The sequence below is a fragment of the Manihot esculenta genome, chromosome 5 (assembly GCF_001659605.2).
Source record: "Manihot esculenta cultivar AM560-2 chromosome 5, M.esculenta_v8, whole genome shotgun sequence".
Classification (NCBI taxonomy): Eukaryota; Viridiplantae; Streptophyta; class Magnoliopsida; order Malpighiales; family Euphorbiaceae; genus Manihot; species Manihot esculenta.
In genome coordinates, this window is record NC_035165.2 from 29649361 (window position 1) to 29715046 (window position 65686).

At 35.9% G+C, this 65686-nt stretch overlaps 5 protein-coding genes across 5 annotated transcripts; 4 read left to right on the top strand and 1 right to left on the bottom strand.

The window, feature by feature from the left end:
• Positions 1-16886: 16886 nt before the first annotated feature.
• On the top strand, positions 16887-20750 carry LOC110615640 (metal transporter Nramp2). Its single transcript, XM_021757630.2, has 4 exons — positions 16887-17680; positions 18211-18347; positions 18472-19124; positions 20078-20750. The coding sequence occupies exons 1-4, from the start codon at positions 17088-17090 to the stop codon at positions 20303-20305; spliced, it is 1611 nt and encodes a 536-aa protein (XP_021613322.1). The 5' UTR covers positions 16887-17087; the 3' UTR covers positions 20306-20750.
• A 15202-nt stretch (positions 20751-35952) lies between these two features.
• On the top strand, positions 35953-40940 carry LOC110615683 (aspartic proteinase 36). Its single transcript, XM_021757694.2, has 12 exons — positions 35953-36347; positions 36440-36560; positions 36950-37377; positions 37480-37636; positions 38152-38234; positions 38341-38437; positions 38600-38672; positions 38834-39046; positions 39576-39700; positions 39962-40063; positions 40170-40267; positions 40481-40940. Exons 1-12 carry the CDS (start codon positions 36103-36105, stop codon positions 40650-40652), a joined length of 1914 nt encoding a protein of 637 aa, XP_021613386.1. The 5' UTR covers positions 35953-36102; the 3' UTR covers positions 40653-40940.
• Positions 40941-46080: 5140 nt separating this feature from the next.
• Positions 46081-46832, bottom strand: LOC110616078 (peamaclein). The gene is made up of 2 exons (XM_021758394.2): positions 46572-46832; positions 46081-46487 (listed from the first exon to the last, which is right to left on the bottom strand). Exons 1-2 carry the CDS (start codon positions 46651-46653, stop codon positions 46303-46305), a joined length of 267 nt encoding a protein of 88 aa, XP_021614086.1. The 5' UTR covers positions 46654-46832; the 3' UTR covers positions 46081-46302.
• Positions 46833-49819: 2987 nt separating this feature from the next.
• Positions 49820-53803, top strand: LOC110619075. Its single transcript, XM_043956821.1, has 5 exons — positions 49820-50393; positions 50441-50739; positions 50985-52256; positions 52344-53089; positions 53185-53803. Exons 1-5 carry the CDS (start codon positions 49820-49822, stop codon positions 53801-53803), a joined length of 3510 nt encoding a protein of 1169 aa, XP_043812756.1.
• Positions 53804-55767: 1964 nt separating this feature from the next.
• LOC110614740 lies at positions 55768-58894 on the top strand. Its single transcript, XM_043957166.1, has 3 exons — positions 55768-56574; positions 57458-57805; positions 57887-58894. The coding sequence occupies exons 1-3, from the start codon at positions 56131-56133 to the stop codon at positions 58385-58387; spliced, it is 1293 nt and encodes a 430-aa protein (XP_043813101.1). The 5' UTR covers positions 55768-56130; the 3' UTR covers positions 58388-58894.
• The last annotated feature ends 6792 nt before the right edge of the window (positions 58895-65686 follow it).

The following is a 65686-nucleotide window of genomic DNA, read 5'->3' on the forward strand; positions in this document are numbered from 1 at the left end:
ATCAGAGTATGCACAGGTTGAGTTAGCTGATGACAGTATGTATGAGGAAAAGTTTTAATTTTTATGCATGCTGTGGATCATGTATGGGATTATACAGGCTTACAGGTTATATGACAGGCTTGCTACGGGTCCCGGCGGCCTTAAGTCGACCCGGATCCTAGCGCCGGTAGCGGTCTGGTTTTCCGGGGCGTTACAGAATGGTATCAGAGCCCTAGGTTCATATGGTCGGACCTAGAGTGTCGGGCTCATAGAGGTTATAGCAGGTCAAGCACAATAGGAAGGTCATGTCCACTAGGATAGGATGTTGAGTCCTGTCTTGCATGATGATGTGAAATGCCATGACTTTATGCATGTGCATTAATGATATGATATGCTATGTGATGAGGGTTCATGTGTGCCCACATGAACCATATGATGCTAATGTTTGCTTGTTGTGAGCTGTTTTTCAGAGAATAGGATGAGAGGAACTCGTCGATCTGCGCGATTGACTGGAGTGCCACCTGAGGATGAGGGCACGAGCGCCCGTCCTCCTACATTGCCTAGGGCAATGTCTTGTAGAGCCAACAGAGAGAGAGTGTCAAGGGACCCTAGAAGGTCTTTTGATGTTAGCAGGAGGGGAACGGATAGAGGAGGAAGTTCTTCAGATGTGAGGGAGGTTATGGAAGAGGATCAGAGGAGGGATGGGAACCTGGATGTGAGCATGCAGGAAGAAGGGACAGGGGAGTCACAGGGAGGCGTCCAGGCCTCGGGGTTTGGTTTTCCACCCCATTATCCACCCTTCCCACAGGGTTCAGGGTATCCGATGGGAGGCACATCGGATTACTCCAGCTTTCATCCCTACCCTACCTACGTGCCTTATCCACCTTTCTATCCACCCTATACACAGTACCCAGCTTATCCACCCTCACCCTTCTATCCAAACCCGGCAAACCCCACCTCGGGGAATGCTGCACCTCCACCTCCACCACCTACAGAACCAGCAGCCCCAGTTACTCAACCTCCTAGACCTAGCTCAGTCGATGGGAGCAAGGTAAAGATGACAGATTACCTCAAGCTAGATGCTCCCAAATACAAGTCAGGGGATGACCCCTTTGAGTATCTGAGAGTAGTGAAGACAATAACTGATGAGCTAGGGGCAAGTGACAGCAGGGCCATTCAGATGGCAGGGTTCACTTTAAAGTGCAAGAAGGCACGGGAATGGTTCAAGTGTTATGTGGACCCAAGACTAGAAGGGATGACATGGGAAGAATTTGCGAATGAGTTCGCTGGATGGGCTTTTCCAGACAGTTCCAGAGAACTGAAGATGATTGAGTTTGAGCAACTGAGGCAGTCAGAGCACATGAGTGTAGAGGAGTTCACGGATAAATTCTTGGAGCTATTGCCTTTTTCAGGGCAAGCTCTAGATTCAGATACGAAGAAAGCCAAGAAATATGTTATGAAGCTGCATTCCAGGTACTCCTCGTTGGTTCAGTCAGCTGAGAGAGAAAGTTTCCACACTGTGGTGGATATGGCTCGAAGGATGGAGGCAAGTGCTATAGTTGAGGGGTCAGTGAAGCAGTCAGTGACCCAGTCTTCAGGGGTTAAGACCCCAAACAGAGGAGGACCAGGTTTCTCTTCTCAGAGTTCAGGTAAGAAGAGGTGGGATAGCACCACCAAGAAGCTGAAGAAGAATAAGTTTTGGAACAAGTTGAAATCCGGTCTGGGATTTGGCGGTGGCTCGAGCTCAGGCTCAGATGGTACAGAATGCCAGAGATGTGGAAGACCGCACAGGGGAGTGTGTCGAGCTGGGACTAATGCATGTTTCAGATGTGGACAGGAGGGACACATAGCTCGGGATTGTCCTAGAGCGCCTTTTATGGGCTAGCCCCAGCAGACAGCTTCTGGTAGTGTGGCACAGCCAGCAGTTCCAGCCACAACTCAGGGCAGTGGCAGAGGTAGAGGGAGAGGGATAGCCTCTTCTTCTGGTTCCCGAGGTGAAGGTCCATCAGCTCCAGCCAGGATCTTCACCATGACACAGCAGGAGGCTAACACATCCAACACCGTGGTGTCAGGTAATCTCGTCATTGGGTGTTCTGATGTGTATGCATTAATGGACCCGGGTGCATCTCATTCATTTATTGCTCCGAGAGCCGTTGAGAGGTTAGGTCTGATAGTCTCTAGGTTAGAGTGTCCCCTATGGGTCAGTGGACCCAAGTGTGACCCATCAGTGGCAGTGTCAGTCTGCCAGTACAGTCCAGTTTTTATTGAGGGAAGATGCCTCTCCGCCGACCTTGTGGTTCTAGATTTGACAGACTTTGACGTCATTCTAGGGATGGATTGGCTATCTACCCATGGTGCTACCTTGGACTGCAGGGACAAGGTAGTCAGGTTCAGAGATCAGAACGGGTCAGAGGTCGTCTTCAGAGGAGACAAAAGGGGTACACCTAGAGGTCTGATATCAGCTCTTCAGGCTCGTAGGTTGCTTAGGAAGGGATGTCAGGGGTACTTAGCTCATGTGAGAGAGCTAGACAGTCAAGTCAGGGAGCCGGCCTCGGTGCCAGTTGTCAGAGAGTTTCAGGATGTCTTTCCTGATGAGCTTCCAGGTTTACCACCTGCTAGGGAGATAGAGTTCGAGATAGAGTTGGTGCCTGGAACTAGACCGATCTCTATCCCTCCCTACAGGATGGCTCCAGCCGAGTTAAAGGAGTTGAAAGAGCAATTGCAAGAGCTGGTAGAAAAGGGTTTCATCCGACAGAGTACCTCACCTTGGGGTGCTCCGGTCTTGTTTGTGAGGAAGAAGGATGGATCCCTTAGACTTTGTATCGACTACAGGCAGTTGAACAAAGTCACTACCAAGAATAGGTACCCATTGCCTAGGATCGATGATCTATTCGACCAGCTAGCCGGAGCGGGTTGTTTCTCCAAAATAGATCTAAGATCGGGGTACCATCAGCTAAGGATAAGGGATGAGGATGTGCCAAAGACGGCTTTCAGGACCAGATATGGGCATTTTAGTTCCTTGTGATGCCGTTCGGGTTAACTAACGCCCCTGCAGCATTCATGGATCTCATGAACAGAGTGTTTAGCCAGTACCTGGATCACTTTGTTATTGTCTTCATAGATGATATCTTAGTGTATTCCAGGAATGCAGAGGAGCATGCCCATCATCTGCGGTTGGTCTTGCAGACTTTGAGGGAACATGGCTTGTATGCCAAGTTCTCAAAATGTGAATTCTGGCTGAGGAGCATTTCGTTCTTGGGACATGTAGTGTCAGAGAATGGTATTGAGGTAGATCCCAAGAAGACAGAAACTGTGGCTAACTGGCCTAGACCCACTTCAGTGACAAAGATTAGGAGTTTCTTGGGTTTGGCAGGTTACTACAGGAGGTTCGTTCAGGACTTCTCAAAGATAGCAGCTCCTCTGACCAGACTAACCAGGAAGAATCAGAAGTTTCTGTGGACCGACCAGTGCGAGGAGAGTTTCGAAGAGCTTAAGAAGAGGTTGACTTCAGCACCAGTGTTAGCTCTGCCATCTAGTGATGAGGACTTTACAGTCTTTTGTGATGCGTCCCGTGTGGGACTGGGTTGTGTACTGATGCAGAATGAGAGGGTGATCGCTTATGCTTCTAGGCAGCTGAAGAAGCATGAGTTGAATTATCCCACACATGACCTTGAGATGGCAGCAGTAATCTTTGCACTCAAGATGTGGAGGCATTACCTCTATGGGGTGAAATGTGAGATCTTTACAGATCATAAGAGCCTGCAGTACATCTTGAGTCAGAGGGATCTGAATCTGAGGCAGAGGAGGTGGGTGGAGCTGCTGAGTGACTATGATTGCAAGATTCAGTATCATCCGGGTAAGGCGAATGTCGTGGCAGACGCCCTAAGCCGGAAGTCACTAGGCAGTCTATCCCACATATCGGCAGAGAGGAGACCAGTGGTGAAGGAGTTTTACAAGCTCATTGAGGAAGGTCTACAGTTGGAGTTGTCTGGTACAGGTGCCTTAGTGGCCCAGATGAGAGTAGCACCCGTGTTTCTGGAGCAGGTGGCTCAGAAACAGCATGAGGACCCGGAGTCAGTGAAGATTGCCAGGACTGTTCAGTCAGGCAACGATAGCGAGTTCAGATTCGACAGTAAGGGGATCCTCCGCTATGGGAGCAGACTATGTGTACCAGATGACATTGGGCTAAAAGGAGACATTATGAGGGAGGCTCATAATGCAAGATACAGCATTCACCCCGGAGCCACCAAGATGTATCAAGATTTGAAGAAGGTTTACTGGTGGCCAGCTATGAAGAAAGAAGTGGCACAGTTTGTGTCCGCCTGCGAAATATGTCAGAGGGTGAAGCTGGAACATCAGAAGCCGGCTGGAATGCTTAACCCGCTACCTATTCCAGAGTGGAAATGGGAGAATATAGCTATGGACTTCGTAGTGGGGTTACCGGCTACGTCCAACAGATTGGACTCCATATGGGTGATTGTGGACAGACTCACCAAATCTGCTCACTTCATTCCTGTCAGGAGTGGCTACTCTGTGGACAAGTTGGCGCAGGTATATGTGGAGGAGATCGTCAGGCTGCATGGGGTTCCTGTTTCGATAGTGTCAGATAGAGGGCCCCAGTTCACCTCCAGGTTTTGGCGGAGTCTGCAGAATGCCATGGGTACTAGGTTGGACTTCAGTACTGCCTTCCACCCCCAGACTGATGGACAGTCGGAAAGGACCATCCAGACTATCGAAGATATGCTCAGAATGTGTGTGCTGGACTTTGGCGGTTCTTGGAGGCAGCATCTACCTTTGGTGGAGTTTGCCTACAACAACAGCCATCATGCTAGCATCGGGATGGCTCCATATGAAGCTTTGTATGGAAGGAAGTGCAGATCACCTGTTGCTGGGAGGAAGTTGGAGAAAAGGCCTTGGCAGGGCCTGAGTTAGTAGAGATCACCAGCAGGGTGGTACCCATAATCAGAGAAAGAATCAAGACTGCTGCAAGCAGACAGAAGAGTTATGCAGACATCCGCAGAAGACAGTTAGAGTTTCAGGAGGGGGATCTGGTATTGCTCAAGGTGTCTCCAATGAAGGGAGTGGTTCGCTTCGGGAAGAAAGGTAAACTAGCCCCACGATACATCGGACCCTTTGAAATCTTGCAAAAGATTGGGAATGTGTCGTACAAGCTGGATTTACCTGCTTCGATGGAAAGAATCCATCCGGTTTTCCATGTTTCAATGTTGAGGAAATTTGTGTCAGATCCGAGCAAGGTTCTTAGTGAGCCTGATGTGGAGGTCCAAGAGGATCTCACCTATGTTGAACAGCCAGTACGGATCATAGACACCCAGATCAGAAAGTTAAGAAACAAGGAAATCCCGATGGTGAAAGTCCTGTGGAACCACCACAACTTGGAAGAATGCACTTGGGAGACACGGGAGTCTATGCTCCAGCAGTACCCTCATCTCTTTTAAGGTTAGATCCCTATGTGTTTATGTGCTTTGCTTGTATGTTATGTTCTTTGCCATGCTATGTGTGCTAGTGAGGAACATTCGGGGACGAATGTTCTTAAGGGGGGGAGAATGTAATACCCGGTTAGACTCCGGTATCGGAATTCCTACCGTCCGGTGGAATCTCGGATGTCGGAGGCCTCTAGAAGGGTAGAATCATGTTTTATAAAAATGTTTTCATGAATTTTGATGGTTTTAAGTATGAAACTAAATGAGTTTTTGCATGAAAATAGCATTGGAGGGAAACCCAGGTTCGGCCGCCGAAAGTCAAGTTCGGCCGCCGAACATGCATGCGTTTTGGAGGCACGTTAGGCCCCCGAAAGCATGAGTTAGGGAAGTTCAGGTTCGGCCGCCGAAAGTCAAGTTCGGCCGCCGAACATTTGCATGGATGCGGAGGCACATTCGGCCCCCGAACGTGGCCTGGCCAGCCACCTATAAAAGGGTCCCTTAGCCGAAAATGGGCGAGCTTTTTCTCCCCATTCCGGCCAAGGTGAGCATTCCGCCATCCTTCCCCAATCTTGAGTCTTTCCTTCCTTTTTCCATGATCTTTACAAGTTTATAACTTTGGTTTTGAAGATCTTTGAGCTTAGAACGAGTTTTGGAGCTTGGAGACCAAAAGTTGGAACTTCTCCCATCTCCAAGTTTAGATCTCCTCAACCCTCGATCTTCAAGAGGTAAGAGCCGATCTTAAGCTCAATGTATGATTTAAACAAGTTTTATGAAGTTTTAAGGGGTAGAATGCATGTTAGGGTATATGTTGAACCTATGGGTTTTTGATGACTTTTTGAACAATGTGGCATGTTTGAGTATATTTGAAGTGTTGTAGTTGGGGTATTTGATGTTTTGAGGCCCCTAGGAACTTGTATGCTTGATTTGGTTGAGTGGTATGCATGATTTGTGAGTTTGGAGGCGAAAATGCACAAAGGAGCCAAGTTTCTGCCCTTTGGCAGAAACCAGGTTCGGCAGCCGAAGGCACTTTCGGCCGCCGAACATGGCTGAGGAGGCAGGCCTTTCGGCTGCCGAAGTTGCCCCCGAAAAGAGACTTTCGTCTCTGTCTGGGACTTTCGGCCGCCGAAGGTGCCGCCGAACCTACCTGAGTTTCGTCTCTGTCCAGGACTTTCGGCCGCCGAAGGTGCCGCCGAAAGTGCCCTGTTCAGCCATTTCATGCATATTTTCATGTGATGTTTTCAGGATGTTTTAGGGGGTTTTTTGGGGAATGTAATAGAGTTATGTTTACGTATGTTTGGTCCCTCATTGGAGTCCACCTGTGTAGGTTCGGACCCGAGGAACCAAGGACCCCAGCAGTAAGCCAGCTGCTACAGAGTTTGTCAGAGTCAGCCAGAGGTGAGTGGGAACTAAACTTAACTTTTTAAATTAAGAAATGAAATGCTTTTATCATGCTTCATGCATCATGATCATATTATAGGTTGTTTGCATTAGAATTCACGACTATGCCGCATTGTATTGTTGTGATAGATGATAGTGGATGGACATTAGGATGATTCATTAGCCTTCTATATACGAAGTCCTGTGGTGCCCATAATAGGGCCGGGCAATACGAAGTCCTGTGGTGCCCATAATAGGGTCGGGCATGGAGTTGAGGGATTTTTGAATCAGTCCATCCGTGGTGTGATTTATTTGTGCAGTGACGCATCTCATGATAGCATGTTTTAAATATTTTCTTTATAGTTCTACTCACTGGGCTTTGTAGCTCACCCCTCTCCCCTAAACCCCAGGTTTGCAGGTACGGGATAGATAGAGAAGGCAAGAAGAAAAAGTCATATGTATGTAATAGTTAGTGTGTGGACATGACAACTATATTATGATGAGATGTAAAAATATTCAGAATGTTATGTAATGAGGTTATTGAGGATAGAGTTGTGCTTGACCATAATGTATTGTTAATCCCTTTTGTATATACATGATCTTATGTTATGATGTTTATGTAAACTAACTCAACACAAGTTGTTTTGCCTTTAAGGCTTGATGAGATCCCACAGAGGGACTATGTTATGTATATGATCAGAGTATGCACAGGTTGAGTTAGCTGATGACAGTATGTATGAGGAAAAGTTTTAATTTTTATGCATGCTGTGGATCATGTATGGGATTATACAGGCTTACAGGTTATATGACAGGCTTGCTACGGGTCCCGGCGGCCTTAAGTCGACCTGGATCCTAGCGCCGGTAGCGGTCCGGTTTTCCGGGGCGTTACAATTATCACGATTGATGATTCTACTCATCCAGTAGCAAATGAAGGGGCTGTGATAATTGACGTTGCTGGTACAGAAGGTGTAAAGCTGGATGATGTTTATCATATTTCAGGTTTGACCAAAAACTTGGTTTTTGTTCCTTAAATCACTGATTCTATCTTGTTTGGCCCAAAAGATGTAAAAGTTCTTGATAATGTGAAAAAAATATTAGCTGATGTTATTTTTATTAGAGAAAAGAAAGAGCGTTTCTTTGTCTTGTCAGCAGGAGAAGCTTATGTGAAGAAAACAAGCCAAACTGATAATGCTACAATTTGGCACGCTCGATTGGATCATGTAGGCTATCAATTATTATATTAAAATCTCTTCACACAGATTAGTAGATGGTTTGCCAACTCTAAAGAATGTTCATGAAGATGTAATTTGTAAAGGTTACCAATGTGGCAAATCTCATCGTCTTCCTTTTAAAAGGACAACAAATTAGAAATCCTCGTTGTTTGAGCTGGTTCATACGGATTTGATGGGACCAATAAGAACATCAAGTTATAGCAGGGCATCGTTATGTAATGGTGTTGGTGGATGACCACTCAAGATTCACTTGGGTAAAATTTTTGAAAGAGAAAAGTGAATGTAATACCTGGCTAGATTCCGGCATCGGAATCCCTACCTTCCGGCGGAATCTCCGTTGGAATATGGAATTTTGATGATGCCAGAGTCTTCTAGAGGGGTAAAATGTGATTTCTAAAATGATTTTTACTGATTTCATGGTTTTAAATGAAAAAGAAGTGAGTTTTGAAAAGAAAAGACCAAGGAGGTTTTTGCCAGGTTCGGCTGCCGAAAGTGAAGTTCGGCCGCCGAACATGGGAAGGTTTCGGGAGTGCTTTTGGCCTCCGAAAGCTATGTTTGAACAAACCAGGTTCGGCCGCCGAACCTCAAGTTTGGCCGCCGAACATGGGGGTGTTTTGCATGCACGTTAGGCCGCCGAAGGAGGTTTGGCTGGCCACCTATAAAAGCCCCTCAGACCGAAAATGGGCGAGATTTCTCCCCATTCTCGAGCTCAGGTGTGTTCATGTCCTCCTTTGGTCATTTTCATGTTTTCTCTTCATCTCCTTCATATTTTTATGAGTTCCATGGTTGTTTTGAAGAGTTTTCAAACTTAGATCAGAGTTTTGGGAGCTTGGAGACCCAAGGAGTAGTTTCCTCCCATCTCCAAGTTAGAGCTCGCACAAACCCTCGATCTTCAAGAGGTAAGTGTGGATCTATGCTTTTTTTTACGTTTCATGAAGTTTTAAGTGAGTTTTAAAATGGTTTTGATGGTTGAGTATGGGTAGATATGCATGTTAGGGTTTATGTGGGTTTTATGCCCAATGTATGATAATGTATGTTCATGTGATGTTTGTGTTGGGGTTTAGGTCAGTTTTCAAGCCCCTTGAGCTTATGGGAGAGAGTATGCATGATTGGGAAAGAGTATGTGAGGTTGGTTTGTTTTGATGGTTTTGGCCTATGTGGATCATAAACTATCTATGTATGCTTTAGATGTTGTTTTTGGGAGTTTAAGCTTGTTTGAGCTCCTTTGTGCATGGTTAAGGATGTATGCATGTGTTTGAGAAGTTGGGTGCTTGTTTTGGGGTGTATGGAAGGTTTGGAAGGCTTGAAATGCACAAAGGCTGAGTTCTGGATGAACTCAGGTTCGGCCGCCGAAGGTGGTTTCGGCCGCCGAACTTGCCTGAGGATGCAGGGATTGGCCGCCTAACCTTGCCCCCGAAAGTTGAGTTTTGGCTTGAAAGCAGACTTTCGGCCGCCGAAGGTAATGTTCGGCCGCCGAAAGTGCCTGACTTTCGTCTCTGGAGAGAGGGTTCGGCCGCCGAAGGTGCCGCCGAACCTGCCTGACTTTCGTCTCTGTCTGGGACTTTCGGCCGCCGAAGGTGCCGCCGAAAGTGCCCTGTCCAGCCTTTTCTTGAGTGTTTTCTATGCATGTTTAAGTGATGCTTTAGGGGGTTTTTGGGTAGTTGTTTATGAGTTGTTTAGAGTATGTTTGGCACCTCACTGGAGTCCACCTGTGTAGGATCGGACCCGAGGAACCGAGATGTTCAGCAGTGTTAGCTGCTTCAGAGTTAGTCCAGAACTAGCCAGAGGTGAGTGGAACTAACCCTTATGTTTTAAATCAAATGTTTTCAGCATGTTCAAGCATGTTCATGCATCATGAATACCATGTTATGCAATAGGTTGTTTGCATTAGAATTCACGAATATGATGCATTGCATAATACGATGACAATGATGTGGATGGATACTGGATGATCCTCTAGCCCTCAGTATGTTATGACATGATATGGAATGATATGATATGGCATGTACGATATGATATGAGATGAGAAGTCCAGGTGTGGCCGTATCGCCCCTGACATAGAGCATATGAAGTCCAGGCGTGGCCGTATCGCCCCTGGCATAGAGTATTGTTGACTTGTTATGGTACGAGATTGATATGTAGAGGGCTATTGGTGACAGATTCATCCTTGAAGTGATATATTTGTGATGTGACGCATTCCATAATAGCATACGTTAAAATGAACTGTTTTCTTTTATGGTTTCTGCTCACTGGGCTTTTTAGCTCACCCCTCTCCCCTAACCCCAGGTTTGCAGGGTCAGAGATAGTCAGGAGATCAGCAGGTTACGTCCATGGTCATGTTTATGTAATAGAATAGTAGTGGACATGATGTAATGTAAGGTTATGTATTGTTGTAAAAAGAGTTGTATTGCATAATGATATTATGTTATATGTTCAGAGTTATAGTATTGTGCTTGGCCCGAGTTGGATAATCCTTTTGTACATGAGTTTTATTTTATGTTGTTACATGTGATGGACCGAGTTTGACATAGGGTATGCTGACCCTAGGGGTTCTATGAGTTCAGTCATAGTGCATACACAGGTCAAACTGGTTAAAGGTAAAGTTTTAAATGTTTTATGGATATATTTGATCATGTTTGGGATTATACCAGCTGTACAGGATGCATAGTAGGCTTGCTACGGGTCCCGGCGGCCTTATGCCGATCTGGATCCTAGCGCCGGTAGCGGTCCGGATTTTCGGGTCGTTACAGTGAAGCTCTATCTAAGTTTATGGAGTTCAAAGAGGCTATTGAAAAAGAGTTTAGGAAGAAAATAAAATGTCTTCGGTATGACAATGATGGGGAGTTCATGTTCGATGATTTCTTTCAATATTGCCAGGACAACGATATTCTTCGACAAATGACTTGTTTGAAAACTCCTTAGTAGAATGGAGTTGCCCAAAGGAAGCTTGGTTATCTTACTTCAATTTATTTTTCATGGCTGCATGACAAAAACCTTCCTCGAGAGCTATGAGCAGAAGCTATTCAATGTGCATGCCATGTAGCCAATAGGCTGCCTCCTTGGCTAGGTACACAAAAATCTCACTTTGAGATTGTATATAGAGAGAAGCCGAATGTCAATTATTTTCGGGTATTTGGTTCTATTTGCTATGTTCATGTTCCTAAATCTAATAGAATCAAACTTGACCCGAAAGTAAAAAAATGTGTACTTGTTGGCTATAATCCTTGTAGGAAAGGTTGGAGGTGTATGGATTCGCAAACAAAGAAATTTACTACTTTTAGATATGTTGTGCTTGATGAATTGTCATCTCTATTTTCTACTAAAAAGATTATTGTTCTTGATGATGATCAAGTTGATTTGGAGCCTATATTTCTTGAAGCAATTGTACAATCCCCTCCTAATGAAGAAATAGAGTCTGAACTCCCGGTTCAAAATATTACCAAAAGAGATGTTAATGAGGAACAACCAATAAGAAAATCAACAAGGGAGAAAAGACAGCCAAACTACTTCAAAGATAATGAGGTTGAACTTAACAATTGTTCAGTTACTTCATGTTTCTTTGCAGGAGCATTAATTTCAAAAGAACCAACAAGTTATGAAAAAGCAAAAGGCTGTCTTAATTGACAAAAAGCAATGCAAGAAGAGATTGAGAATTTATATAAGAATGAGACATGGGAGTTGGTTCCCAAACCAGAAAAATGTGAGCCAGTTACTTGCAAATGGGTTTTTCGCTTAAAGAAAAAATTAGATGAAACTATTGGTAAGTATAAAGCTCGTTTAGTTGCTCGTGGATTTTCTCAAAATTATAGGTCAGATTATGAGGAGACTTTCAGTTCGGTAACAAAGATGGTAACAGTGAGGGTTGCTGCTTTTAAAGGTTAGAAATTGTGGCAGCTTGACGTAAAGAATGCATTTCTTTACTATGATTTGGATCGTGAAGTGTTTATGGAGCAGCCCCTTGGTTTTGCTTCTAAACAATTTTCTAATTACGTGTGTCATTTGAAGAAAGCGTTTTATAGTTTAAAGCAAGCTCCACGAGCGTGGTATGGTAAAGTTTCTCAATATTTCATCTTTTGTAGTTTTAGAGTTTCTAATTCAGATTCTAGTTTATTAATTAAATTAGAATCATATGTACATCTCCTAGTATTATTATACATTGGTGATATGATTATAAGTGGAGAAAATGTATCAGAAATCTCTAACTTTGAGGAATGACTTGTCTATTCGTTTTGAGATGAAAAATCTGGGGGAAATTGGATGCTTTCTTAGTCTGGAAGTGGAAAAATCAAATCTGAATTATTTTGTTTCTCAAAAAGAATATGCAAACAGCCTCTTGGAGCATTTCGGCATGGAGGAATCGAAAACAATGGCTGCTCCGATGGAACCCAATTTAAAGTTGCAAAAGGATAAAGGGAAGCCATTGAAAGATGCCAAGAAATTTCAGCAACTTATTGGGTGCTTAATTTATTTAACCATCATAAGGTCAGAAATCTCATATTCGGTCTCTGTTGTTTCTCAATTTATGCAGAATTCAAGAACTTCTCATTTAGATGCTGCAAAAAGGATATTGCATTATGTAAAAGGATTTCTTAATCATAAGTTTTGGTATAAGAAATGTGATAATTTTGTATTCAATGAATTTACTGATGCAGATTGGGCAGGGGATGCAAATGATCGTCATTCAACCTCTGGATATTATTTTAACACTGGATCAGCAGTAATTTCATGGAGCAGTAAGAAGCAAGTTGTTGTGGCTCTATCTAGCACAGAGACAGAATATGTGGCAGCAACTATGGCTGCACAATAATACATTTGGTTGAAAAAGTTGATTGGAGACATGTCACACCAAGTTAATTATGTTGTAAAAATAAAGTGTGACAATGAAAGTGCTATCAAACTAGCATCAAATTCAGTGTTCTATGCACTAACAAAGCATATTGAAGTTCAACATCACTTTATTCCTGAAAAAGTCTTGAGCGAAGAGATTGAGTTAACAAGTGTTCGTACTAATACTTAAATTGCTGATATATTTACTAAGACTCTGGTGAAGTTTAAGTTTCTGTTCTTTGGAGATGCTGTAGGAGTTGCTGATAATAAGCTTGCACTAAGAGGGAGTGTCAAAAATTAGTGCAACTTACTGCACGTCGTGAGAATAATAGAATTGAGTCCTTTTATTTAGTTAATTTATTTTATTTTTTACTAAGTCAATAGGCTATTTATATAAAATTTGTTCATATTAGTTTTATTAGTTTGTTTCTATTTTATTGGTGAGTGCATTAAAATAATGGAGAGATTTGTGGAGAGTTAGTTTAAATTTATTTTATAAATAATTCTTATAATCAGAAGTTCAATAAATCAAATTCTTAAAACTTTCTTAAAAGCTTCTTTCGTATCTCAAAACTTTCTTAAAAGCTTCTTTCATATCTCAGAAATTTTTATATTTTACAATTACATTAGAAATTTTTTTTTGTATTTTCACTTAAATGACAATATTTGCACTAAAATAATCATTTATGACTACTCGTGTTTTTATCACTTTTTTAATAAAATATATAGGAATTTCATTTATGAGATAAAAAAGGTCACTGATCTTAAAAGGAAATTCCATTAGAAAAAAAAAAAAAAAAAACAAGTGGATGATAAGCAAAACTCTCAATCTCTTCCATAATTTTATTAAGCTGACTCTTAAAAAAAACAAGTGGATGATAAGCAAAACTCTCAATCTCTTCCATAAATAATTTGATTTATTTATAAAAGTAAATTCAATTAAATTTTTATATTTTTTCAATAAGTCTAATTTAATTTTTTTTACTAAATAAACTTTAACTAAATAACTCACAATATAACATAATATTTTTTTTAATAATAAAAATGATTTTTAAATTTGAAACGTTAAAATTTAATATTTTAATTAGTATAAAAATTTAAAAATAAAAATACTAAATAATTTTTAAAATTACAAAGTGAAATTTTATTATTAAAAAAATAATATTTAATTATTAAAAAAAATCTTTTTTTGAGTCATGATTTACTTAGACTTAAATATAAAATATAAAAAATTTATTTACCTAAAAAATTTGAATTAAATTGAATAAAAATATAAAAATTTAATTAGATTTATTTTCGTTATTTATATTTTCTTATTGATAATTTTTTACTATTTTTTATTTAACACTATATAAACACCTACAAATCTGAGTTGAGGGTTTATTTGGAGTTACAGTTTAAATATTCGGCTTTTGATTGCATTTTTCATTAATCGTAATGAAAGATGCTTGGAACTTGTAATGGCTCTTCTTGGTGATTCGCATGGGGAATTCACAGACCTCTCAGATATAATTCTTAATTGCTCTTGCATAGGGAATATTATTTTTCTATAATTTGAAGCACACGAGAGATTCAATATTTTTTAATATTATTAGTTTTAAAATTCAAAACTTAACTTTCAAACATGGAGAATTTAAATTATTTTTAATTGATTTAAGATATTTGAAATAAAGACTAAAGTATGGGAATATATTTAAAGTATGATTCAACAAAATATATTAAAATTGATTGACCGAGCTATGGTCTAAATTTATATTTTCTATTAATCCGTATTTTTTACTGTAGTGATGTATTTCGAAATTTAACCTAATTTTTTCACCTTTTAAAAAATTTTTAGACTATTTATATTCTATTATAATAGAATTAGATTTAGTTTTACTTATTCAAACACAATTATCCTATATTTTTTTTTATTTAAAATTAAAATTTATTTTATTGTACTATTTCAATTAGTATTTATTTTATTTTATTTTCCTATATAATTATAATGATATTTATTCTTACATATTGATATTTAAGTTATGGTCATCTCAAAGCTATATCTCTTGGTAAAAATAGCCGTAATAGCTGCATAGCCTGTGGAAGGATGCATTTCTCTTTTAGGCCATGAGGAAGTAAAAGCTCTGATTCTTGATCTTCCTTGTTACTAAATATGCATATGTGGGTGGTGGGAGAGGGAATATGATTGTGGCTTAAATGTTCTTCCTGGTGGTTCATGGAGATGGAAGATTGAGCTAGCAGCGCTGGTTACTTGGCTCATCAGTCTTCCATTCTCGTTGCTCTAGAATTTTTCTTTTTTTTTTTTCTTGTTAAGCTTTCGGGCTATTTATTTTAATAAAACTTTAATTAGACCTTTTTCTTGGTTTATGCTAAAACAATATTTGAATTATTTACCTTAATGAAATATTTATTTATTAAAAAAAAAGTTACAAGTAGTGTGTGTATATATCTACCTGCAAAATTTTCCATAATATTATACTTTCCTACGCCAAATGAGGTTGATGGCTCCATTATCCAATATAATAGAGAATCAAATTGACATATTCATATATTAGAAAATATTTTTCAGAACTTTGATTCTCTGTGATCTTAAAAAACAAGATTACTGGAATATCAATGGAAATTCATAATAAATTAGATTTATTTAAAAATTTCTCCACACACTTTATACTATAAAATCAACAACAAAGTATTTGAACAAATTCACATGAAATTTGCATACCAAATAAAAAATTTCACAATAAAACTATATAATTTCTAAAACTATATTTGTGATTAAATAATAACAACATATGAAATATAGGTGGCATTCAAATCAAGAAACATGTTTCGATCCTTTAATCTTAAACTAAATAGTCCTTCTATAATTCAAATTGAGTAGGCCAAATACAATTTAAAGAAATTCCGGTCGAATATTGATCTCCCATGAATCCGAACATGATTAAAATGACATGCACAAAAAATAAGGTATGAATTAACTTGCTCAATATCTATTAGCCAATTATCTACTAGTAATAAACCGTTTAAAAACACCCACAGCAGACATGTCCAATCTAATAAAATGTAATTAAAAAGGTATTCTGTATGGTTTCAGGAATACAAAACTCATTCTCATCACACAAAAAACTACCATTTTACATTTAACTTTCCCAAACATAACATATCACTCTATTACTCTTATTTACTATTAATATTTATTTTTTTAATTATTTTTAATTAATTAAATCATTATACAACTATCCAAACCATATTTTCCCCGAATCTCAAGCACATCAAATAACTAAATTAAATATCTTTAGCAAATTAAAATCTCTCATTTCTTTTAGCACATTTTTTACCGTAATTACTTGATCTCATAATCAATTAGACTAGTAGAATTGGAGAATTGAAAACCCTCAATTTTAAAGGGGGGCATTATAAAAATGGAAAAAGATGCGTTGTTCTTTATCCCTCTTTTTCTATTTTTTTTTTATCATCTTTTTCGTATGAATCAGGAATCCCACTTTTTAATGTGCATTTTTTTAATAAAGAAAATAAATCACTCACATAAACAATTCCTCCGAGCATCAACCTAATTATTTTAATACCATAAACAATATAAATGACAAAACACTATTTTTTACAACAAAATAACTATAAGATAAAAGTTAGGAAATTTAAAATATAAAATTTAAATTTAATAATACGTATATATTTCACTTAATTAATTAGAGTGATAAATATATATTAAGATTATAGACATAGAAAAACTCCATAGTATATCAAAAATTTATAATAAATAAATAAAATAGTATAATTTAAAATTCATAATTTATTAATAATTTAAACTAAAATTAAATTTGAATCCTCGATTTCAATTTGAAAGTATTAAAATGTAAAATTACAAAATTTTAACGAAGGAAAAAAAAGGCAAACAATTATCGTAACGTGTCAGGAGTTGAATGGCTACAATGTCCCCGTTGTGACGATCTTTCATTGTGAAGGCAACCTGAAAATGAAATCCCCAAAAAAGGAAAAATATATAAATCCATCACCTACGGCCCAAGGCAATCTTCAGAGCCCAACTAGCTGGAACACAGAGGCCACCCGTGCCTCCTCCAACGTCAGCCATTAACAACCGGCACATCACCACCTCCACCTCCACCTCCTCCTCTTCCTCCGATATTGAGGAATATCTCGCCGGAGAAATTTATTCCGGTTTATTTATTTGTATTAAAAAAAAAAAACAAAAATGATCTCACAATCTCGAGAAGAAGATTCGAGAGAAGAGGACAAAAAAGAAGAGTCAAGCCGCCTATTACCGACGCCTGCCCAATTTCCGACAACTCCTTCGGACGGCGAGGACCCCGACGAAGTTGCTTTCGAAGCGCGAGATAAAATCCTTGTGGTTGATGTGGACGGCCAAGATGCAGTCGACGCCGACGATTATGTCCCGCCGTTCTCATGGAAAAAACTATGGTTGTTTACGGGACCTGGATTTTTGATGAGCATAGCGTTTCTAGATCCTGGGAATTTAGAGGGGGATCTCCAGGCTGGAGCGATTGCCGGATATTCGCTGCTGTGGCTATTGATGTGGGCCACCGCCATGGGCTTGCTGATCCAGATGCTGTCGGCCCGTGTCGGAGTGGCCACCGGACGCCATTTAGCGGAGTTGTGTAGAGAGGAGTATCCAAATTGGGCAAGGTTGATTTTGTGGTTCATGGCGGAGGTGGCGCTTATTGGGGCTGATATACAGGAGGTTATAGGGAGCGCTATCGCTATACATATCTTGAGTAATGGAGTTTTGCCGCTCTGGGCAGGTGTGGTGATTACAGCTTTGGATTGGTGAGTTTCAGTTGATTCTTACATTTTTCCATTCTTGTTTTTAAATACTCAATTATTTCTATTGAATTTGATGTTCAGAAACTTATGGTTATAAAATGTTTGTTCCTTGTGAAAGTTGATTTTATATTTTGGACTTTAGCATTTCAGTCATTTAGGATTTTTGTCAGAAGCTTGAACATCTAGATTCGGTGAATTTAGACTCTTGTTACATTGTTAGGCTTTCAACCAAGCTGGAAAGGAGCGTTTTACAAAATTTATCATTCTAAGCTTATTGCAATCTGTTGATGGGGTAAAGTTCATGTTGATCTTTCAGGAATTTTTTGAATGCATGCACAAAGATCTCGTTGTAGCATTTCCTCTGTGTTGTTGTTTTCTGTTTGTTAAAGGGCAGTCTGTGTCTAATGGGTGATGAAGAACACTGCACAATGTAGGGTTCATATTTTACTTGGAATTAGTTAATCATGCATTTCTACTGTGCAGGGACGAGATACGTTTCATTGAGAATGATTTTTGTCTCTTTATGTGGACAGTTTTATGTTTTTGTTTCTAGAGAATTATGGAGTAAGGAAGTTAGAAGCTGTTTTTGCAGTCCTAATTGCAACTATGGCTTTATCTTTTGCCTGGATGTTTGGCGACACCAAGCCTAGTGGAAAAGAACTTTTAATTGGTAAGCCTGTCATATATTTTGTGAGAGTGAGCATTCTATATTTTAGAGTATAACCTTTTTTCTCCCAATGAAGTTTCGTCATTGGCTGTGCCGTGGCTTTGATTGATTCTGATCTTTGTTGTAGGTATGTTAATTCCAAGACTTGGTTCAAAAACAATTCGCCAAGCTGTGGGGGTTGTGGGTTGTGTTATAATGCCTCACAATGTGTTCTTGCATTCAGCTTTGGTGCAATCAAGAAGGATAGATCCTCAGAAGAAGGGGCGGGTTCAGGAAGCACTGAATTACTACTTAATTGAGTCATCAATTGCTCTTCTAGTCTCCTTCATGATCAACTTGTTTGTGACAACTGTGTTTGCCAAAGGATTCTATGGCACCGAAAAGGCCCATAGTATAGGACTAGTCAATGCAGGGCAGTATCTTCAAGAGAAATATGGGGGAGGAATTTTTCCAATTCTTTATATATGGGGTATTGGCCTGTTGGCAGCTGGACAAAGTAGTACAATAACTGGCACATATGCTGGGCAATTTATCATGGGAGGTTTTCTTAACCTTCCCCTGAAGAAATGGCTGAGGGCATTGATAACACGAAGTTTTGCTATCGTGCCAACTATGATAGTAGCTCTTGTGTTCAATACATCTGAAGCCTCATTGGATATTTTGAATGAATGGCTAAATGTGCTTCAGTCAGTACAGATCCCTTTTGCTCTTATCCCTCTTCTTACTTTGGTGGCCAAGGAGCAGGTCATGGGGGAATTTAGAATTGGGCCTGTTCTTGAGGTAAGTTGTTAACTACTCTGATGATCTTTGCATTGTATGAGCAACCATATGTAATGCAGTGTGGTATCTGGTTTAATAGTAATGATCATTAGAATACTCTTAAAGAGAAGTGTCTGAGAATTGGGGAATATCTGTTGAATAAATAGGTCACTGATTCCTATTTGTGAAGCCAACGTCCAATGTTCAGCAACCAATATAAAATGTTTAAGTAATGGACATCTTTTCTTTCAGTACTTTCTTGTTAGGTGTTTCAAACTTCAAACATTCAGCTGGTAGGATACTTTATCTTCTGAAATAGTTCAGCTGGTTCCTAATATAATCATGCCCTTCTTAAATGATCTGTGTTTGAGGAAGTGGTTGATTCTGTTGAGATTTAGAATGTTCAAATAGAATGAGATTAGTTATGTACAGACAGTGCTAGAGAGCAACTTTTGAGACTATGAGGAAACACAGATAAAGAACCACAATAAGAGAAAGACTAAAGCTCTCCCTCATCTTCTTTGTTTTCATGGTTTGAGAGTTCCTAGCTTAAGAAGCTGAAGTGCCATTCCATGACTGATGTAACACTCCCTAAGTTCTGAATTAGATGGTTAATCGCAGCTCAATGTGAAGCTGTTAAATTTTAATATCCTCTTAATGTTTTGTAAAATGAAGTTGCACTGTTTTTTATACAGTAGCATCCTGTGATACAAGAGGATATTCTAACCATAAACATGTCAAAGCACTTCAATTTAATTTTTCTTGCTGCTACTATAGCACTCTAGTTTGTTGGAGCAGGCGGCATTTTTTAATGTTAGCTTTAAATAAATGTGAAACTGAACTATTGTGCCCCATATCTGTCAGGTTCCTTTTTCAGAGGAATATAATATAACTGTTGAGACGGTTTCCAAGTGAATTCAAATTATTTTGCTGATTTTGTAATGTATCTAATATTTTCTTATTTTAATTTGTAGAGGCTGGCTTGGACTGTAGCTATCCTAGTTATACTGATTAATGGGTATCTATTGCTTGATTTCTTCGCGGCTGAAGTTAAAGGGCTGCTGTTTGGTTTTCTGGCCTCCACTGCCACAGTTGCATATATAGCATTTATTATCTATCTTGTTTCGCGTAGTGGTGGTGCTCTTTCATCTGCCTGGCTCAGCTTAGAACTGTCGAAGAGGAATGCATACCCCGGAAATTAAGTTTTCTTCAATTTCAAAATATTGGAATAACGACCACCTGCCATATAACATGACAGTTTAATGAGACTCTTTCAGCAGAATAACATTCTTTCACTGTCAATCCCTAACATCGGCACAGACATAAAGTGAGTATACGATTTAACTATTTTCTGCATGAGGAGCTGTATTTTATGGTCGTGTTCTATTATCAATCATGAGTGAGGGTGCATTTTTCCTCTGTTCAGTGGATGGATGAAGCATCTTTGTAGCAAAATGGTAAATTACTTGTAGTAGGCGCATTATGCCTAGCTTTTCAAACTCAGGATGAGTTTATTAGTTAATTCTCTGTTGCAATAGTTTATCTTTATCATTGTAACATAGACAAAATGTCATTAAAAAGTTATCTCGAGGGATAATCAATACTACAGAATGAAGTAAAATTTTCAGTACTATTTATCTTTTCTCACTTTGTGGCAGTATGCTAAAAGCTAGTTATGACTTGTAGCCCAGATTGAGAAATTTAGATTGGCATGAGTAGTCCTTTAAATACTAGATTATTTCTTATTTTTTGCATGGGAGAAAGAGGTCAAAAGTCAGCCATTGGCTTAGCTTAGCGGTGGCTGCCTATTGTTTAACTTTGAGTCTTAGATTCAACTCTCTCAACCCCTATTTCAATGGATAAGGAAATGGGTCAAGAAGTGCAGCTGCCGGGAAATTTTGGAAAAAACTTCCTTTGGTTTATGTGGATAAGAACAAAATCCGAAAGTAATCCTCGATTTATTCGACTTGCCATTGCTGAATCTGAAGTCTACATCTGGACCTAAAAAACCAAATTCACGGCCAAGCAAAAAAATAACGAAAATAGCAGCGGAAGAACCTATTTGTTTCTTCACTTATTTTTCTCATGCAGATTTATGTTCAAAGTTCCAACCCATTCAACATCTAATTAAAAAATATAACGTACAAATAAAAATTTCAACCGTTACATAATCATTATCACAACAATTTCAAAGATTGCACAATCATCTAATATAATCACAAATAAATCTAACAATCAAGCTAAGCCAACCATTTAAACATCGCTTCGTTGCTGTTATAAGGAGATGGAGGTTGCTGCACAGTCACGCCATCGAGAAGGTTGCTATGATGCAGAGACAACGTCGTGGTGAAGGATCAAAGGACGATAGTTGCTCAGAGACAAAGGCGTCTAATGCATCGCTGGCCAGCACAGAGATGAGGTGTGCTGTGTGGCACACTCACAAGCCACTGAAAAAGAAAAAAGGAAGAAGGAAAGAAAAAGGAAGAAGAGAATGGATGGCAGATTGATCAGCTGAAATGGGAAGGAGAAGGAAAAGAAAGGTTATATAGATATTGATGTCTAGATACCACCGTCCTGTGTTTGTACCGTCTTGTGTTTGTACTCTCCTGTCATAGGCACATTTAGCCATATGTACAAACATACTGCATTATTTCCCATCATCAGACGGCTATTTAATTTCATCCGGCGTCATGTGGACATGATTCCTGATATTACGGGGTCTGTTGTCCCATCCAGCAGGTTAATTGAGTTAGGCCTCCCATATGTAGACTCGAGCCCAGTCCGGTTCATTAAAGTAAGTCATGAACTTATAAGTGAAGCAGACCTATGTTCCTAAACTTATATGTGAAGCAGACCTATGTATTGGGTTTTAATAGAGTTAAGGTTTGACCTTTCCAGCACGGGCTCAACCTGGACTGAGGTGTCCAGGGCCCGGTTATCATCAAGTAACCCTTTACTTGCTCATTAATTATTCCATAATTAATGAGTGGGAAAATCCTCAAACTCCAATTATTATTGCGCGGCTCTAGGAGAGTTTTTGTCAAAACATCTCATCTTCGCTTTTACTCATTTCAAACTTACGCTCTTGATTTTACTTGCTGCTCTACCTCTTGCGCTGCTTCTGCTATTTTGCCCTTTCTCTTCTCTGTAATTCATGCCTTTCCAATGCGAGATACATCATACTCTTCTCATGGCTTCTGCTAGGATTTCCGATGAAGTGGGTTTAGTGTCCTCTATCACCGCTTTCTTCTGTTTCTCACTACTTTTCCAGCGACTACTTTGACACTACTATCTATAGAATTAGGGCTCCTTTACCTAATCAGCGGATTGTTCTCCTTTACCTACCACCGGCGGACCTGATAGAAGCCCAGCAAGGTGCAACTTGGTCTTTTTCGTTAAACAGCGCGATTTTCGGCTGACCTTCACTTTTACCCTTTTTTTTATTGAGGTCTGCCATTACTTTGGAGTGACTCCTCGGATGCTGTCCCCCAATTCTATCTTGTTCATATACTGTTTCGAGTCCGTTTATCTGTGTTGGGGTTTTGTCCCTTCTATTGAATTCTGCACTTTCTTCCATCTTGTTAGGTCTACCCATAGGTCCTATTACTTTGGTCCCCGGACTAGGCTACCCATTTTTGCTGAGTATAAGGATTTGATAAAAGGCTAGACAAAAAATTTTGTTATTATCGAGACAAAAGAGAACTCAGGGATCAACTGGGATATCGACCTCTCATGGAGAGAGGTCCCTCAAGGCTGTAACGACTTTCCTAGTGATAACGTATAAAAAAAGGACCCTTTAAAATTGTGACACGTGTAAACATGAATTGAAAGTTTTTTCATCTGGTTGGATCGGGTAGTAAGAAGTCCAACCTATTGAGTACAAAGAATCAGACCAGCAATACTCCTGAGTTTACCAAAGCCCAGCAGGATAGACCGACCTCCTAAAAAATTCATCCTACAACAAGACTTTGAACGCCGATGTGGCCAACCTCGGTAACCGAAAGGAGCTCATTTCTATATAGGTCGGATGAGTCCGACACGACCTGATGAAGTCAGGGTAAAGATGCTGACCTCCTATGAGCTGGTCGCCTCCTTGGTACAATAGAGGGATCATAAGAGCACATGTAGAGGGTACGAATTGGCCAGCTCCACATTTATTGTCCTATAGCTCATATTAATGTACTGACTGACACACGTGCACACCTGCACAAAAGTATCTCTACCCCATTAGAAGGGGACACTGCACCAGAGGCATCAAATTTATTCAAAGATATTTATACATTGAACTAACCCTAAAAAAGGGATCTCTTGTTCTCTGAAAAAGGACTTATCTATCTCTCTCTCTCGGTCACACAGAGAGAATTCGAAACCACTATTACCTTCTCTTCTCTGTTTTACTTTTGTTAACTCCACTAAGTTTCCAGATCTGATTTGAGTATTGGAGGGTCTCCATCGGGAACTCCCCCGGTGGACCTCTGACTGTCTTCTTCATCTTACAGGACCCCTTCCTCAAAGTCAAGTATGGAGAGGCCTAACGGACCGATCACAGATCGATGATCAACCCAGCGAATCAAACATCTGCCTAGCTGTCCTTATTTGGACGCTCCGTCAGATCTCAACATTATCAAGTTGGCGCCGTCTGTGGGCACAAAGAATACTATCTTATCGCTGGATTTTCCAAATAAAATCCGTTGAGATCCACATGGCAAATCAATAAAAGCTAATAGCCAAATAGCAAAAAAGGATCAAAGAGAAGAGAGATGGTGAAATACCCAAGAATCACTAACGACATCTAAAAACCACACGATGAAAGTTAGAGAAAGGCTGACGCTAATGTGAGAAGGGAATGCGACATAAAGGCAATTTGCCCAGCGTGAAAGAGAGGTGACATGCGTAAGTTAACCAAACTATACAGTTATCTCTTTATTTCAAAGTATTTTTGTCGTTATGACTAGTTTCAAATAGTAGTCCTTCTAAATATATGCTTGGGTATGATAGTATTTAGAAACAATTTAAAAAGCTTTAATCAGTGATTAATATTGGTATGAATTCCTTAAAAAGGTATTATTGGCTTAAGCATGCTGCTATAAGAATTAAAAGCTGTAAAATGATTTATGCATGAAAAATATTATTTATTAGATTATTTAGAATTATATGAGATGATATAGTTGTACAAAATTAAGATTTTGTATTCAGTTGAAATATGAAGGTAAATATCTTGCAGATCAAATTAACAACGAGTATTCTTGTTACATATACTGTGTGCAACTTTTATTTTGCAGAAAAATTTTAAAAGTAAGAACAAGACTAATAAATCTGAAAGCCTCAGTCATAAAACTAGAAAATTTCAGTGAGGTAGTGACCGTTCTTGGAAATAAGACCGCCAGCACCACAAAATCAGTTGAGGAGATGAAGGCCTCAATGAGGTAAATGACCAGTCTAGGAAATAAGACCGTCGGCACCACAAAACCGGTTGAGGAGATGAAGACCCCAATGAAGTAGATGACTATTCTCGAAAATAAGACTGTCGGTACCACAAAATCAGTTGACGAAATAAAGACCTCAATGAGGTAGGTGGCTGGTCTCGAAAATAAGACCACCAGTACCACAGAACCTATTGAAGAGATTAAAACTTCAATGAGGTAGGTGACCGATCTCGGAAATAAGACTGCTAATACCACAAAGCCGGTTGAGTAGATGAAGACCTCGATTAGGTAGGTGACCGGTCTCGAAAATAAGATTACCAGCACCACAAAATCGCTTGAGGAGATGAAGACTCAATAAGGTGGGTGACCAGTCTTGGAAATAGACCACCGGTACCATAAAACCGGTTGAGAAGATGAAGACCGCAATGAGGTAGGTGACCGGTCTTGGGAATTAGACTGTCAGCACTACAAAACCGGTTGAGGAGTTGAAGACTTCAATGAAGTAGGTGACCGGTCTTAGAAATAAAACCGCCGACACCACAAAACCAGTTGAGGAGATGAAGACTTCAATGAGGTAGGTGATCGGTTTTGAAAATAAGACTGTCGACACTACAAAACCGGTTAAGGAGATGAAGACCTCAATGAGGTAAGTGACCAGTCTCGAAAATAAGACCGCTAGCACCATAAAATCGGTTGATAAAATAAAGATCTCAATGAGGTGGGTGACCGATCTTGAAAATAGACCGCCAGCATGACAAAACTGGTTGAGGAGATGAAGACCTCAATGAGGTAGGTGAACACCTCAATAAGGTAGGTGAAAGGTCTCGAAAATAAGACTGTCGGCACCACAAAACCGGTTGAGGAGATGAAGTCTTCAATGAGGTAGGTGACCAGTCTTGGAAATAAGACTGCCGACACCACAAAATCGGTTGATAAAATCGTCAACACCATAAAACTAGTTGAGGAGATGAAGACCTCAAAGAGGTAGGTGATCGGTCTCAAAAATAAGACCGCCGGCACTACAAAATCGATTGAGTAGATGAAAACCTCAATGATGTAGGTAATCAATCTAAAAAATAAGACTACCAGCACCATAAAACCGATTGAGAAAATAAAGATGTAACGACCTGGGGACCGGACCACTACCGGCGCTAGGGTTCAGATCGACTTAAGGTTGCCGGAGCCCGTAGCAAGCCTACCATACATCCTGATATACCTGATAAAATCCCATACATGATCACACGATATACTAAAAACATAAACATTCCATGAACCAAGACTCGACCTGTGCATGTATCAAAACTGAAAACATAAAACCCATACTAGAGCCCTCATCAAATGCTCCAGTATGGTAAACATCACATGCCTCAAGTTTAGTTCGAACATAACTCATAATTACAACTTTTACATAAGGATCATGCTAACAGGGATTACAAGAACAAACACTAGGGCAAAGCACAATTCTAAAACTATAAAATATAACATGTCCACATCTATACTATTACAAAAAGCTATACCAGCAACTCAGCCGACTTTCCCGAGCTAACTTTGATCCTGCAAACCTAGGGTTAGAGGAAAGGGATAAGCTACAAGAGCCTAGTGAGCAGAACATAAAAACAGTTCAATAAACATATGATCGAATGAAATGCGTCACACCACAAACAATTCACATCAAGATGGATTTGTCACCAGTAACCCTCTACAAATTCCAATAGTGCCCGGCCCATGACGGGTGCTCCTCAGGACTTCCTCTTAAACATAACATAATATAATAAATCCACAGTGCCAGGGGCGTACAATGGGTCTCGACTTGGACTTTCTCTTACATATTGTCAGGGGCGTAGAATTGGCCTCGACCTGTACTTCCATATACATCAAAATATATCATACTCGAGGGCTAGTGGGTCATCCAACATCCATCCACAACAACAGTAAATTATGCAATGCATCATATTCGTAAATTCTAGTGTAAACAACCTAATACATATACATAGCATTCGTGATGCATGAGCATGCTTAAAAGGCTTGATTACTATATTATTTCAGTTCTACTCACCTTTGGCTGACGCTCGCCTAAAACTGACACAGTTATCTCACTGCAGGCCTCTACGGTTTCCCAGGTCCGATCCTACACAGATGGACTCAAATGAGGGACCAAACATAACTTTTATGTAACGACCCGGAAACCGATACCCTACCGTAACGGCCCGAACCGCCACCGGCGCTAGGATCCAGATCGGCTTAAGGCCGCCGAGACCCGTAGCAAGCCAAACATACCTCCTATTACCTGGTCAAATCCCATACATGATCAAAACTTTAACATAAAAACTGGAACATCTGATGTAATTACCGAGCTCGACCTGTATGCGACATAACTGAAACATAAAAGGACCCCCTACTAGAGCCCTCATCAAAACTCTAGCTGGGTCAACATAACATACATCAAGCTGGGATTACATCCAAAGAACTAGAACCTAACCTGTGCATGCCTCAAACCACAAACATAAGACCTCCTCTAGGGTCCTCATCCATTACCATAGCGTGGTAAACAACACATGCCACAAGATTAGTTCAAACATAACTCAACAATAAACCAAAACATACATCATGTATTAAACAGGGACCAACCAAGTCTCAGGGCCAAGCACAGTACTAATCCATAAATATAACTCCAATTAACCTTACATTTCAATAACTCAGTTACATTACATCATGTCCACACTAACAGTACTAATCTATAACTATTACAAAAGCATAACCTTTACTCTTGAGACTTCCCGATCAACCTCAAACCTGCAACACTGGGGTTAGGGGAGAGGGGTGAGCTAAAAAGCCCAGTGAGTAGAAACAAAGAAAACAGTTCATTAATTACATGCTTTCATGAAATGCGTCACAGCACAAACAAATCATATCACGGATTGGACCCAACCCCAAAACATCCCTAAGCTATTTGCCCGGCCACCATAGAGGGCACCACAGGACTTCGTAATGCCTGGCCCAGCCAGGTCTTTTCCATAGGGCTAGTGGGGTCGCCCTTGGTCCAATCTCCATCAACAGTAAATAATGCAATGCTTCATATTCGTGTAACTAGTGCAATCAACCTATTACATATAAACATGATGCATGAGCATGCTTTAGGCATTTGATTTCATAAAATAAAGATTTAGTTTAGTTCTACTCACCTCTGGCAGACGCTGAACTTGCTCTGCACAGCTAACACTACTGGCCTCCTCGGTCTCTCAGGTCCGATCCTACACAGGTGGACTCGAATGAGGTGCCAAACATACTCTAAACAACTCATAAACATACCCCCAAAAACTCCTCTAAAACATCATAGAAACATGCATAGAAAACACCCATGAAACGGCTGGACAGGGCACTTTCGGCGGCACCTTCGGCGGCCGAAAGTCCCTTCCAGAGACGAAACTCGGGTAGGTTCGGCGGCCGAAACCCCAGGACAGAAACGAAACTCAGCCTTCGGGGGCACGTTTCGGCAGCCGAAAGACTGCCTCCCATGCAGGTTCGGCGGTCGAAACTCCTTTCGGCGGCCGAACCTGGTCCCCTCTGGACGACAGGTCCGATTCTGCCAAGCCAAAAACCAAACTCAAAACACCCAAATCCTTACATACTCTCCCCCAAACATGCATACTCACTCCCACAAGCATAAAGGAGCATAAACTAACATAAACTCCTCAACACAAACATCACATAACATACATTGGGCATAAAACCCACATAAACCTAAACATGCATATCTACCCATACTCAACCATCAAAACCTTCATAAAACTTCATGAAAACACTAGGGAAGCAAGGATCTACACTTACCTCTTGAAGATCGAGGGTGGTGTGATCCCTAACTCGGAGGTGTGGAGAATCCAAGTTCCAAAAGCTCCAAGCTCCCAAAACTCCCTTTTAAGCTTTAAATCTTCAAACACAAGGGTAGAAATCATGAAAAACTTGAGAGATGGGTAGAGAAAACACGAAAACGACCAAAGGAAGGCATAAACTCACCTGAGCTCGAGAATGGGGAGAAAACTCACCCATTTCCGATCTGAGGGCCCTTTATAGGTGGCCTGGTCGAAGACCTTCGGCGGCCTAACGTGCCCCCTAAACTCATGCATGTTCGGCGGCCGAACTTGACTTTCGGCGGCCGAACCTTGGCTCGTTTAAACAAGATTTTCGGAGGCCAAAGGCGCTCCCGAAGCCTTTCCATGTTCGGCGGCCGAACTTCACTTTCGGCGGCCGAACCTGGCAAACGCCTCCTTGGTCTTTTTCTTTTCAAACTCAATTCATTTTCATTTAAAACCATAAAATCAGTAAAAACATTTTAGAAAACACATTTTACCCCTCTAGAAGCCTCTGGCATCTTCAGAAATTCCAGACTCCAACGGAGATTCCGCCGGAAGGTAGGGATTCCGATGCCGGAATCTAGCCGGGTATTACATTTTACAAGACTCTAAATAATTCCCCAAGAACCCCCTAAAACATACCAAAACATGCATATAAAGAAATCAGGGGAAGGCTGGGTAGGGGACTTTTGGCGGCAGATTCGGCGGCTGAAGGTCCTTTACAGATCCGAAAGTCAATAACTTTCGGAGGCAGGCTCGGCGACCTAAAACTCTTCACAGATCTGAAAGTCAGTAACTTTCGGGGGTAGGTTTGGCGGCTTAAAGCCCCACACAGATCTGAAAGCCAAGCCTTTGGGGGCAGTTTAGGCGGCCAAAAGGCTGCCTCTAACTGCAGGTTCGACGGCTGAACCTGGGTTCTCCAGCAAGGTAGAACCTGATTCTACTCTAGCATTCAGCCTCCAAAATACAACTAATCAAACGCGCAAAGGCCTAACAACCACTATACATACTTAATACACACAAGAGGCACCTAGATCTAGCTTAACCTCATCATGCATAGACAGAAAAACCAAGAAAACTCATCCTTCAATAAGACCAAAACAACCCATCAACTTAAGGAAAACTAACATGCATGCATCAAATAAACCCCCTTACAACACATATGAAATTGTTGGACCCTTCAGAAAACAGGAGGAAGGTGAAGATCAACTTACCTCTTAAAGAAAAGCAAGGTGACAGCAGGCTAGGGGGAGGGTTTTGGAGATGGCGAGGAGAGTTTCTGAGGGCTCCAAGAGCTAAGGTTCCCCAAAAACCATTAAACTCCAAAACACGAAAGAAAAAGCATGAATTCTCATAAGGATTTGGAGAAAACAGCAAGGAGGACCAAAGATGTGCATGCAAACACCTCTGCCCGAAAATGGAGAACGAAACCTCACACTTTCAAGCTGGTGGCTATTTATAGGTGGCTGAGAAAACCACGTTCGGCGGCCGAACCTTGTGATTCCTCAAACACTCTTTTTTTTTTCTTTCTTTCTTTTAACAAGATTCCAAACAATGAAACCAAAATTTATTTTATGAAAACCTTATTTTACCCTTCTAAAGATTCTAGCTTCGAGATTTCAGATTTCGATGGAAAATTCCCTCAAAAAGTGGAAATTTTGACTCCGAAAATTAACCGGGTGTTACAGAAGACCTCAATGAGGTAGGTGACTGGTCTAAAAAATAAGACCTCATGGCACCACAAAACTGGTTGAGGAGATGAAGACCTTAATGAGGTAGGTGACTGGTCTCGAAAATAGACCGTCGGCATGACAAAACCGGTTGAGGAGATGAAGACCTCAATGAGGTAGGTGATCGGTCTCAAAAATAAGACCTCATAGCACCACAAAACTGGTTGAGGAGATGAAGACCTTAATGAGGTAGGTGACTAATCTCAAAAATAGACCGGCGGCACCACAAAATCGGTTAAGGAGATGAAGACCTCAATGAGGTAGGTGACCGGTCTCGAAAATAAGACCGTCAGCACCATAAAATTGGTTGAGGGGATGAAGACCTCAATGAAGTAGGTGATCGGTCTCGAAAATAAGACTGCCAACACTACAAAACCAATTGAGGAGATGAAGATCTCAATGAGATAGGTGACCGGTCTCTGAAATAAAACTGTTGGCATCACAAAATCAGTTGGGGAGATGAAGAGATCAATGAGATAAGTGACCTGTCTCAAAAATAAGACCGCCAGTACCACAAAACTGGTTGAGAAAATGAAGATCTCAATGAGGTAGGTGATTGGTCTCGAAAATAGACCGACGGCACTACAAAACCGATTAAGAAAATAAAGACCTTAATGAGATGGGTGACCGGTCTCGAAAATTAATCTCCGGCACCAAAAAGCCAAGTTGAGAAAAAAGAAGCCCGGAAGTATACCAGCGAGCCAAAGAGCTCGGATGACAAAGAGCAAAAGTGCTCGGATGAGATCCAATGCCAAGTACCAGAAGATCCAAAAGGAGCACAGATTGACAATACGCAATGACAAGGGCTGAGCATGCCCTACAAGAAACACAAGAAAAAGTCCAAAATACTCGTACTAAGGTCGGGGGCAAAAAGCCCAGAATCTCCTTAAGAGCAAATAGCCCGGAGGAGCAAAAATGCTTAGAAGAAGCTTGAAGACAAATAGTTTGGAAAGCGAATAAAGGCGAAAATAGCCTGGAAAGTGCTTGAGGGCAAAAATGTCTGAAAGTTACAAAGAGGCAAAGAGCTCGAGTGAAAAATCAAGGTTAAAGAGCTCGGAAAAGAGCTAAAATGCTCGTAAAAATAGTCAGCACTAAAGAGTTCGGAATGATATAGAAAACCAAAGAGTTTGGATGAACATTTAAGGCTAGAGAGCCCAGCAAAGAGCCAAACCGCTCGTGAAACCAATAAGCTAAAATGCTTATTAAAAGACCCAGGGTTTAAAGCCCGAAAGATGCCTCAGAGTAAAATGCTCAAAAGAAGACCCAAAAGGGCAGACCATTAAGGTCAGGTCAGAAAGGCAAGACTAGAAGGGTATAACACCCAAGTCGGACCTTCCAAAAGAAAAAACTATCAAGGTCAGACTTTCCATGAAAAAGACCACTAAGGGCAGATCTCCCGAAGGGATGATTATCAAGATATAAAAGTTGCTCTCTCGGTTCGGTCTATATTAAGTTGACCAATTCCATTAATCGCGCTTCCCTTCGAAATTCATAAGCGTCAACCAAACAAACAGATGGCATGTAATTAGCAGGATGGGTTCCCTTCCCCGACGATTGTAAATAACCATCAGAAAAGAGAAAAGACAACTGATAACATATAAAAAATAAGATCTCCCAAGATCGTAACACGTATACACGTGAATCGAAAGCCTTTCCATCTGGTCGGATCGGGTAGTGTCAGGGTCCTAGAATGTCAAGTATCAAAATTATAATTTTCCAATTTCAGGTCCTAAAATCTAAAGGACCAAAACTCTATTATTAGAAAATTATAATTTTGGTCCTTGGGATTCTAGGACCTTGGCACCTTGGCTCCTACATAAATTCATCTCTATTATCTCATGTACTCTTGGCAGGAGCTTAAGTCCTTTTGAACCTCCTGGATGCAACTCTAGGATACAAATCTATATTTAGGTTCATCGATCTCCACAGTGGTGATATTGGATATATGAGTTGTGATGATTAAGAGGATACTGCTAAGAAATAGCTTATTCGTTGTGGCGTTTGTCGGATTCTCATCTAAATCCTTCGATCATTGGTGTTTCAGTTTCTCTAAGTGTGGGGTGCCATAGGAGGTGGATTTATCGAATCTTTGGATTCCATATCTATTTGTGCGTGTGGGTTTGAGACTTGTGCCATAGGGTTCCGCGTCAGTTGGTTTAGTTCAAAAAATACACGTGTAATAGCCATATCATGTTAGTAATATGCCCTATAGCTAATCTGTTAATTGTAGTTGGATATTATTCTTCATGCCTTTTAAGTGTTTAAATACTCTACATAAAGACCGTTATTTTATCTTTAATGTTAATTTAATTGAATCTCAAGTAAAGATAAAATTTATAAAACTATATTACTATGCAAAAAGAAATTATTATATGATTATAATTGTGAGATTCCTATTATATTTAAGTAACGTCTCCAAATATTCCTGGTCGATGTTATTATCATGATTCGTCAATTATTAGAATTGTTGAGACTGGTACATATTATGTTATTTCCTTTTAAATGAAGCAACTGATCTCATATGTTAAGATATGTGAGATATCTAGAACTAATATGTACATGCTTATTTTATGAATAAGTGCACTAAACTGACCCACCTAAGAAATCCATATGAAAAATAACTTGTGTCTATGAATTACTCAAAAGTGATCCTTTGACTTGAAATCAATAAATAATCTTATATAGGGACTTTTATGTTTTGATTCATCTTACACAGTGTTTGGTTCATGATTAACAAATGGGATGAATTTGATATATTAGGAACTGTTAAGATGTTTATGTGATTGAGATAAAATTCATCGCTCTATATTAAATTAGGGAATGTTTCATTTATTCTCTGATAGCATTGAACATGAAATACTTATATAAGGTGGAATGAAATTAGGAAATAAGATTTGAAATTTTTATTTAATCGGTCAATAACTAATAAATGAGAACTAATCAAATATTAAATCAGGACATTTGTGATGAAGGGATATTAGTTACATTAACAAACTATGCACTGGAAAGTTAAGTCAAATCACTTTTGACATTTTAAATATTTGGGTAGTCTTGATATATTGCTAGACAATGTCCTTAACTTTCAAATTAATTAATTCGTTAATTATATTTGTTGCCAACATATCTGAAATTTAATGAGTCACACATAAAAAATTGTATGAGAAAATAAAACGAGAAGTTAAATCAAGTAGGATTTAGTTGCATATAAATTGACATTAGAATAAAATTGTAATTTGAAAGAATTATGATTTTAATAGAATTAATTAAGTAGAAACTTAATTAAAATTGTCTAAAATTTATATTGCATATTTATTAAAGTTCTGGACTATAATTATAATTTATTTATTTATTTATTTAAATAAATAAATACTATTATATTGAAAGTCTAAGGTTTTAATATAAAAATGCATATTATGAGAACATGTGGAATAACCGGCAGAAACCTTTTGAGAACCTCCAGAATTTGTAAGAAAAGTAGAGATCTAGCACTCAAAACATCTCCCCTTCTCAAACCTTTAGCAGGGTTATAAGGTTTTTCGATTGTCATTCTATATGGATATTATTAAAGACTGGACATTTGGATGATTTGTGATTTGTAACAACCCAACCAAAACAAACGATCTCATGTTTTACTGCAAGGAAAATAGAAGATATTTATTTTCTCTTAATTATTATTACTTTTTTCGTTTAAACGTGATCCTTGTTGGTAAAAATTTTTATTTTTCTATTTTTTTCTACTGCATTCAATCCAATTGAAATCCAACACATCATCCACATGTCACCGAGTTGCCAGAGATGAAGATACAAAAAGAGCAACTTGAGTTTTATAAATTAAAATTAAAATAGTTCGATGACCATTTTAAAAATTGAAATATTTACTTAAACCGAATCTACATAGATCCATAGGGTAAATATATGATAGAATCTAAATGAAATTTTGTATATTTATATTACGATTCTATATAGACCAAATTTAAATAAGAATCACCCTTTAAAGGACAGGATGTGTGACAATTAGCCTACTATTCAACTTACCTTTCATTTGTTGAAAATCTTACAATGATCCATCGCACTCCATTTTATCAAATATTATTTTGGTGTTATGAGATTGTTATATCCTTATTAATGTTATACCCCATTATTTTCAATAGTTAAACTGATGGAGCCAATTGCATTTGTAGAAACCTCCTCGTGTCTATGAAAGCAGAAGTTACTAAACCAAATACATATTTCCTCTCAAAATTTTATATATATATAAAATTCAATAACAAACTTAAACTATTCAAAATTGTAAGTAAAATATATTTCAATCTTAATACAAAAATAGAATGGAATTCAAATGTACTGACATATATTTATAAAATTTAAATTATTGCTTAATTTAGTCACTACCTATCAATAAACAATAACTTAATAATAATAATCATATACAATATAAAATTTTTAAAATTGAAACTTTCCCTCCTCTTTCTCTAGTTTATTCCTATAGAGAGATTCAATCTTTTTTTTTTTCTCTCTCTATTCTACTTTGAGGCTTGGTCACATTCTTGGCTAAGATTCGTCAACTTCCCGTGCCCGGAAGAAGGCTTCCTCATCCCAGCTCGAAATGTGGGTTTCCCTCCCTACCTTCTATAGTTTTAGTTTTTAGTTTGTAGTGTTTTTGTACATGTGCGCTTCAAAAAGAGGGTTTCTCGCTTCCTATATGTTTGGTTTGAGTGGTTCTTTACTCAATGATAGAGGAAAGAGTGTTTTTAGGGATGGTGTATCTCTAGAGGTTGCATACCAGGCTAGAAGCTATTTGTGGTGACTCTCAAAGCTTTGTATAAATGTAAAACTTTGTGTCACGGTTTCAAATTTTAACACTTGCTTGGGACTATACAGTATTTGATATGAATTCTTTTCAAGCCAAGTCAGTCTGAAAATCGTCTAATATCAGCCTGAAAATCGCCTAATAATCTGTAATAAAAAGCAATTATGTTAGCCGAGATTATACAAGCCAACAATGAAGTTAACAATTAGTATATACTCATAACCCTCACAAGAGTCATTATATAAATAATTGGATATGAGAATTCATAAACATGCTATTTATTTTATTCCAGAGATAAAATAATAATTATACATTATTATCGATACAATTATTACAATAATTCTCACCACCCTTATAAATAAGGGATGATCTACAAGAAGTGAAGATATAATTTAAAAACTTCAACTAATCGCTCTCTCTAAAGAGTGTTAAAAATAAACAAGCTTGTGGCAGAAGAAGACATCCAACCTATATTATATGACACACCCCTAAAATACTATAATAAATTATTTTAAATTTTAAATTTCTACTAAATTATACTAATTTATTTCAATATTATTTCTGGGGAATTTTAATATTAAAAAATTACAATTTTAATTTTTAAAAACTCTATGACGATTTTTTCTTCTTCCATTATTTCTACTAAGTTATACTAATTTATCCCACTTTTAATTTAATTTTTAACTATTTTACTTTATTGAAATAACAATATACACCATAAATTTGATAATAAATTCTATTTAGTTTTTTTTTAATTAAAACTATTTTATAAATTTACATAAAAATTTTGAGAAAAGTTTATTTAAATAAAATTGATCAATGTTAAAAAATAATATTTCTTTAATATTTAAAATTTTATATATTATATATTTACTTTTTAAATATTAACTAAAAATAGTTTTTTGAAAATACTACCAGTTAAAATTTTAAAATTGGATTACGGAGACGAAAAGAAAGGAATGGGAAAATTAGTAGATGGTTGACTGGCTAAACTCCTTCGTTCAGCATCAACACATGTGTTTGCTTCTGATTGGTTAGTTAGTCTACCGGCAATTGCAGCAAAGTGACTTCACATTTGCCATTTCTCCCCTTCTACAAGGGAAGGAGACGAAGAAGTCTACTTCTTTCTTCTGTCGTCTCTCCCGGTTTCCGCCTCATCCTCCGTTGACAGTCGTCTCCGCCATGGCTTGGCCGCGCTCTTCCATCATCTATTGTTGGCTGATTGTGTTAATTGTCCAAGGCTTCGTTTGTTCAGCTCTCGATTTCGATAATCACAAGCCCCCTTTGATAATTCCCCTCCATCTCTCCACACCTAATGTTTCCTCTCATCGGAAAGCCTTCAGCAGCGACTACAATAGCCGGCAACTCCAAAATTCGGACCTCCCCAACGCTCGCATGCGCCTCCACGACGATCTCCTCCTCAATGGGTATTCTCTCCTCGTCTTCACTGTATTTTATTGTGAAAATTTGGTTCATAAAATTGAATTATTTAGCTGATTTTTTTTGTTCTTTTTATCAGTTACTACACGACGAGGATATATGTTGGGACACCTCCACAGGAATTCGCTCTTATTGTGGATACTGGCAGTACTGTGACATATGTTCCGTGCTCTACATGTGAACAGTGCGGCATGCATCAGGTCTGTTCTGATTTGCTTTCTATATAGTTTTTGTATTACTATCATCAACGGCCAATTGCATACCATGTAAAACTATGCGCTACAGTTCTTCTTTCTCGAATATGAGTAATTTTGCTTTTGTGCAACTGTGGATTGGTGTCCTCTGTTTTATTATTGACATGATTCATCTAAAGTTTATTTAGAAAAAGGACTAGTATTGGATTTCTAGAATTTCTATTTCTATTTTAGCAGGGATGTGGAAATCTAATTTCGTTTCTTTATTTCTGACAGCAATTATGAGGTTGTTTCCTTGGTAGAATCCCTAATTTTATTTGTTGCAGATTGAGTTGTTGTCTTTATTGTGTCAAATGAGGCTCACTGGTTTAAGAGGTGTTTTTGTTGTTATCTAGGATCCGAGGTTCCAGCCAGATGCATCTAGCACTTACAAACCTTTGAAATGCAACCCTAGTTGTAACTGTGATGACGAGGGAAAGCAATGCACTTATGAAAGACGGTATGCGGAAAAGAGTTCTAGCAGTGGTGTGCTTGCTGAGGATGTCATTTCTTTTGGAAATGAAAGTGAGCTTACACCTAAGCGTGCTGTTTTTGGCTGTGAAAATGTGGAAACTGGTGACCTTTTCAGCCAACGTGCTGATGGAATAATGGGGTTGGGTCGTGGTCGGCTTAGTATTGTAGATCAGCTTGTTGAAAAGGATGTTATTAGTGACTCATTTTCTTTATGTTATGGTGGGATGGATGTGGGTGGCGGTGCAATGGTTCTTGGTAGGATTTCTCTGCCCCCTAACATGGTTTTTACCCATTCAGACCCTTACCGTAGGTATGATGCTATCTTGATATCATGGTCGGTTGACTGATTTTTTTCTTAGGAGTTCATTTTAGTGCATCTCACACATATACTGTAGTTTTTGGATGGAAACAGTCCATATTACAATATTGAGCTGAAGGAACTACATATAGCTGGGAAGCGATTGAAGTTAAACCCAGGTGTCTTTGATGGAAAGCATGGAACAGTTTTGGACAGTGGAACTACGTATGCTTACCTTCCAGAAGAAGCTTTTCTTGCATTCAAGGATGCTGTAAGATATCATGGCATTCAGTTCAATAATCTCTTACTATAGTTGGTAGTCAAGTTTGCATTCTGTTGTACTGGTATTAACTAAGCTTATCATGAGTGCTTTTAATTAATGACTATATAAGATACTAGTATTTCTACAATGAACTACCATCTACAATTCGGTGATTTGTCAAGGCTCTGAACAAGATGCAGAATTGGTACATGAACCTAAATGGGATTTTGGCAAATCCATTAAATATACATCCCAACCAAATAAAAATTTTAGTGTTTTTATGACTTGTCAGTTGTCAGACATGCATGAAGAAATAATCATTTGCTTTATTTCAATATGACATAATTTTAATTATTATTTTCAAACTTGCTGCTGTACTAGTTTCTTCTATTCTTCTGGGATTTTCTAGCAGCACTTTTAGACAGTGTGGTGATGTATTTGTCAACTATAATCTGTAAGGCAATTTTTATGGCTAGAATTCTATTGTAAGCTGTCTTTATGCTTTGCTGTTGTGCTGAATGCAGATTATGAAGGAAACCCAATTTCTTAAACGGGTCCATGGCCCTGATCCAAATTACAATGATATTTGTTTTTCTGGAGCTGGAAGGTGTTGTTTTTAATAAAACAAAAATCTTTATGTCTAGCGTATATCATTTAATGTTTCTTGCATATGATATTTGATAAAAGTGCTCTTTTCACTTGTTCTTACTTAGGGATGTTTCTCAACTATCAAAAATTTTTCCTGAGGTTAATATGGTATTCAGCAATGGTCAGAAGTTGTCCCTGTCCCCAGAGAACTACCTATTCCGGGTAATTTGACTAGTTATAATCTAATTCTAAATTTTCTTCTTAACACCAACCACAAACCGTCACTGCAGTAACATGCTGTAATTTCAATTTATCCTTCATTACACAGTAACATTTGTCCTTTAAATTTTTATTTACCTCTTTCCTTCATGACACGGTCTAAAGCATACAAAGGTTAGTGGTGCATATTGCTTGGGAATTTTCCAGAATGGGAAGGATCCAACTACGCTTTTGGGAGGTATAAATCTTTTACTGTATACACTTCTCTCTCTCTCTCTCTCTCTCTGCTTTGCATGTCGTATTGAATTCTGTCTCTAAATTCTACTCATGTACGAGATGTTGATACTTAATGTAACCCTCCATTTCTACGTCTTTTCGCATTGTTTTTATTTGAGACAGGAATTATAGTACGGAATACACTTGTGACTTATGATCGGGAGAATGATAAGATTGGTTTTTGGAAAACTAATTGTTCTGAACTATGGAAGAGACTTCAAGTTCCTGGTGTGCCTGTACCTGCACCCGCATATGTAGTTTCCCCCGGTGGTAACAAAAGTGAAGGAATGCCTCCTGCTCAAGCCCCAAGTAGACTGCCTGCAGATTTTGTTCCAGGTAAGCTCATAGTCTTGTCCACTCCTTGAAGTTAATATATAGGAGTTGAGGCAGAACTTTGACTAAAAGAATAAATTTTCAGTTCCTTTTTTATTGCCTTCTTCCTTCATATTTCCAGTTTTTTGAAAGTGTCTTTTGGAGTTCAAATTTTGAGCCTTATTATCACTAGTCTGGAAACCCGGTTTCAGTTGATCTTTGTTGTCTACATATTTCATACTTGGCATAAAATTTTTGTATTGTAGTGTTTTGCATGCCTCCTTATTTTCCATCATGAACTTATACTTGTTTCCTGTAAAACAGACTTAATATTTATGGGTATATGAACGGTGATGGGTGTCATTACTGATTAACTGCTATGGTAGTTTGCTCAACTGTTGTCTTGTACAGTTTAACTTGCTCTGGTTTGGGATTGATGCAAAGGTGTTGAATTAAGACTACTCTTAACATGCTTCTTTGATGTATAAATCATTTTGCAGCTTTTTCTATTGAATCTCTATGGTTTTGACTCCTTATCTACATGTGATTTCAGGTGAAGTTCGAATTGGAATTATAACATTTGATATGTTGATTAGTGTCAACAGCTCTTACATGAGACCCAACTTATCCGAAGTAGCTGAGTTCATTGCCCATGAGTTCGAAATTGCTAATTTGCAGGTATGGTCAAGATATTATGCCATGGCATGATTTAAGCCCTGTACACAAAGGGGTTGCTAGTCTGGCTAATATTTGCTAGGAAATTGATCTTAGTAAAATACAGTGTAATCACTGTTCAGAACTTGATCAAACTCGAGCAGATGAACATATGTTGTTTGGTAGTTCCAATTTTAATATTGGTGTGCAACTATATGTACTAGTTGGCAGTAACGACTTCCCACATAACATAATTTGATCCTGTAGTCATTCCATTGCTTTCAGGTTCACATGTTGAATTTCTCCTCAGAAGGAAATAATTACCGTGTTAGATGGGGCATCTTTCCTGCTGAGTCTGCTGATTATATTTCTAATTCCACAGCTATGGTAATCATGCCACTGTGAGACGATAGTTATTTACATACAACTTGATTGTTTCCCACGTACAGTCTATCAAAGTATAATATCTGCCTGATTATTTTATTGTGTGCAGAACATAATTCTTCGGTTAAAGGACCATAGATTGCAATTTCCTGAGAAATTTGGGAGCTATCAATTGGTTGAATGGAAGATTGAGCCTCAAAGAAAGCAGTATGTTTTGTGCTAGTAGTGTTATATCAGTAGATTCTAAATTTTCTACATGCATTAACTGTCTTGTTATTGGGTGCTAGGATTTTTTTTTTAAATGAGATGACTGCATGGTTGAGAGTCCAACCAGTGCCTTGCTTTTTGTTTCCCCCGTTTGCGGGGATAGAGTTTCTTTATTTTGGCTGCTTTAACCTAGGCTGCTCTGGCGCATTGCAGGAAATGGTGGCAGAAACACTTCTTCGCGGTAGCAATAGGAGTTTTGTCGACCCTGCTTGTTAGTTTATCATGTATTGGCATATGGATGGTGTGGAGACATAGACAACGAGCACTTGGTACATACGAACCTGTTGGTGGCATTGTTCCAGAGCAAGAGCTTCAGCCATTATGATCTTAAAAATTTTCATCTGGGGCGGGATGGTTGTAGCGTGCATTGATACACTCACTAATTCTATTGGCTGATAATTCTATTGGGTGGATAAATTTTGCTGTCCCTCTGTTGTTGTAAAATGCATAGAATTGAAAGGGAAAAAAAAAGATAAGGAAAAATAAGAAAAATAGTGATTAGCTGCTCATTGTTGTGGATTTTTCTGCATGCTTGTGTGTATTATAGGCATAATGAACATTTACCTAAAGCAATGCAAAACGTAACCCTTTTTCATTTAGAGGGATTGCAGTACGTGGTTCTCATTGTTTGCTTAATTTATAATTAATTTTAATTTGTAATATAGAGCTTGTTTAATTTAACTTCTATACATTGTTGTCAACACTTTCTTAGTCTCTGAGGAGGTAGCCAAATATACTATTTTTAATGGGTTCGACTGCATGTTTTGCGTTTCGTTATCTTCTCCATCCTTGCCGTCTGTGTATTCAAAGCCAAGTATTTTCATGGCTTTTCTATCTTGGAAGCAAGATTGGGTCAATCTCCCAATTTTACATAGCCTAGCATTATCTACGCTAGGGACAAATTGGCCAATGAAATTAAATGGCGTATTGGTGATGGTCGCGGAGTTGTGACCGTGAGCTTATTAATAGAGAGGAAGCATGTTGGAATCTTTCATTGCCCATGAAGTCTCGAAGATTTTCAATTGCCTAAAGATTAGCCTGAGTAAGAAATGGCAGTTGACTGTTCGCAGTGCCTATCACCATGTCTTGGTCTGATCTTCCACAATCCTAGTAACAATTGTCCCATTAAAAAATCTGTGGTCTTTATCAGTTCCTCCGAAAGTTAAAATCTTTACATGGAGGCTGCTTTAAAACTCGCAGCCTGTAAAGAGCAATCTGCGATCAAAGGGATTCTTGGTTGATGGAATTTGTTCCCTTTGTAGGGATGATATTGAATCTCTGGATCACCATTTTTGTGCCTGCTCTGTTGTTCAGAGAATATGGTACTACAATTCATTACATATGGTTACCCTGGGAGGAAACCATTACTGCTCGTATAATGTGTTAAAAAATACCTTGAGTTTGGGGAGATTGATTTCACAGAGCTGTTCATCAAACTAGCTCTCTTGGCATATCTGGCGTGCTCGAAATAATTGCATTTTTCAGGACGTTTTTCAAGGTACTTAGCAGTGGTGTTTCATCTCGGCTTGAATTCAAACAAGCAAATAACCTCAGTCTGCTCAGTCAGGTTGGCTTCCCATCAGCTATTCCTCTGTGATGGCAGCCTCCGCCTCTAGGTCTGCACAAAATAAATGTGGATGATGCATGTTGATCTCATGGGATTACAGGTTTAGGCGTGCTGATTCGTGACCGTCATGGTATCACAAGCAAAGAAGTTCTCGGATCTATGGGATTATCAATCTCAGTCGATCTATGGCAATTATGTACGGTGTAGAAGTGGCTCGTGCGGCTGGTTTTTCCACCCTCATTGTTGAATCTGACAGTTTAACTTCTATTAAAGCTGTACATGGAAGCAGCAGCCTCCCCATACCACTGATGACATTAGAGCTCTTTGTGATTGCTTCCAATCCAATCTATTTGCTTCCACCATGCTAATCAGAAGTGAATCAAGTGGCTAATTCTCTATTGCAAGAACGTATTTGGATGGAAGAAATCCACCTTCAGTTGCTTCCTTATTTCAGCCGTCGCATCTCTTTTTTGATCCTTCGTTAATCTATTTCGTTTATCTGAAAAAAAAAAAAAAAAAGGAAAGTGGGTAACATCTTTTTAACTTTCTACTTTGAAAAAAAAAATCCTTTTAACTTTGATAGCACAATTGAGCTTTGCTCTATAGCCTTATTATAGGAATGGGTCGGTAGTTTTTTGGTTCCTTCTTCAATTTGCTAGAGGTTGTTTTCTTACTTTCCTTCAACTTTGGGCAGGGGACAACCTGGTATGGTATAGTTTTGTTGTGGTTTTGAATCGCATTGCCTGTTGTCTCCTCTCTTTGTCGGTGTGATTGTTGTCTTGTGTCTGTTGTTCTTTATTTTCGGTGCGGTCGTCATAACTTGAGCTTTAAGGCAGAGGGTTCTTTAGTCTGGTAGGTCCATCTGGGTCTTTAGGGGTTTTCTTGGTCTTCACTCAGAGGTTATTGTATGTATCTCACGAACGCATCTCAAGGATGAACTCCCTTCATCGGTAGCTCTTTCTTATCGTTGTGGTTTCCTTGTCTCCTCCTGGTGCTTCGTGGCTCTCAAGTATTGTTTGGTTGTCGCTTTAGTTTCTTCCGGCTCTCAATTTTGGCCAATGCTACTGCGGTTTGACTATTCGGTTGTGGTTCTTCTGGTTGCAGTGAATGGTCCCAAGCGGCACACATGGTTTTATTTTCTCATCTTCCTAAGGCAGGATAGATTTGGTTTGGTTGAGATTGATTTGGTTCTGGTTGGGTGGATTTGGTCTTAGCTTTGATTTGACAGCTTGTTTAGCTTTATGGTTCAGCGGTCATTGAATTTTAATTTATTTCAAAACTGTATTGAGTTTCCGGTCAATTTTATAATATATATATATGATATGTTATAAATGACTTAAAAATTTTAAAATTAAATTATTTTGCCACATAAGAGACTTTAAATTAGAGAAGAGTATTTGATCGGTTCAATTAGAGAGGAGTATTTAATCGGTTCAAAACTGAACCGAATGAAAAAAATTATAAAATTATATCGAACTGATTTAAAGTAATAATTAAATTGAATTGAATTGAAAAATTTCAATTCCATTATTCAATTCAAAATACTTTTGATTCAAAATCCTTTTGATTCAAAAAATATCTTTTAACATTAAAAATAAAATCTCATCCAAAAATTAATGATGGAACAAATTTAAAATTTAGACTTTAAACCGTTGCAGTTTTGATTTTCATATACTAAAAATTAATTATTATTGATTCAAGAAATTTTTTTTATTATTGAAAAAATTTACATTTAAAATTTATCAACAAATGTATCTAAAAAATGTAATTTTTTTCACAAAATAAAAATATATAGATTTAAGGAAAAACAAGTAAAATAAATGGCGATAGTGACGATGAGAAAGGGAGACAACGAGCAGCACGAGATATGCCCTACATCTAACTCCATAGCTTCTAATGTAAGAGCGATGGCGAGATCGAGAATAACAACGATGAAACGGAGAAAACGGCCACAACAGAGGCAAAGCGAGGGCAGCACAACGACACCAATGAAGTGAGCACATCAGCAACGCAGGCGAAACGAGAGCAGCACAACGACATCAGCAAAGCGAGAGCAGCAGAGGCAAGTGCTATAGCGACGCACATGCGAGAGCACGAGCAATGGACACAGTGAGAGAGTAAAGGGCGACAAGCTGACAACCAAATTGAAAGCAAAACAGAAAACAATTAAAGGGTATGGCAGTGAGCTAAAGGAGAGGAGGAAGAAATCATAGAGTTCTAAATGATAAAGTGATGAATTTATAATAATTTTTTAATTATTTAGATTTCTTCGACTAAAAGTAACGGACAGAATTTCATTGATTTTAAGTTAAAATCAATTTTATAATTTTAATAAAATTGATTTTGTAATTTTAATAAAATTAATTTTTAATTTTTTTTATTTAATTCAATTTAATTTAAAACGTTTAATATGTATTTTTTTAAGTCACGTAGAATATATTATATATGCATTTTATTAAAAAATTAATTGAAAATTCACTAGAAAAATTGTAAAATAAATTAAAATTCAGTAGTAAAATAGTAAATTAAATTCGGTAACAATAAATGAAAATTACCGAATGAAGAACTCATTAATTCTAACTATTTATTTGATTTATTTATTATAAAATATATTTTAATTCCTTAATTTTTTTAAATTCAATTATAATGAATTGCACCAATTTTTTTTTAAGGAAAGATTTTCTTAGGCTTTATTAAACACAGTGGGCCAACGGCAGCAGCATCACGTGGCACGAATCAGATGGCTTACATAAAAGAAGTGGGACCCATAAGCCGAAGTGGCTGTTACGTCATCCTTAACAGACTCGAAGTACTGATTCCTCAACTACCAGAAAACGCGTTTACGAGTACTCCTCTCATTCTTTGCATCGAAGTTTGAAGATTCAGGTTCTGGCACAGTATTACAATAATGAAGGAAAAATTATTATTTAATTTTTACATTATAAAAAAATTATTACAATAATGAAGGAAAAATTATTATTTAATTTTTACATTATAAAAAAATTATTACTTAATTTTTTAATTTTAAAAATATATTAAAATAATTTTAAAATTTTATTAATTGATTTATTCATCAATTTTAAAAATTAAGTATTATAAAAAAATTTAAATTATTTTTTAATATTGACAATATATTCACTTTATTTTATAATTTTTATTTACTTTTATTATTTTAAAATTATTATTTATTTTTTTATTATAATAATATATAATTTAACTATTATAATCTATTTGTTTTTATCTTATTTTTAAAAAATTTTTAATATTTAATAAAAATTAATATATACAAAATGAGTATAATTAAAAGTTAATAAAAAAATTATATTTTTTAATATGTATAAAAAATAAAATAAATAAAAATTATGAGATGAAAAAATATATTTTTATAAAATTGTGAAATTAATTAATCAATTTTATTATATTATAAAATTAAATAATAAAATATTTAACTGTTAAGATTAATAAAAGTATTTAATATTTTACAAATGTTTTTTAATATATTTTTAAATTTAAAAAATTAATTAATAATTTTTTATAATATATAAATTAAATAGTAAATTTTTTTAAAATACAGCTGGGTCGGATGAATCACTCCTTCATTTAAGGAATCATAAACAAATTAATTAATTTAATTAATTTTTAACTTTTCGCTTAAATCAATTTAAAAGTTTTAGTTTAACCTTAATTTGTATCGAAAAAAATAAATTTTTAGCTAAATTTCTTTTTTATTTAAATAAAAAGTATATATAAACTAAGTCTAATGATTCTTGAAATAAATTTTTTAATATCTTGATTTACCCTAAAAATTAAGAATATCAATTTCTTAATTTTCTTGATATTTGAATTAAATTTATTTTAAATTAAAAATCATAAACTAATTTAGATAAAAAAAAAATAAAATATACTAAATTGAACTTCCTCAGTCAGTATATAGCGGTAAAAGTTGGCATTAACCTAAATAAAATTTCTAAAGTATCATTTGAATAGAAAAAGTACTAGATTAAATATTTTATTTAAATTAAAATTAAAATATTTATTATATATATTTTTTAATTAATTTTCAATAAATTTTGATATAAACGCTTAATTTATTAAATTTATTCTCATACTACTTTTTTCCATTCACCAAACCCTACTAGAATTATTGCAAATTATTGAGCCTTTCAGCGAAGCAGACCCATCCAGAGAAACAAAAGCCAATCCATATTTGCTTTACGCAATTGCAAAACAGCCCACACGTATCCTTATCATTTTATGAATTTCTTTGATATCCCAACTTGGATTTTTTTTAAAAAAAAAAAACAATATCCCAACTTATTTTTAATATTCTCTACAACAACCAAGTAATAAATTATAAACCATATGAATTAATATTATTTTATGCAATTACAGGTCCATAATAATAATTTTAAGGGCACTTGGGCTTGCCCTTGGAGTTCTTCATGTCCCTGTAACAAGGGCACTCGTCCTTGTTCCCATAAGTACCAGAGGGCACACAATTGCACTTTTCACAGCATATTCCACAGTACTTCAAGCACCGATCTTTAACTCCGGCCTTTGCACATCTCGCCTCACACTTCGAGTCACAGAATTCTGTATGGCCACATTATAACAACATAAACTCTGTAACAACAGAAATTAAAAACTGGGTTTGGTTAGAAAATCATCGATCTTTACCTGAACCAGCCATCGTAAGCTCAAAGAAAGAGGATGTAAGAACAAGACAGACCAGCAAAAGAACTGCAAAGAACGGCTTCATTTTCTTCTCTACTCGGCTTGAGATTTCACTGTTGCCGCTTGCCTATTGGAAGGTCAAAGGAACTTGTGAATGGCAATGAGAGTTGCCGATGTGAGGATGGCGGAGGAGAGGGGGGAGGTGGTGGTATTTATAGTGCCAAAAGGTTAGGTGAAAGGTTAAGAATGTAATGTGTCTTCTGGTCCTCGTAACTCGTAAGAAACAAATACATAGTAGTAGTAGTTACAGATTATCACGTCGCTTTGATGAAAGAGACTTATTACATGGTGGTGAGTTTTCTTTTTTTTTTTTTTTTTTACAAAAGCCCTTTTAAATTTTTAATAAAATTTAATATATTTAAGAGGAATATTATTAAAAAATTAATAAAAAATATATTTTATAAAAAAATAAAGTAAAAAAAATAGAAATGAAAGGTATTTCATTATCATGCAGTTGGCATGATGGAAGGCAAGCTGGAAGCAACTCCTTAGCAATTCGTCTCTTTTGTTGCGAGCTTCAGGAGTCTCCCGAATGTTGAGAGCGAGCGAGCGAGAGAGAGAGAAAGGTTAGATGACACGACATCGTCCGCCACGTCTCTTGCCACTTAATGCGTGCGTTGTCACGTGAGTTGTTCGAACTGGAAAATTCCATCCATCATTTACTCTCCTTTTCCTATTGCCCCACGACAAAATCCCCATCCCGATCAAAGTCTTAATCTTAGATCTTTCTCAAACGTTTGTTTGATCCAATTTCATCTTTTAGAATTTCATGAAATTTAATTATATTTTATATTTTATGTGTTTAGTTGAATAAAAATTAAAAATTTAGTTTTTAAAGAATTTACAATTAATATAAATTTTATGAAATTATAAATATTATTAAATATTGTTCTATCTTATAATTTTTATTTATTTTATTTTTTATATATATTAAAAAATAAAATTTTTAAAATTTTTTAATTATATTTATTTTAAAAATATTTAATTTTATTAAATATTAAAAAATATTCTAAGGAGTTTCTTATTATTTTGTATAATTTGTTTATTATTTTGCATGTTTATCGAAACGGGATAATCCTTAGGAAATAAGTTGATTAAGTATTTAGTATCTATAATATAACATTTGATTATTTATGACTCTTCACTTGCTACACATGGCAAAATCTATATGGTGGATTTTAGACTTATCAGTTCTTAATATAATCAATTTTTTGATTATTTACATTATATATAAGAATAAAATTTTAAATAAAAATGGATCAAAATGTTAGCTTTTTTCTACTCTTATGGCAACTGATTATTTTGTAATTTTAGCATAAAAATCTTTCGGTATGACCTGAGTTTTAAATGAATGAAGAAGAGAATCAATGATTGGAAAATATATTCTAAATTCTTAAATATTGAAATCCTGTGGAAGTTTTTCTCATTTTCATTTCATATGTCAATTACTTTATTATCTATTTTTATATTTTTATAATTAACAATTATAAGAGAATTCATTAAGAGAAACAGATTACAATTTTAAATTCTATATAAAAATACAGTTAAAAATATAAATCAACCTAAAAAAATCTTAAAAATTAATAGGTTAAATTTTTAGTTTCTGAAAATTGTAATTACATATATTATTTAGTTATGGTAATTTTAATATTTATATTATTTTATAATAATATTTAACTCTCTTACAATTTACAATACCATTTATTTTTTTCTATTGACATTCATACAGATGTCTACAGTATTATAAAAAATATTTAATTATCTATTAATAAACATGTCACTGGTGCTATTTAATTTTAATTAAAAAATCAATATATAAAAATAAAATACTATTTATTACAAAAAAAATATATATTATAAATATTTTGACGTATCACTCCAGCAGAATTTTGTAAAAGAAATATAATAATTTTTATCAATAAATTTGTAATTAGTGCTATCTAATTTGAGTGCAACAAAATTAATATATTAAAATTATAAAAATTAAATAATACATATATTTAAAATTAAAGGATTAAATAATATATACGAAATAGCTTTTCTTTTCGTAAACCTTGTGCTTACGGTTTTTTGATTTTGTCAGAACCTAGGGTTTCTGTTTCAATGGAGGCCAATCTTCAACAATTGTCACTTTCGGACGAGGAGGATGATGGGTTGGCTGTGGTCCCGGTTGCTGATGCCCCTTCTTTTCGATATGAGAACTGTTTGGTGGGTATGTTTTTGACTTTTAATCGTATCAACTTCAAGTCGATGAGTGAGGTTTTTGCTGACATATGGCATCCTTTGGGAGGGGTCGAAATCACTGAGTTGGAAGCCAAAAGGTATCTTTTTCGTTTTTTTGCGGTGGTGGATTTGGAACGTGTTTTGCGAGGGACACCCTGGCTGTACAACAATCATCTACTCATTCTCCATGCACTAATGGAGGGGGAAGACCCTTTGCAGGTTCCATTGATTTTTGTGGATGAGTGGGTGCAGGTTCATGATCTAAAGACAGGTTTCTATACGGCAACGATTGCTATTAATCTGGGGAATTTTGTTGGCTCTTTTTTGGATTATGATACTACATACTGCTCTTCTAATGAAAATGATTCTTATATGAGGATTAGGGTTCAGGTGGATGTTAGGAATCCTCTTAAACACAGGAAGAAGCTAGTTACACCTATAGGAGAGGCCTTTTATGCTCGCTTTGCTTATGAGAGGTTCATGGTTTTCTGTTTTTTCTGTGTCCGTCTCGGCCATACTGATTCTTTATGTGGTTTATTATTGCATAAGAAGAAGAACGAGTTGCAACCTCTATGGGGGCCAAAACTTCGCGCAGTCCGCCGTCGCAATCTCCGCCCGACCAGTTCATGGCTGCGGGTGGAAACACCGTTTGTTCAGGCGACGTTATCTCCGAATAATCAGGGCCCTTCTCTAGGACGTCAACTGTTACCATCCCAATCTTTTTTGAATTCCTTTTTAGGCACGTTTTCTACTACTGATGGGAGGGAAAAGGCAGTAGGCCAGATGGAAACTGATCAGAATCATTTGGGCCCAAATGGTTTAGGTGAAGATGACCCAATGCAGCATTCTGTTGAGGGGAAAAAACGACAGCATTCTCCTACAGCCAGCAACGTTTCTGATGCCATGGATTCATTGCCGGTTAATTCTACTCCAATGGTCAAACCTGCGAGGCGGGTCGACCGACAGCCATGAGGATTCTTTGTTGGAACTGCCGAGGTGTTGGTAATCCTCGTGCAGTTACTGCTATGAAGGATCTTGTTTTTTATTATAAACCTTCTATTTTATTTCTTATGGAAACTAAAGTTCATGGTGTAAGAATGAATCAAATAAAGAACCTTTTGCATTATTCGAATTGTTTTTCTGTTGATAGTATTGGTATTGGTGGGGGTTTATCTTTGATGTGGAATACTGATGTTCAGTTACAAGTTTCTTACTTTTCTTCAAATTTTATAGACTGCACTATTGGTACTGGCTCTGCTCAATGGTGTTTTACAGGGTTCTATGGTTGTCCTGAACCAACTCGCCGCCGTACTTCTTGGAACCTGTTGCGTGAGCTATCTTCACATAATGATTTACCTTGGTTATGTTGTGGGGATTACAATGATATTGCAGCGCCTGAAGAGAAGAGTGGGGGTCCTCTTCGAGCTTCTCATCTTATTTTTGGTTTTCGGGGGGCGTTGTTAGATTCTGGTTTGTCTGATATAATGGCTCGTTTCTTTCTTATACTTATAGAGAGGGGACTCCATTTTGTTCTAAAGAAAGGTTGGATCGTGCATGTTCTAATACAGCTTGGAGTGGTATTTTTCCAGATGCTTTATCTTCAATTTTGGTTGCTCCCGTGTCTGATCACAACCCTTTGGTAGTTGAAATTACTGCTCCTACTTGTTATCTAGGGAGTAGGCGTTTCCATTTTGATAATTCATGGCTCGAAGATCCTGAGCTGGGTGAGGTTGTTTCAAAAGCATGGGCAGAGGGGGTTCGGTTGGACTTTCTTGCTAGAAAGGATTTTACTGCCAATCGTATTGTGCAGTGGGGTCGGAACAGAAATAAATTGAAACGGGCTCAGAAAGATATGATCAGAAAACGGCTTGAAGAAGATCTTGATTCGGTTATACAAGGGAGGTGCGTCGGCTTAAGGAGCAGTGGAATCAAATTCTAGCGGAAGAGGAGATTAGAATTCGCCAACAAGCAAAGCTCTTTTGGTTTCGCAATGGAGACAAAAACACTAAATATTTCCACAATAATATTAAGGCGCGAAGAAGGCAAAATCGTATTGTGGAAATTACAACCTCGGATGGCTCTATTTCTTCTTATCAGCATGTAATTGCGGATACTTTTCAATCATATTTTCAGGAATTATTCTCTGGTGCAGTTGCCGATTTTGGTGAGGTGATTAGCTTGGTTGAACCGAAAGTTGATTCTCATGATAATGCTATGTTAACTGCAACTTTTATTGATGAAGAATTCAGGCACGCTCTTTTCCAAATGAATCCAGATAAAGCGCTGGGATTAGACGGCCTTAACCTAGCATTTTTTCAGAGGCATTGGAAGATTCTTGGTCCGGATATTGGTAAAGCTTGTCGCGAATGGTTGGCTAGAGGTGCACTTCTAGCTAATATTTCAAATACTTTGCTGATGTTGATCCCTAAATGTGATAATCCGATGTTGTTGAAGGATTTTAGGCCTATCGCTCTATGCAATGTGGTGTATAAAATTTTATCTAAAGCTTTGGCTAACCATTTTAAGAGAGTATTAGATAAGATCATTTCCCCTAATCAGTCGGCATTTGTCCCCGGTCGTCTGATAACTGATAATTTTATTGTTGCTTTTGAAACTATACATGGTTTAAAGCAACAAACTAGGGGATCTGATGGTTTTTGCGCTTTGAAAATTGATATTGCTAAGGCATATGATAGGGTTGATTGGGCCTATTTAAGTGCAATGTTGTCTGCTTTGGGGTTCTCTACTACCTGGATTGGTTGGATGTGCATGTGTTTTTCAGATATTATTTACAAAATTGCTCTTAATGGTTCTGAGATTGGGCCAGTTATTCCAACGAGGGGGTTGCGTCAAGGTGACCCGATTTCACCTTATCTTTTTTTGATTGTTGCTGAGGGCTTGTCTTTGCTTTTTCAGAACAGAGAGAGTCTGGGGCTTATTCAGGGTTGTCCAGCAAAACAGGGTTGTCCCAGAATTTCTCACTTGTTTTTTGCTGATGATTCTCTGCTCTTTTTTAAGGGCACAGTCATGGAGGCCTCACAGGTGAAATCTCTTTTAGCAGTTTATGAAAAGGCGTCTGGGCAGTCTATTAATTTTGACAAGTCTACTATCATGTTCAGTCCTTGCATTCGTGATGATATTTGCATTGCAGTTTCTACGGTTCTCAGTGTTCATCAATCTCTGGGTACTAGTACTTATTTGGGACTGCCTTCGCTGGTTGGAAGGAGTAAAAAGCAAATCTTCAGTTTTCTGAAAGATCGGATATGGAAACGTAGTAATAGCTGGAATAACAGATTTCTCTCACGGGCTGGACGTGAGGTCCTTATTAAAGCAGTTCTTCAGGCTATCCCTGCATACTGTATGAATGTGTTTTTACTCCCATTGGCTACATGTAATCAATTGCAGGTGATGTTGAACAAATTCTAGTGGAGTGGTGGTATGGATGATCGGAGAGGTATTAATTGGCTGGCGTGGGACCGTATGTGTGTTCAGAAAGGGGATGGTGGTATGGGTTTCCGTGATCTGCGGTGCTTCAATGCTGCGTTGTTGGGTAAGCAGGGGTGGAGGATTTTATCCGACATAAACTCTCTTCTATATAATGTGCTCAGAGCAAAATATTTCCCATCGGGGGATTTTATGTCAGCTTCGTTAGGTTCTAACTATAGCTATGTTTGGAAGAGTGTTCACTCATCTCAACAACTGTTGGTGCGGGGTACTCGTTGGAGAGTGGGAGATGGTAGAAGCATTTTTGTTAAGAATAATCCTTGGTTGCCAAGTGATTCAAATTTTGTGCCGAATGATCCTATGTTCATTGATGATGCCATACATGTTAGTGATCTGTTTGTGCCTGGAGAGTTGCGATGGGATTTGGAGAAGGTGTTGAATATTTTTTCCATGGATGATGTGCGATCTATTCTAGCTATTCCTTTGCCACTTAATCCTAGACCGGATAAACTTATTTGGCATTTCGAGAAGAGAGGCTTTTATATGGTCAAAACAGCATATTATTGTGTGCTTTCTATGCTTGGTCGGCATCTAAGGGTGGGTACATCGGACTTGTGGAAGAAGGTGTGGGCTCTTGATGTCCCTCCAAAGGTTCGGGACTTTATATGGAGATTGTTTCGTGGTGTTTTGCCTACTCGAGACAATTTGGCTAGGAGAGGTGTCGACGTTCCATTGGGGTGCTTGTTTTGTGATGCAAATGAGTCTATTGACCACCTTTTCTTTCTTGTCCCATGGTAAGAAAGGTCTGGAGACTAGTGGGTGTTGCCTTATCCAATTCTTGGTTGTCATTTCAAGACTTATTCCTTCATATCCATGTGAGTTTTGGTAGGGAACGTGCTTCAAGATTGGCAGTTCATGCATGGAAAGTTTGGCATACAAGGAATGAGTTAGTGTGGAATAATAAGGTGTTGACACCTCCGGCTATCCATAATGTTGCCAATACTTTTTATACAGATTATCTTCATTGTGGTCTTGATAAGCAATGTGCACCAGGTCCGAGTCTTCTCTCTATTAATGCAGGTTCGGCTTCTAGTGCATTGGATTGGCTAGCTTATGTGGATTGTGCCACTTTCTCAACTTCGGATTTGTTTGGATTTGGTGCTGTGTTCGAAGATGCTGAAGGAGTTTTTTTAATTGCAATTTCTGGTTATACTAAGGGCCGTGGTTCTCCTGCTATTGCTGAGGCATTGGCCTTGCGTCAATGTTTAATGTATGCTCGTGATGCTTTCCTGCAGGCTGGAAGTATTTTCATTGATAGTCAGATTTTATTATTCGCCTTTCGCTCAAATTTGGAGGACTTTTCTGAGTTTGGCGTCATTGTTTCGGATTGTAAAGATATTCTACTTCTTTGTCCAAATATTTCGTTATGCTGGATTAGACGTAGTGCGAATAAGGCTGCTCATCTGTTAGCAAGACAGTCTATTCGTTTTGATCGTTTTAAACTCTAGGTTGATATGCCTGAATGTCTGTTTGAGCATTATAGTTCAAGATAATAATATTTATTTTCTTGACTTAAAAAAAAAAAAAGTTAAATACTCTAAATACTATTATAATTAATCAAATTAAAATAAAATAAATAAATAAATCATTTGCCGGTGATTGATGGTTGGGAACCAATTAATTTTTTTCAAAATAATAATAATAAAAAAAAAACTTAAATTTCCCTGCCGCGGGGGTAACCAGTGGAAGGGTCCCGAAAGGGGGTGTTATTTTGCATGGATACCAATCTAACAAAAAACTTTTGGCATCTCTCGCCGTTCACAATTTGTGAAATTTGAGTTTTCAAATCTGTATTCTTGATTTTGCATGGATACCAAAAAAAGTTTGCTTAGAAAAGCATATCAGATTTGGGCCAGCCCATACCAACGGATTCAAATTTCTTCTTGGACTACGAAAATAGGATCCAACTTTACTCTTTCATTTGTTTTAAGACTACGCGTCTTTGTGGTTATATCATATATTTTTTAATTTAGCAATTAAGTAATTGATTTTATTTTATTTTACAAAAAAAAATATAAAAAAATATCACTGAGTTTACTATATTTATGTTAAAACAAATTATTTAATTTTTTTTTTTCAAAATAAAGCTTTTTATTTTTATAAAATATATAATATCTTAATTGAGTTTTTAAAAAATAAAGATTAAATAATTAACATTGATAAATTTATATACAAAAATTAGTTAACACATTAAGTTACATTTATTTTAGATATTAACAACATGACTAATTTATATTTAATTATTGATTAAGTTATATTTATTTTATTTTAAGTATTTAATTACCTACTAAAAAGAGTTTCTGTTAATACTTGATTTAAAATAAAGTAAAAATAACTTGTTAGAAAAATATATTATACTTTATGGAAATTTTATATTTTTATTATAAATTTATGATAATCTTTATTTTATAAATAATATGTTAAATTAATAAAAATTAATGTTGAAGTATAAATATATTTTTACAAATTATTATACAAATAAAATTATACTAAATGATTAAAATTTCATTAAGCTATTTAATTCTAATGGTAAAAAAATAAATAACATTATTATTAATTAAAAATAATATTTTTAATCTATTATTCACAAAAACATGTTTCTATTTTAAAATGTTAACTTTTCAACGTTTCCTGCAAATGTCATACTTTTCAGTAACTAAATAATTTTAATATAATAATTACTTTAAAAATAAATATAATTTTTTTATTATGATTATATATTTATTATTATTTTTTTGATAACATATAAAAGCAATAAGTTATTATTTTAAAATGTTAACTTTTTTACTTTTCCTGCAAATGTTATATTTTTTTAGTAACTTAATAATTTTAATATAATAAGTACTTTAAAAAAATAGATTACATTTTTATAAATTTATAAATAAAAATATTATAGATTTTATTTTAAAAAAATTATGTTTATATATTATTATTTTTTATAACAGTATATTTTTTTATAATATAATAGATTCATAAAAAAGTAAATTTATTAAAAAAATAATAAAATATAAAATTTTCATAAAGAAGTTACCGTTTTCTTTTACGCCGTAGCCGACCACGCTTGACCGGTGCTAACGGCGCCAGTTATCCTTACTCTTAACTCTTAAGCCATACAAGGAGTTTTTTTTTATTTGTAATATTTATAAGTGATGAAATATATATAAAAATTAGGATAATTTTTGTTAGAATATGATTCACATTCACTGCAGACATATAAAATATATGTATAATATATAATTTTGTCTTTAAATTTTATTTCAAAAATCTGTTTAATTTTTAATTTTTTTATTATTAATTTTTAATATTTTATTTTTATAAAAATATAATTATTTAATTCTTAAAATTTATTTATATTGAATGAAACTTTTTTTATTAAAAAAAAAAATTTACTTATTTATATTGTAGATTCGCTATAAACTTTGTCAGGCGAGAAGTGTTCTACACTTGCAACCGTTTTGAAGCAAAATTCGCCGTTTCATTTTCCGTCGGAGAGGGAAAAAAGATCATCAGCCACCAGGTCCCGGAGTAGTCCTAAAGAAAAAAGCTACTATAAAACCAAGTATTCAAGTAAACAAAACCTTAATCCTCACTATAAGCTTACAGTTTTCGTGTCTCGCTGCGACATAATCATCAGTATTCGTTTATCATTACCATTTTTTAATCGCCACTCCTTCCTTTCTTCTTCTCTCATCTATTGAGCTTCGCTGAACTTAGCTCTGGTCTGAGTTCTCTCTGTTAGCACTGGCAATTCAGGGATAATTGGCAGAGTGGTACAATGGAGAGGAAGCAAGGTTTCTTTTCGGCGTTAAAAGAGGAGGTTATTAGGGGCTTATCGCCGGGGAGGTCAAGAGCCAACAGTCCGTCGGCGAGTGCGTCTCCAGTGTCGAGTTTGTTATGGAGAAGAAAGGGACGTAGAAACCTCCAGAAGCAGCCGGAGCCGTTAATTATAGCAAGATCGGGGAGCTTAAGGTCGATGGAGGCTTTATCGCCGTTGAGGGAGGGGCCGGATCAAGATGATGGTGAAGATTCGAGGATGGAAGGGAGCTGGGGTCACTGGATGAAGGGACAGCTGTCGAGAACACCGTCCGTTTCGTCGTCTAATATGTTTAAGCGTTCTGATCTGAGGCTGCTGCTGGGTGTACTCGGCGCGCCGCTTGCTCCTGTGCACGTTAGCTGTGCTGAAACTTCTCCTCACCTTAGCATAAAAGATAATCCAATTGTGAGTCCTTTTCATCATCTCTTAATAGTGCTGCATTTTATGGGTTATTTAGTTAAATGTAATGCTAAATTTTTAAGAATTTCGTGTTTCAGGTACACATTGATTTGTTTTCTATTTTTTTTTTTTTTCTCAGGTTTCATTCTTTCGTTTAATTTAATTTCTTTTATTTCTTAGTTGATACGATAAGAAACTATTCTAAATTTATTAGCAAATCTTGGTATGGTATTGGAATTCTTCACTAAAATTGCTCTGTTCTTGTGCATGTTTATTTGTGTAGGACTAGCGAAACCAAAAAAGGAAAAAAAAAAAAAAAACCAAGTGGGTTACTTTGCCATCAAGTTGTTTACCAGAAGAATTTCTTTTTCTTTTTTCTTTCCTCTATTAAGAAAAAAACAGGGAAAAACATTGTTTCTTGAGTAGAGAGCTCATGCTTTACACTATTCATGTACTGTGTCTATGTTTGGACTTTAGGTTCCTGACTTTCTAGCAATACACGCAATATTGTTACTCTGCAACTCGTTGCTTGTAAATTTACATCAGAAAAGGGATTTTTTTTTATTTCTTTTTAAAATTTTTGGGTGGATGTGACATGTTTGGAATTCTATTACCCCAAGAAATGATTTAGAATTAGTTGAATCACAGAACATAGTTGGTACTCACTGGCATAAAGGAGAATGGACGAGGAAAAATGATTGGTGTGATGGTATTGTCTGTGCAACATTGGTTATGAAAAATCTTCTAAATGCATAGTCATCACTTGTAATTGCTTTTTGATTAATAACTAACAAATGAAGATAGGGAATTTGAGATATCTGAAAATGGAAATTTTCTCTATCGTAATCACATGCATACTTAAAAGTTGATTCTCTGAGGTGTGATGCAGGAAGCCACATCTGCTCAGTACATATTGCAGCAGTACACAGCAGCTTCAGGAGGGCAAGCAGTTCAAAATTCAATCCTCAATGCGTATGCCATGGGAAAGGTGAGGATGATGGCTTCTGAGTTTGAAACAGCAAACAAGGTCAAAAAGAATCAGAATTCGTTAAAAACTGCCGAGTCTGGTGGGTTTGTCCTCTGGAAAATGAATCCAGACATGTGGTATGTTGAGCTTGCTCTTGGTGGCAGCAAGATTCATGCTGGCTGCAATGGGAAGCTTGTATGGAGGCACACACCCTGGCTTGGAGCACATGCTGCAAAAGGTCCCGTTAGACCACTGCGTCGTGCACTTCAGGTGAAGCCGGCTTTTCTCTTTTGTTCAATTTTCTACTCACAGTGCACAATCCTTTTTACATGATCATCATTTTCTTTACAGGGTCTTGACCCAAAAACAACTGCAAGTATGTTTAGGAATGCAAGATGCATTGGAGAGAAGGAGATTAATGGAGATGACTGCTTTATTCTCAAGATATGTGCAGATTCTGCAACGCTGAAGGCTAGGAGTGAAGGACCAGCAGAGATCATAAGACACGTATTGTTTGGCTACTTCAGCCAGAAAACTGGACTCCTTGTTCACATAGAGGACTCCCATTTGACACGCATTCAAAATAATGAAGGTGATGCTGTGTACTGGGAGACTACAATCAATTCTTTCCTTGATGATTACAGGCCAGTGGATGGTGTTATGATTGCTCATTCAGGACGTTCTGTAGTAACCCTTTTCCGATTTGGAGATACAGCAATGAGCCACACCAGGACTAGAATGGAAGAAGAATGGGAAATTGAGGAAGTAGCATTCAATGTCCCAGGCCTGTCAATGGATTGTTTTATTCCTCCTGCTGAATTAAGATTTGCTTCTATTAGTGAAACCTGTTAGCTTCCTCAGAGTCAGGAGGGCAAAACCTGCAACGCCTGCTGCAGTAAATCATGCCAAAGTTACTGCAATGGATGGATCTCGTAATAACATTGCTTAACAATACCATGCGGAAAACAGATGTTTACAAAACCGAAACAGCTTGTGGCACAATGGTGCGTGGCAAGGGTATATATCTAGTTTACTGGACTAACGAACTAGGAGGCGATTGGCAGTTCGATCTATGAGTTATCAATTTATCATTCAGGACAGTGATAAGAATTGTTAAAGTTTGAATCAATGTGTCTTTGAATTTATAAATAGAGCAGTCATTTGACATATTTTCTCAGGTTACTGATTGTATACTTAGTATTCTGGCAAGGAAGATTGCCAATATGGACAGAGAGCTGACAGAGGTTTGTTTCTCCATTTACATTGTTGCATAGATGTCTTCGTTAGTGATATGTAAAGTTTTTTTTTTTTTTTTGTTGTATGGTTTTATCATCAATGAAGCAATTTAATTGTAGCAAACCATCTGAGATATGTGGTTACTTGTTTAAGTGCAAATTGTAAAGGTAATTTAACTGTAAAAATGGAAAAAATGATTTAAAGGAAAAGTTGAGGAGAGTTTCTCAATGTAAATGAGTTTCATTTAATAATGGAAGATTCTTGGGTCTGGAAATGCGTTTGTTGCAAAAATTGCGGAGAGAGACGAGTCAAAAGTTTAGGCATACCAAGAATGCTTTCCTTATTCCGATCATATTCAGTTGTGTGTAAGATGTGAAACACACATTGTGGAGATGGAAAAGTTTATGGCTAAATATTAATTTGAAAACACCTGAATTATAAAATTTTAAGGCTTAATCATAAAATTTTAAGGATTAAATATAAATTATCCATGTTATCGGAATTATAAAAAAAAAGTCTAAATATAAGTTTAATTTTATAAAATATAAAAACATTTTAATTTAATAATTTTAAAATGGAACGAATCAGTGAAATTTTATAAAATCTAGAAACCTAATAGTATTTTTTTTCCATTTAGAAAACGATTTTCTAGCAGAAAAAATAAAAAAGAAAGTAAATAACTATTTAATTGCTAAATTCCAAGCAAATTAATTAATTAAATTTTCTATTTTGAAAATCATGTAATTTAATTTATATATTTTCGTTTTATTAAAATCTAATTAATTTATTCGAAAATTATATTATTTTATTATTTAAATCATGTAATTCAATTTATATATATTTGTTTTATTAAAATCTAATTAATTTATTAAAAATTATATTATTTTATTATTTTAAGTTAAAATATAAATCATCTGATCGGTTTGGTTTAAAATCAAAGCAAATCGAATAAATCAAATATTAAAAATTTAATATTTATAAAAATCAAATTGAATCGAACTGATTTGATTCGATTTAATTTAATTCAATTTGATCGATTTGAATTTTAATAAATTTTTTATTTTTTATATTTTATTTTTAATAATTTAAAATTAATTAAAATACTTTAACTTTAATATAATTTAATCTCTCTATATTATTAAAAATAATATACCATTATCATTAATCGATTTAATTTTTTCAATTTTTTTTTTATTAAAATCGAATTAAAATAATTGAAATTTTTGAAATTAAAAAATGAATCAAATCGAAATAAATAAAAAATCAAACAAAAATTTTAAATTAATCCAATTTGGTTGATTTTTAAAATCATAGAGAGTGTTAGGATTTGTATGAAAACTAATTGTTTATACTTGTTACAGGGGTTTAAATCGTAATTTTATAATTAAAATTAACAATTTCTTTTTAAAATTTGTAGTCTTTGGAGGATTTTCTTAAAAAAAAAAAAAAAAAACCTGAACTGAGGATCCAATATTTATTTAAATTACTGGTTGGTTCAATTTGATTCAAAAACCATCGATTCATGATTTTCAAATTATTGAACCTGAACCAAACCATGATTTTCTCATTTCATTCTTAATCCACCGTTTACAAAATATCTCTAATCCATCTCCGAGTAAGAGAGGTAAGTGTTTGAAGAGCATAGGCATCAGTTGCCCTCCATTGAAATCAATAACTTTGCAATTTATTTTTTATTTAAAATAAAAAAAAATATTTTTAATTAAAATAAAAAAATTAAATTTTAGATAATTTTATAAAAATTAATTTAAATTCTTTTAATCCGAAAGAAGAGTATGAGATTTATTTAAATAAAAGAATAATTTCTTGAGAGTTTGTAGTAAGCAAAGAGTGGGTGGCTAAATCATAAGACAAGTCATCATGATGTTTGAAGGTGAAGTAGTTCTTTTTGGAATTTAATTTAACCTTCAATTTATTCAGTCTTCCTGCTTTATCTATGTTTCAATTATTAGTCAAAGTTAGTTATATTTAGATTAACGAGAATTATTTTTTATTTTTTTAATGTTTGGTTATTTAAAAAATTTTAATTAATATAAATTTTTATGTTTTAATTATTTGAAAATTTAATCAATGAGAGTTAAATATTTGCAATTTATATTTCCATTGATTAAATTCAAGTTAAATATATTTTTTAATATTAAATATATGAAAATTAGTTTAATTATATTTTTAATTTAAATATATATTTTTTAAAATTAAATTTAAAAATAAATTTTCATGATTAAATATTTCCAAATGTTTTAATATTAGTCAAAGTTATTTATGTTTTATATTTCTAGCAATTTTTGAAAGATATTCTCTAATTAATTGCAATGAGCTTATAAATAATCACCTAATTGCAAATTGAATAACTAATAAATATAGTTGTGACTTTATTTTAATATCTTTTTTTTTAAATATATGACGTATATTTTTACATAAAATATTTTTCAAAAAAAAATATTCCTCAACAACATATGCTTAATTTTAATTTAAAAAATATTAATAAATTTATTTATCCTTCAGAAAAATAATGTTTGCGGTAATTAAAAAATTTAATTTACAAAATTTTTTTTCTAATAAAAGAAAAAGATAAATTATTTTAAAGAAAATCATTTTTTTCACCTTTTAAACATTTTAATAATATTTCTATATAAAAATTTATTAATATATTTTATTTTTAAATTGAAAATAAATTATTTTTCAAGAAATAATTTTTTAAATTTAAATTATTTTTAGCAAACAAACTAAGTTTTAAACTCAGTTTATTTATGAAAATAATTTATATTTAAAAATTATTTTTATAAAAAATATTTTTTAATGATATAATTTATTTTTTATTTTTTAATTTTAATTTATAAAATAAAATTTATTAATAAATTTATATACAGAAATTTCAATACAAGTATCAATGGTTAAAATATAATTTTTTTAAAATAATTTATTTTTTTTGTAAGTAGAAAAATATTTTCCATTCATTAAATTTTTTAAATATTTCAAATATTAAAAAATATAAAAATATTTTTTAAAAAATATATTTTTTTAAATAAATGAAATTTTAATATGTAAATTTTCTTCTATTTATATAAATTTATATAAATTTGATTTAAATAAATATTTTTTGAAATTTATAGTACGGAACTCAGTGAGTTTATTGTTTGGGTCATAATGCCTCGAAATTTCGCACACAATTTTTTCAGTTTGTTGGTTATGACATGTCGTTCTATGTTTGATTTTTAGGAAAGTGGTATTGTCTTTTTTTTTTTAATTATTATTTATTTATACTGATTTCATTAGATCAATGAAATCCTATTTAATTTATTTATTTTTAAATTATTTTAATCTTAATTGAAAAAATTAAATAGTATGAGAGTTTTCTTTTTTTTTTATAAAAAATACATGTATTTTATTTATTGCCAGGAAACTGTCAATAGTTGAAATTGTAAGAAAGATATAAGCAAAACAAGTTTATTAATGTTTTCTTAAACATAAAAATTAAATAGTTTAATTATTGTTAAATAAAATATTTAATTGATTTATTTTAAAAAAATAGTTTTAGAAGCGTTCGTATTAAGTTTTTTCTAAATTTATTATTAATAATAATAATTTCTCAGTTAAAAAAATTAAACTTAAAAAAACTAACTAATTAATTTTGAGGTTTTTTTTTTAATTAAAGTTATAGGGAGATTAGAGATTAGGAGTTTTGAAAAGTTGAGAAATCTCAAATTTAGTTTGATATACTTATTATCAAATTAAATTTATAATTACTTCTAACAACGACTTAAATAATTCGTAAAAGTATGTAAAATGTAGATTTTCAGATAAGTTGGAGTTCCAACTTCTCCATTCCCATTTTTCTTTTTTTAAAAAAAGTTTCAGTTTTTTTTTATGCATCTGTTTGGATTAGCTGGGCCTGCTAAGATTATCTTAAATTGTGCAAAATCCAACCAAACGCCTTGGTACATTAGGCTAATTTTTTTAATGTTTGTTGAGTTAAAGACCGGGTGCCAAGTGAAACAAGTGGAGGTACAAGCCCAACATGAGCAAACCCAGACCCACACCCCAGCAGAAGATCCAACCCAAACTCGCATTCTCTCAGCGGGCCCATGTGCAGTTCAACCCAAAACGATGCCATATGAATTTTTGGGTTCCGTCTGAATCTCGAAGCAACAATCCACCGCGATCACCTCTGCCTTGGCCATAGCTGAAAAAGAAGAACGGTCGAAACAGAAAAAACACAGCATGTGTGTCTAAAGAATCAAACCCTATACAATCACAGGGACATGCAATACCAGATCCAAACGATGGAAAAGTAAAAACTAAAAGAAAATTTAAAACGAAGCTTACCCACAACCAACATAGACCCTCTACCGCTAGCCAAATAGCTCAAAATCACAAGGAAAAGAAGCTTGAGGCTCTAATATAATGAACACCACAGTAAAAGAGGAGACCCGACAGATCTCTCCAGAAGCGTCAATAGTTGGACACAGCGACGTGATCCCGAGTTGTCGATATCAATAAAAGCCCTGCCTCAAGCAGAGATAAAATGTCTTAATGATCAAAACCCAAAAATATGATACTGGAACCAACGAACCCACAGACAGTATACTGAAATCAACAACCTGTTTTCTTTGTGGATTTAGACCTGTTAAGCTTGTGTTTTTTTTTTTTTTTTTTTTGGGGGCGGGGGTCCTGAATGGACTCTTGCCTTATAAGATTTAAATGCAAATGAATATGTTTAAACAATAAATAAATAAAAACCTAGCTAAGCCATCAACTGGTTGAAAATTGATACTAACTACAGCATCAAGCATTAGCTATTAGTGGGTGATTCTTCGAGGAACTTCAAATCTCAAATAGTAAGTCTAAGTTCATACGCCTTCTCATGCTGTCATGTGCTCTCCATTTTGTCTGAAGTTAACAGCTGAACCCCACATAAGATATTCTTTAGAGAATTTTTTTTTTCTTCATTGGGTATTGGAAATTCTTAAAGCAGAACAAGCAAGTTGCTAGGGTTTACATCCATAATATTCTGTATTTATTGAAAAACTACCATTAATATCATTCTTTTGCAGCATTTTAATAGGAATTTGCATTAGGTGTGTTTCTTTCCTAATAATAAATTTGTAGAAACTTTTTCTATTTCATTAACCTGAATGGTTTGATTAAGTTCGTTCAAAATTTTCTATTCTCTTTTATTTATATATTTTGATTACAAGTAGAGGAAGGATGGAATCGAACCTGGATTCTTCAGTTCAACATATGCAGTTACCACCTTAATGTGCATGCTGTTCATCTGCTTACAACACCTCATGGAATTTTCACATATTAAACTGTATTTACTTTGTAAGATTTAAACATATCTGGCTGTCTCCTAGCTAAAGCCTAGGCCTAAACTCCATTTAGGGTTTCACCATACTCAAGAATCTGAACTACCTCTTTATATTGAAGAGTGAATTAATCGAAACTTCTTTACTTAGATACTCTAAATATTATTATATCTTGTTCAAACTCTCGGCATGAAAAAATTACAGAAGCAAAATCTATAGTTTCACATCATAGTTAAGTGTGAGTAGGCAGATTGTGTGTATCTAATCTTCATCATCATGAACTTAGAAACCAGCATACTTACTTTACACGCCTACTGTACAAATTAACAATAAAGAAAACTAAAACAATGTGCATCCCATTAGCCGTATGCTGCTTTGAAACTGAATTTACATAAAAATTTTCAAGTATAATTTATCATTAAGCAGTATTTTTTTAATGATAATCACCATTAATGGAGATAGATCAAGGTAATTTATTCATTGCATGTTTAATATACAAGCCGCATATTCTTGAGACCTTAAACTTTTGTACTTTTAAAATGTTTTTTAATTCGTTTTCAAGCTAATTTGTCCTCTCAGCTTTGCTAGTTATGGAGTTAATATTAAGAGTTTGTGAAGGGACCACATACATCACTCTTCATTTCTTCTGGTTTTTGCAGAGACAATGTTCCATATTGAAGCTGTGGTCCCTCTCTCCTTTTTGTACCCCATTTGAGAGCACATTACATTAAGAATTTTCATAATAAAATTGAAGTGGCAGAATCAGAGGACAACTCATGATAAAGATTAAGATTTAGTTCTGTAAATCCGGCATCCATATCTTGAGTGGAGGATGGAAAATGTCCTGATCTTTGTCTAGACCAAACTATAAATATATATAAAGACCAAGCCCTAGCATTAGGCATTGATGGAAAGAAGACCATAGAAGGTAGCTAGCCAAAGGAGAGGGGAAGTGAAAAAAAATTACAATCACACTTAATTTGCAAGTTCTTGAAAGCATAATAGATTAGCAAATGTGAATGTTTGAAGAGAAAATTCTTATTCCCTTTAATCCCACTCCTATATATGGATACTTTTATTTTAAGCTTTTCTTCTTTTGAATAAAGTCAGGGCTAGAAAATTAGTGATGAGAAGTCGGAATAGCATTAGAGAAATTGACAAAGGGGTCGTTGAACGAAAATCAAGATTCTGGACAAAATGATGAAGAAAGTGCCTAGAAAATCAGGAAATTTTGTTGTAACATGAACTTAATTCTCGTGTAATGTCGTCAAGGAGATTTAGAAAAATTGTTTTCTTGCTTACGTGTTCCAGCCGCATAAGACAAAAGAAATCAAGTATTTGAAAAGATAGGCGTAATGATACGGTGACCTAATAAACCCTAACAATGACCAAGGACCACTTATTTCATGATATGGGAAGCACCTGGAGAGCATATATAGCAATCCTCCAAAATTTTTTTCAAAACTAATGTAATTCTATAATTTAACTTCTGTCCATACAGTGTGTTGAAAGTTAGTTAAAGTTTTAAAAATCCGTTTTTAATATATTTTTTTTATATATATATATTAAAAAATTATAAATAAAAATA

Excerpts from the sequence above, each read along its gene's own strand:
- LOC110615683 (XM_021757694.2), top strand. The coding sequence starts at position 36,103 with ATGGCTTGGCCGCGCTCTTCCATCATCTATTGTTGGCTGATTGTGTTA. Across the intron at positions 37,637-38,151 it reads TTCTTGCATTCAAGGATGCT|ATTATGAAGGAAACCCAATT; the intron begins GTAAGATATCAT and ends TGCTGAATGCAG. Across the intron at positions 38,438-38,599 it reads CAGAGAACTACCTATTCCGG|CATACAAAGGTTAGTGGTGC; the intron begins GTAATTTGACTA and ends CACGGTCTAAAG.
- LOC110616078 (XM_021758394.2), bottom strand. The coding sequence starts at position 46,653 with ATGAAGCCGTTCTTTGCAGTTCTTTTGCTGGTCTGTCTTGTTCTTACA. Across the intron at positions 46,488-46,571 it reads GCTTACGATGGCTGGTTCAG|AATTCTGTGACTCGAAGTGT; the intron begins GTAAAGATCGAT and ends GTGGCCATACAG.
- LOC110614740 (XM_043957166.1), top strand. The coding sequence starts at position 56,131 with ATGGAGAGGAAGCAAGGTTTCTTTTCGGCGTTAAAAGAGGAGGTTATT. Across the intron at positions 56,575-57,457 it reads GCATAAAAGATAATCCAATT|GAAGCCACATCTGCTCAGTA; the intron begins GTGAGTCCTTTT and ends GGTGTGATGCAG. Across the intron at positions 57,806-57,886 it reads CACTGCGTCGTGCACTTCAG|GGTCTTGACCCAAAAACAAC; the intron begins GTGAAGCCGGCT and ends TTTTCTTTACAG.
- LOC110615640 (XM_021757630.2), top strand. The coding sequence starts at position 17,088 with ATGATCTCACAATCTCGAGAAGAAGATTCGAGAGAAGAGGACAAAAAA. Across the intron at positions 17,681-18,210 it reads GTGATTACAGCTTTGGATTG|TTTTATGTTTTTGTTTCTAG; the intron begins GTGAGTTTCAGT and ends TTATGTGGACAG. Across the intron at positions 18,348-18,471 it reads TGGAAAAGAACTTTTAATTG|GTATGTTAATTCCAAGACTT; the intron begins GTAAGCCTGTCA and ends TCTTTGTTGTAG.
- LOC110619075 (XM_043956821.1), top strand. The coding sequence starts at position 49,820 with ATGAGGATTCTTTGTTGGAACTGCCGAGGTGTTGGTAATCCTCGTGCA. Across the intron at positions 50,740-50,984 it reads TTGAAGAAGATCTTGATTCG|GAATTATTCTCTGGTGCAGT; the intron begins GTTATACAAGGG and ends TCATATTTTCAG. Across the intron at positions 53,090-53,184 it reads CTTTTCTTTCTTGTCCCATG|GGAACGTGCTTCAAGATTGG; the intron begins GTAAGAAAGGTC and ends GAGTTTTGGTAG.